A 72,089-nucleotide genomic window follows, 5' to 3' on the forward strand; every position below is an offset into this window, starting at 1 on the left:
AAGTGCTTTCCACAGCCTCATTCATCCGTGTCCCTGAGAACCACAGTGGGGCAGCTGGGGAAGGGGGAGAGAGGAGGGCAGGAGGGAGGTGCTTCATCCCAGGATACAGACCTCCAGTTGGATGAGGTGCTTGTAAGGATCAGAACTGGACACTGCTGGGACCCCAGACCCAGACACTAGTTTTAGGTCTTCTTGCGATCAGTTTCATGTCATTCAGGGATATTCATGTTTCTATGTTCCCTGTAAGTGTCCTCGATCAAACATTCATTCCTTATTCCAAATCGTATGCAAAACAGCCACTTGGTGCTTGGCATGGGGCCGGACACATAGGGACCCAGAAATGGTTGAGATAAAATTCTTGCCCTGAAGACACCAATAGCCAAGAACAGAGAAACTCTACTGAGTATAGAGCAAAGGGCCCAGTAACAGGCTGGAGTTGCCTGTGGGAGCTAAGATGGCGTGATATTGTGATTTATAACAAGAAATACAAATTTGGTCTTCACCCCTGTTCTGGCACAGAGCTCCTCCAAACCTCGGAATTTCCTAAGTGATAAGAGCAATAGAGGTGTTTTGATATGCATACCACACCTGAGCTTGTGCTAATGAGATGACTTTTGGAAAGCACCTAAGGATGGGGGCTGGTTGCCAGGGGAACCAACCATGTAATTGGATGGTTGGAACTTTCAGTCCAGGGAGGGGAGAGGGACTGGAGGTTGGATCCATCACCAATAGCCAATGATTTAATCAATCGCCTATGTAACGAAGCCTCCATAAAATCCCTGAAAGACAGGGTTCGGAGAGTTTCCGGGTTGGTGAACTTGTGGAGACGCAGGGAGAGAGATGTGCTCAGCGAACATGGAAGCTTCTTCGTGCCCCTTCCACACACCTTATCCTATGCGTCTCTCCCATCTGGCTGTTCCTGGGTTATATTCTTTTATAATAAACTGGTGATCTAGTAAGTAAACGTTTCTCTGAGTTCCGTGAGCTGCTCTAGCAAATTAATGGACTCCAAGGAAAGGTTGTTGGAATCTCTGACTCATAGCCAGTGAGTGGCACATGTGACAACCTGGACATGTGACTGGCATCCGAACAGGGGTGATGGTGGAGGGTGGAGGGGTCAAGTCTTGTGGGACTGAGAGCTTAACCTACAGGATCTGACATTCTGTCTAGTTAGACCGTGTCAGAATCGACTCGAATTGTAGGATGTCCAGCTGGTATTGGACAATTGCTTGGTGTATGGAAAAAGCCCACACATTGTAAATGTTGATCAGAATTGTGGGGGCTCTGGAGTCATCTTTTTTCTCAGAGGACTTCAAAGATTTCTTTGTATACCTGATTGTGGTTTTTGAAAGTTTCATAGATGCAGGGCCTACCACATGGCAGGCCCTGTGCTGGGTGCCGTTCTGGGGGAGGGGGGTCCCCGGATGTCATCACTTAGGCAAACCTGGGACTGAGGCTCAAAGACACCAGTAAACTTCCCAAGACCTAGAACGGATACAGGGCTAACCAGGAAGCAGCCCAGCACGTCCAGCTCCAAACCCAGGGATGCTCTCTCTTCCCCACACCAGACTCTGCCTGAGGAGATGAATGCTGGGCATCTTTGTATGCCTACCTGACTGGAATTCCAGACTTTAGATGAATGAACACAGCTGCAGAGTGTGTATTGGAGAGATCACAGGAACTAGCTGAGTGATCCAATCACTTTATCTTGCAAAAGAGGACAAAGGGCCCAGAGAGGGGAATTGACCTGCCCAGAGACACACAGCACGGGGCTAAGACTAGAATCCAGGTCTTCCAACTCTCAGTGCTCTGTGCACAGCTCTACACCACCTGCATCTTCTCCCGTTCCTCCTCCCTCTGTCCTCCAATGTCACGCTGATACCAAGTCAAAAACCATCTCAATGATGTCGCTGTAAATATCTTCCACTTGGTTTGCAGGTTAGCAAGATTCCTTTTCTGCCTCGCAGTTTTAGACAATTTACGCTTCCATTCTCAAAACAGATTTTTATCCTAATAAAGGCTTTTATTACTATTATCCACCTGTCATTACACAGCATTAGACAATTACAGAGCGCAGACGGGCTCTCCCACCGTGAACCTTCCGTCCGCTCTCAGCCGGGGAGGGGCGCACATAAACAGAACATTTCATTAAAAAATAGAGACGAATCTTTAATTTTTTAAGCGCTGCCAAGACTGCTACCTACGCTTTTTAAAACTTTGTTGTGAAAAGTCACTGGCGTGAGCGAGAGGGGGATGAAAAAAGAAGTGTGGGCTAGAAACCATCGCCAGCCCCATTTTGATTGCCAGACGATTGACAAAATAATTTGTACCCGTCGATGCTCATGAAGGGAATTTTTACAATGGATTTGCCAAGCAGATTTTTAATTTTAATCAGTAATGAAAAAATGACAACACGGATCACAACAAGACATCAGCTGCCGAGCAGGCTTTGCAGGCCCTGTCAGGCGGCCCCCACCAGGGACCCGCACCTCCGTGAACATCAATCATTGGTTTCAAACTCCTGTACATCTTCGGGATTTAATTAGACATTGAAGTTCTTTACTCGCGATTTGCAAAACTGTCACTTACCAAAAGTGCAAGACGCTAAAAACGTTCCATGCGAGTCCCCGGGAGCCTGTTTACCTCCCTCCTGGTGGGGAGGCCCGGAAGTTAGTGTTCGGACACCCCAGTGCACACTCGCTGGGCTGACGCCCCTGACCCGCAGTTACGGATATTTTCAAAACACGAAAAAGTGAAGGTTGATGATTGTGGTAATAAAAGCGCCCAAACCCAATTAGCATGAAAGGACAGGGAGAGGAGGAGCGGATGTGATGGAGGTGTGTTCTCTTTGTAGAGACTTATTCTGAGACCTTCTGGGCTGGCAGTGGTATGCAAAGTGGGAGGGCTTGAGAAGCAAATTCGTGTCCTGCCTCCATCCCCCACGTGCGTGACCTTGAGCCAATCGCTTTGCCTCTCTGAGCCTGTTTCCTATAAACCTAGAAATAGAGTAGTAAAAAAATAACCAGAGCTCGTTAATGAAGTGCAGCAATGTATACAAAGTTCCTGTAGAGTGCTTTCATAGTGGCTAATTTCACCTCCCTTAAGGGATGCTTTCCATCAGCCCTTGTAGAGTCAGGAAATGGCCCACCCATCTGAAGAGATACATGGAGGGACAGGTGAGACACCACGTGGGTTATGAGCGTGTGAGGCAGATCAGCACGTCAACCTATTGTGGCAGGAAGGAGGCCCCTGCCCACCAGCCCGTTTGGCCAGCTCTGTGACCGCCTGTCCGGAATCGCAGGCCAATGATTGTGACCAAAAACATGCAGGACATACAGTGTATTTTGCTGTCTGGGGCTTTCATCTTTCACCTTCAAAAGCCCCTAATGCCGTGTATGCTTTGAAATCAATCATTGGGGTTTTTCATTCTGTCTGGTTTTCTGGCCTAATTGAAACAGAGGTATTCTTGGTTTGATTTTTCACTGATGGGAGAGTGGGTTGGAGGATGAGCCTTCCGAGGTTGGCCCAGGCTTAGCTCAGTTGCACCACTCAGGAAGCAGATGGGGGAAATAAACAGAGCCTTCTTCTTTAAGAGAAGCTTGGCTTGGCCAGGCGCATTATTGAAATGAACATAAAAGGTGGATTGTGAAAAACCTATTACTCACAGATAAGAAATGCACCCCAGGCAAAGCGAGAAGCAAAAACTTCTTTTCTAGCGAAAGTTTCTTTCAAGTAATGGCCATGCCACACCCCTGAGAGTGACGGGATGGATTATGGGTCCTGGAAGGGATGCGCTCACCTTGCACTCGAGCCTCTGGTGGGACGGACAAGCAGCCCAGACTGCAAGTGTGACCCAATTAATTCACTAGTCAAAACTGACAAAATGTATTTTGCAATTTCTCCTCACCAAGATTACCTGTCCTCACCTGGGTGAGTCCCCACTGCTTTCCCGCAGGAGACAGACAAGGTGCTGTCTCATCACCCATGAGCCGTCCTTCTGTTCTTGTCTTCCCAGTGACCAGGAGGCCCTTTCCCGGAAGGACACAGCCTGCGCTATCTGTACTGCAGACAGACTCGCAGAACCCAAATCCCATGACACAAGAGTCGGCAGGAACTGAGACTTGGCAAGTCTGGACTGGGGCTCTGAGGCCAGGACTCTCAACCCCACTCAGGTGCCAACCTCTGCTGTGTGACAGCGGCAAGCCAGGGCCCTTCTCTGGGCCTCAGCTTCCTTAGCTTCCAGAGGAGATCTGATTCTATGGGAAATCTATTTAGAAGCAGTAGACTTAGGTTCAAATCCCAACCCCGCCACCAGCGTCTGTGCACACGTGCGTGTGTGTGTGTGTGTGTGTGTGTGTGTGTGTACCAGTCCTCCTGCTCCCATAGGTATCACCTCTTCTACGAAGCCCTCCCTGACTTTTCTTCCATGGGTTCTGAGAGGCAAGGCCCTATCAGCAGTGTTTGGCCCACACCTGCCTGTGCCCATCATGGCTCTGCCCAGCTGCTTCCTGTGTGTTGGTGGTAGCAGGGCAGGCGGCGGCTTTCACTTTATATTGTCCTGGTCTATTGACTTGTCCATCCTTCACCGGATTGTGGGTCTTTTCACCTCTTTTATCATCCTAGGTCCCCAGGACCCTTTTTACATGTCTGTGTGTACCCCCTGCCCCCCTGCATCACTTTTAAGTAAAAGTAATGCACCTGCCCCTCTGACTCTCTTTGGAGGACAGATCTGAGCTACCTGAGCTGCCTGACGTGCATTCAGAATCCAGGTGCCAGTTTACGGCCCCCTTGGAGGTCCTTAGCGAGTGCCTGGCCCAGCTCCCTGGCCTCAAGTCGGACAAGCTCATAGATGTACTTTTGCTTCAAAGCTCTCCTGTGGGATCAGGCTGAGACTGGGTGTTTGCCTGAAAGCATAGCCTCTCTCGGCTTCGTCCCCTGCCCTCCTCTTCTCACCGCTACCCCACCTCTTACTGATCTCTTGTGGGAGCACTTTCTTAATAAATCACTTAATGTGGGAGTTCTTGCCTCTGGATTTGCCTCTGGGTAACCAAAGCTAAGGCGTCCCAATTGTTAATAAAGGGCATGGCATGCGGAAGCCACTGCTCGATAAATACTTGTTGAATGAATGAATGAATGAATGAATGAATGAATGAATGAATGAATGAATATCTCCATGGGCTCAGCAATGTGGGAGGGACACGTGAATCATTTCATAGGGTGGGAAAGTCAGAAAAGACCAGAAGAGGTCTTCTAGAAGAAGTCTACGCTGGAATGTAAGCCCCATGAGAGCAAAGGTTTGTCCTGGGTTTTGTGCATCCACAAAGCCTGGCCCATCGTGGGCTCTCCACACATATTTATTGACCTGGAGAACAAGTGTGTCCGCCCTCCACTGCCAACCAGTGCAGCATCCTCCAGTTAGACACTTCCATCCTTTTATGAAGAAACCCAGGGTCCCGGCCTCCCACCCCAAGCTGAGCAGAGGCCGCACTCTCACTGGAGCCCACGGCCTGCAACCCGACCACAGCAGAGGCGCCGAACAAACAGCGAGTCCCATCTCAGCAAAGCACGTTCACAGTCACACCCACAAAAGGCGCCCCAGGGCAGCATCACCCCGGTGACCTCCATGGCACTGTGGGAACAACAGCTAGGGCAGAGCGATGCCCGCCCTCCGTGGGCCAGGGCGGGCGGGAGCGGCAGGTTCACACACTTCAGACATGTGTGTGAGCACCCTTCACAATAGGGCTTTGTCCAGGCCCCAGTGAGCCAGCGTCTGCCGAGCCCTGGGAGGGTGAAGGCGGCAGCCCACGTATACGATGCCACCTTCCAGCTCTGGGAGGCTGGGTCTGGAGCCTGAAACAAAAGGGCGTCCGGGGAGGAGAGACGCGGGTCCTGGGAGGACACCTGCAGTGCCTCTCCCTGGGGCTAGAAGAGCACCAGGCACTTCACAGGCTGTCTTATTCCCTGGCCATTTGCAAAGCGGACTGTGAGGAAGAGAGAGGGGATCTCTGTCTATTGATCTCTTACGTATACCAGGCCTTGTGCCATGTGCTCTATATGCCCTACCTCAGCTCACCCCAATGAGGGCTGCATTATCACACCTATTATACAGATGGATAAACTGAGGTTCTGAGCGGTAAAGTGACTTGCCCACAATCACCAGGGCCCCAGAGATCTCTGCCTCCAAGGCCTGTCCTCTTTCTCCTCTTCCACATAGACACCCCCTCCCACCCTAAACATCCACCCAGCTCTCCCCTCCACCAGGACCTAGCTGGGTGGAACGGCCTTCAGACCCCATGAGTACCTCCCACCCAGTCCCTGGCTGCTTCAACCTCCCTCAGCCTCTGGCTTTACCTGCGGTCATTCAGGGCATGGGGAACTTGCTACAAAATAACTTTTCCTGGCCACCTGCCAGCTGCCTGGTAACACTTTCTCCTCTCCCAGGATGCAGCAAGAAAGACACCAGGATCTGACCTCTCTCCAAGTCTCTGTCCCTCACCCTCCACCAGCTGGGTAATGGCTCCTAGGGACAGACACTCAGTGCGTCCCCCAGACCACTGAGGACCAGGGCTGGACTTCCCTTGCCAGGAGAGTTGTGGCTCACCACCCACTCTTCTCCCATAGGCTAAGCCTCAGTGTCCACAGATGGGAAAGCAGAGGCTGAGGAGACTTGCCCAAGTCCATTGAGGCTATAATCAGGGACAGGAACTTGAACTCCAGAAAACTGGTCCAATATTCAAGTTCAGGCACTTCTCCGTGTCCACGTGCACTAACAGCACACCACTGATCATTGCCCTCGTTTCATCTCCTCCCAAAACAACCTGGAGATACATGTAACAACCAGAACAGCACACGTCCACGTGGCCGGGATGTGCAGGAGACAAGACAGCAGCTGGAAGGCCTGCTTGGGTCTAGGAGGCCCCATTTCACAGAGGAGTAAGTGCAGAAGTGGCCCCTGCTTCTCGACACACTCCTGCAGAGTGACACCAGGCCCCTAGCTACAAGGGACCCGTGGGAGGTGCTGAGCAAGTGCACACAGACTGCCCCATGAAGCCTCACAACTCCTACATGTCAGAGACAGAGCCCGTGCCGGCACCCAGGGGACACTCTACTTGGGAGAGCGTCCAAGACTCCATCCATCCAACTGAGCGCAGCCGAGGGGACAGATCAATCTTCCAGTGACAGACGATCTTCAGGAAGTATCTGCGTGCACGCAAGAAACATGGACACTGAGCCAGGGAAACAGTCCTGGGTCACCCACAGGGACGGGAGTGCCTCCTAGGAGAGAAACACTCGAGCCTCCTGGCCTCAGTCTCCCCTCCCACACCGCCATTCTCCCCTCCGTGTGCTGGCCTCTCCTGCAGGCTCCCTGCCCCTTTCTCCCGGCTCACATGGAGCAGGGATGGGCTGTGAACCCCCGGGCTGGGTGCTCTGTGCTCTGGGACGTTCTTGGTCTTCGTCTCCATCCTTCCCTCAGCACGTGGCTTGTGGCTTCCCATCTGACCAGCTTCTCCCCTCCTCTTCCTTCTCCTGTCCCCACCCCCTCTTCCATCTTCCACCATCATAATAGCTAATATTTGACATTTGACCACATGACAGGCCCAAAGAACGTGAGCCCATTCTAACGTCTCCTTCTCCCAGCACCCTGCTAAGCCCTTATTCTACAGCTGAGAAAGCAAGACTCAGGGAGATGAAATAATGTGCCCAAGGTCACTCAGCTGTGTGACGTTGATAGAGTCCACGACGGAGGGACTCCAGAGGCCAAGGAAAGAAGCAGCCAATAAATATTGTGAGTGAATGAGTGACTACAGGTGTGAGTGCATTTTTTTAAAGCCCACATTTGATCTTGTTTCCATCCCTGCGTAAAGCCCTGCAGGCCTCCGTGACCTGCACACGCGAGCCTAAGCTCCTCACATGGCGTTCAGAGCCCCCAGGCCAGCCATGCTTCCCGAGCTCAGCATGTGGTCACCCAGAAAGCAGCCTTCATGGCACCCACCTGTGGGACCCAGCAAACCTGTGCTCAGCCCTCCATTCTCACCTGCCTGTGGCCTCCTATGAAGCCTTCCGGGTTCTCACAGCAGAGTCAGTGACTAGCTCTCTGCTTCCAGGGTACTTTGGTCCAACCCCTTTGTAGTGGTCCACGGATCCCGCCTTCCCACTGGTCCTTGGGTCCCTAATGTCTGCGGCTGAATTGTGTCCCCCAAATGCTTATGTTGGACTCCTCAACCCACAGTCCCTCAGGCTGTGATTGTACTTGGAGATGTGTCTTTACCAAGGTAATCCAGTTAAAATGGGTAGGAGCAGGGCGGGCCCTGATCCAACATGACTGGTGGCCCTGCCTCGGCTTATAGGCCTTCCACAGCAACTTTCCAAAGACATTGTTCTCCCCATTCCACAGATGAGGAAACCGGGGCTCAGATCATTGAAATCACTCAGCCAAGGTCACAACCGTGGATGTCCCAGGATTCAGACCCAATGCAGCAGAACCCCAATACCCAGGCGCACACCCTGGGAGCCGCATGTGGCCCAGCCTCTCGGTGCTTCACGGTGCACACGCCAGCACTGGAAATGAGAAGCGCGCTTGGCTGGGAACCGGCTAGAGCCACCCTGAGCTCTGCCAGTCATCCGGCGGAACATATGCATTCCAGGGACGGAACAGTTGTATGCTCTTTTTACCCAAACTGAATATTTTGCATGTTCCTCTCTCACACACCACAAGCTTGCCCATCGCCATGTTGCGTAAGCCCCAGAGATATTTTCTCTCCTGTGTTTTACCCCACACAGCGGCTGTCTTCTAAGGAAAGAAACCGACCAAGGGACAAAATCTTGTAAATATTCCAGCCATTCACTTATCCAGCATAATTACCCTGCAAAGAGCAACATTTGGACCTCAATTCCCCAAAGATAACTGCATTATGCAATTAGCCAAACGCAATTAGTGGGGTTTGTGACACACGTGAGCTCATGGGGGCACCACAGGCGTCCTGGAGCCCCTGTGTACTGGGACAGACTCAGGGAAGGTGCCTGGAGGAGGGCATGTGGAAAAATGGAGGTGAGCGCCTGCAGTTTTAGAATCCACCTCCTCCAGCCCATCCAATCTGCCATCACACGGCCCAGGGACCTAGTCAGCCAGGGCCGCTCTAATAGAATACAGACTGCGTGGTCTCACCGTCAGACACTTATATTGTCCTGGAAGCTGGAAGTTCAAGATCAAGGTGCCAGCTGCTTTGCTCCTGCTGAGGACTCTCTTCGAGTAGACGGCCGCCTTCTCTTTGTGTCCTCGTGTGACAGGCAGGAGAGAACTCTGGTGTCTCTTCCTCTTTTCATAAGGGCACCAGCCTAGTTGAATGAGGGCCCCCCCCCATAACCTTACTTAACCTTTCTCACCTCCTCACAGGCCCCATCTCCAATACCGTCACACTGGGCATTAGAGTTTCAACATACGAATTTGGGGAGGAGACACAAACATTTAGTCCATAACACCCAAAGTCAATATTTCTTCCCTAGACTATGACAGCAGCCTTTTATCCAGCCTCTCTACCTCCATCCTCTACCCAGCAGCCAGCGAGGTCTTCCTAAAATGCAAATCCGACCATGTCACTTCTCAGATTCAGTGTCACCCCATCACCTTCAGGGGACACCCTCATAGCACAGAAGGTCATTCATGATCTACAACCCCCACGTATCCCTCTGGCCACTTGTTTTGACATACCCAAGTAGCCACCCACCTACCACTCACCCCTTCATGCATGCACGCACACGCGCACACACACACACACATGCACACATATGTGCACATACACACACACACACACACACACACACACACACACAGCAAGCTCCACTCTGTTTCCTCTGCCTAGAATGCCTGTCTCCACCTGCCCACTCTCCCATCCATTGGGTGAGCAGCCACGGACCCTTCAAGTCCAAGACCAAGCATCACATCTTCATGGAGGCTGCTCATCGGCCTTCCCTCCACCTCAGTCTGGAACCCACTCTGTGTGGTGCTAGAAGCACACAAAAGCTGCCTCTTTTACACGGGAGATGACTTTGTGTCCCAAAGCGTCACCATTAACAGACTTGCGATTTTTTCCAATTTGTTACAGAAGTCTCTTTTTAACATAGTATTCCAAGGGGTGGGATTACTGATTTGTAAACCCATTGCCAAATGATGCTAATTCCCACGGCCAAAGGCAACACCTGGGCACGTGTACCTGATTCATTATGTCACTATCAGTGCTCAGAATTATTACTATTTTTAATTTTGCTAACCTAATGGGTAAAAGATCAGGCATCGCTTTCTTTTGCATGTTCTATCTAGTGAGATTGATCATTTTTCCACATGCTTGCCAATCGCATCTCATCGTGTTAGAGTTATCTACCTGTATTGTTTGCCATTGGAGTCTGCTGGTATTCTCGTCAATCTGTGGAGGCTCGTTCCACAAACCAGGGGCACAAAGATATTTACTTCAGCATTGTTTATAATGGCAAAAAGAAGACTCTCAATGAGGGAGGACTTTAAACCTTGATAGTCCAGTAGTTCAATAAAATATTACGCAGCCGTCAAACAATGATAACAAAACAAAAACAAAAACTTTGCATTGTGGACAAATGCTCTTTGTATGACGGGAAGCCAAAGGGGCAGCATACAAGATGGCTTCAATATTCTGGTTACAATTATACAAAATGTATTATGCAAAATGTATTAGGTCCTAGAGACAGAAGGATGAGCAAAACAGTGCAGTGAGGACAGAGGAAAGGACTGTTCTAACGCAATGTGAGAATGTGTTATGAGAAGGAAACAGAGGTGGTGGGAGCTCAAAGTCGAGCCCTGAGAAAGGGTTCTTGGAGGAGATGATATTGGAGCTGAATCTGAAGGACTGAATTACCGGGATTGCTGATGGGGCAGGTGTTGGCCAGACTTCGAGCCCCAGTCACCTGATATTCAAGTTCCACTAACTCGTCCTCCACTTGGGGGCTGAGTTTACTCCTTGCAACCCACACACAGAATGAAAGCGGCTCCATAAGCATGATCCCATCAATTCCTCCAACAACCCTCTAAGGTGGACACCCTTATGGCTTATTTTACAGGAGGGTTAGGGGGTGAAGCTCCAAGTGGTTAGATCTCTCATGTTGGGTCAAACCAGCTTCAAACCCACAACCGAAACGCACCAGCACACATGCCCACATTTCGCAAACCTCCGGCACCGGAACAGAACCAATTGGAATGACTGTTGAAAATAAAAAAACTCCAGGACCCTCCCCAGACAGACAGAACCAGAGTCTCTAGGGGTTTGGCCCGGGAATCTGGAATTGTTCTGACATACCTCCTAGATGATTTGCATAGACACTGAAGTTTTGGAACCACTGAATGACAGGGCACTTAATGCGTTATTCTAGGAAATATTTACACCTGGTTGGTCTTAAGCGCTCATTTGCCATGGCCCAAGCCTCCACGTGTTTGGTCATTACTGCTGGTGCTTTGCCTGCTGTTCAGGACAATATACATCCAAGACACTTCCAAGGGTCAGCCCATGCCCTCAGTTCACTCCTCTCCCAAGAATATGTTCCCTTCCAGCTCCGACCAAGCTCGTTGCTCTGCAGAGCTAGTGATACAAATAACAGTTCTCATTGCATTTTCCCAAAATGACCACAGCAGTTCTTTTCTTAGAACCCTGCCCCTCCCGCGTCAAGAGCTGCAGTCTGTCTCGTCACCTTGTACCTGGGAGACCCTGGTGCATCTAACCATGAAGGACAGCAGACGTGGAGCTGTGTGACGTCTGCAGCCAGGTCACAGGTGGCAGAGCAGTTTCCTCCTGACTGGCAGGACACTCATTCTTGAAACCCAGCCACCGTGCTGTGAAGGAGCCCAAGGTACACGGGGAGACCATGTGTGGATGTCCCAGCCAATGACCAGTTCTGCACTGCTAGCCAACAGCACCCACAAGTTACGTGTGTGAGGAAGCTGTCCAATGACCTCAGACCAGCCACCATTTGGCCACAACCCCGAGGGATCCTGGGTGACAACCGCCCAGCTGAGCCCAGTCACCTTCAGAATCAGGAGAGATAATAATCATCAATGAGTGTTGCTTTATCCCACCAAGCATGGTCATTTGCTACACAGTGATAGGTAACCAGAACGCTCGCCTTATAAATGAGTAACAGGCTCAGCGTCACGAAGTGACATGTCCAAAGGGGAAGTCAGAGCTTCACGCTAGATGTCTGACCCTCAGCTGTGTCCCAGGAGAGGTGGAGGGAGGCAGAGGCCATACTTTGCCCCTTCTTCATCCTGCTGCATGTCTTCCTTTCAGCTTATTAAACCACAGGGCTCCTTTTACTCAGCGAAATACAGGAAGAATCTTTGCTAGCACCACTTCTGCGCCATTGGATGGCTATAATAGAATATGTTCTGTGATGACTACTCATATAAAAATTATGTTTTCTTCCCAAAGAACGTCTCTCCTTTTTCCTCTCTCCCAAATCAGCCCATACCACAAGAACTATGAAAAGTACAGCCTCCAAGATGTTATTCAATCTGTCAAATGTGCAGTCCTTCATGATAAGCATAATGACATAATCAAAGGTAAGTCTTTGTGTAGCAAGTTCATCGTGGAAAGGTACAAGCTCGCCAGCCTGTCTGCCTGGGTGACTGCCGGACCACGTGGGTGAGGTAGGGGGAAGAAAGCCCCGAGGAGATGGTTTAATGCCCACGTGAACAGGGGATGCTGGGAATCAGAGCCCACCAGGACCCAGGCGGCAGCCCAGGCTGCGGCTGAGCGAATTCCTTCCCACACACTTTCTGGTTTCTTCTCAAACTTCTCCAAGGCAACAGATTTTCACTTCCTTTTATGATTTCTTTTTGCTCAGAGAAAGAAAGAAGCTAGCCCGTACTGATTCCGTTCACGCCAGGCACTGTGCTGGCCATAGGCATTGTGTCCCCAGGCTCCGTGACCACCCTGGGAGGCGGGTATTAGTACTGGTGGCAGGAGCCTGGGCTATGGAATTAGACAGAAACAGGTTTGAGTCCTCACTGAGACTCTCCATAGCCACGCAAACCTGGTGCTCCATAAACAAATGTTTGTCGAATGAAAAAATAAAATAAAGGTCTTGCCCTCATTCTCCGCCATCCTATTCCCTCACCATCACACATCCCCATGTATAAATGCACATGCAAGGTTTAATCCTGCTTAGAGACAGTTGTCACAGTGCCCAAGGTGGGGACAAGGCAGGTGGTTGTCTCTAAGTCATGGACCCCCCCACTCCAAAATCCAGACCCGCCATTCCCCATAAGCACAACAAATCTCAGCCTTATGCCCTGTCTTCCAGACCTAGGGGAGCTGAAGGAGCGGGTCTGACTCTCAAGGGAGAGTAAGAAGCACATCTTTCACCATCCCAGCAGACTGTGGGACCTGGGACAGTGGAGCAGCGGGGGCGGTGTTGTCACAGCAGCCTGGAGGTCCCCGGAAGCAACTCTTGTGGTGAGGAGTAATAGAAGATTCCAGTACATGACCAGCAGTAGCCAGAGTGCAGTGTACTTTCCGTTGCCCCAAGGAGCTCTTGGAGAAAACCAGAGGACGCAGTGGCCATAGCCCTGCTCTTACCAAGAGCACCTGATATTTATGAGCTGGGTTGCCGACGCCCCGCTGCCATCAAGCCCTGCTAATGACATTACTCATGACTAAATATCAACGCCACACTGCAACTCGCATACCACATCTGCACCTTAATACAAACAACTGCCCTAAAACAAAGTTGTGACATAGTGCTTAAGACTCAGGGCCCCAAAATCCAACTAATTTATAGGAGAATGTTATTCCCACGGGCCATTTGCTTGTCGGGCCCAAGCCCCACCTCAAAGGAGATTTTATCCAGGACCTCCTCATGCAAACACCTATCACACATCACCATGGAGCCGGTCACAAAGGCCCTCGGTCAGTATCTGTTGAAAGACTGAATGAAGTAGACACTACACGTACAAGTATTTTACATCATTTCATAAAAGATGCTGCTTCTCATACTCTCTGAGCCTCGGTTTCCGAGTCTGTAGAATAGGGGTAACATTACCTACCTAACAGTGTTACAAGATTAAGTGAGGTAATGTATGTACAGGGTCTATGCATTACAACAATCAATTTATGTTCAATTAAGTTCAGCAAATATTTAATCACCATCGTCATTGTTATTAGCTATCATTTATTTAGCATTTGCTAAGCTCTAGAGGCTTTCTAGGCTTCCTAATCCTCACAATAATCCTTCAAGGTAGATAGTCTGATTGCCTTTATTTTGCAATATTTATGAGAGCTAAAGAAGTGAAAAGGTAGGGCTAGAATAACACAATGACTCCCATTCTGAGAGGATGGCAGATCAGGTCCCCCAAGGCACACTGCCATGTCAAAACCAGACTGTCCTGAATAACACGTACTTTTAGCAGACATACTGTTGAGCTTGCAAGGCATGTGGAAGTCTCCAAATTCCTCCCCTATTTCTCCCAAAGTGTGAGCTAGACCTGAAACTGGGATAAGCTAGCAGTGCACGGAAGGCAGGAGTTTACTCAGCTTGAGGGTGAGTACCAATAACAGTACTGCAGTTAGAATTCTGCACCTACAGCCAAGCGTGAGACAGAGACGTGCAGCCTGGTCGTCTCGTGCAGAGCTGGGATGCTCAAAGGTAGTAGAAGTGTCTCCAGGTCTTTGGCATCTCTGACTTAGAGCAGAATCAGGTAGAAATCTCTGGATTAAAGCATCCCCAATTTAAGGCCACAAGAAACCCCACAGATTAAAGATAAGCAATGACCTCCCAATGAAAAGTCACAGAAACGTAAGGAGGCAAGCGTCCATGAGTGGTTGTGCCGACAAACAATCATTTAAACACCCAAAGATTGCAGACATTGTATATAGTCTGATACATGGTATATTAGATGAATGTACGAAATGTATAAAGAAAGAAAGTTTAGAATCACAAAGATGAACAATCAACAGAAGAGTATCAGGAATGGCCAAACAGGCTTGAAAAATAAGCAAAAGGAACTTCTACAAGTGGAAGTTTTAACTATTTTTCTAAAAATGCAATGGATTGTTGATTATCCACAACTTAGAATAAAATTTGTGAGCCCAAGAGTCTCATTAAATTACCAAAATACAGTACCAAGAGACAAGGACAAAAAAATATATAAAGAAAAATGGAAGAGACGTGGAGAATAGAATGAGAAGCTCCGAAACATCTCATCTGAGTTCCAGAAGAGAATGCAGAGATAATAGAAAGGCAATATTTTGAGCGATAACAGCTGAGAACTTTCTAGAACAGATGGGTGATATAAATCCAAGATTCAGAAATCACAATATATTCCAAGTAAGACTAAACGTTTTAAATCCACTCAGACATCCTATATTGAATCTTTAAAACACCAAAGACAGAAATAATATTTTGAAGCAGCCACACAGGGGAAAGAAAGGTAATATTCAACGGAATAATGATAAGACTGAGAGCAAACTTTTCAACTGCAACAACGGCAGCCAGAAGTCGTATAATAGTGCCTTAAAAGTAGGAGATGCATTTATTGCCAATCCAGGAGGGCGTACGTCACAAAACTGGGTACTCAGCAGGAGCAAAATTGAAACAAAGATATATTCAGGTATAGTATGTGGTTGGTGCTAAACCAGCTCTCTTCCCCAAGGAGGGAAAGAAAATGACCATGCAAGGAATGGTGAGCAAAGAAGCTAATAAATGTGCATAAAAGACTAACAAAATAATTATGAAATAGTATGTATGAAACAATTATGTATGAAATAATAATAGTCTAATTTACAAAGTTACAGAAAACTGGAATAAAATATTAGACAGCAATACATGTAAGTCGAGAGGTTGGTGATTTGATTTTGGATGTTCTAAGGTCCTTTCGCTATCCAAAGGAGGCTAAGATATTGTTAATTTTAGTATGTTGTTAAGTTAAATATGCATGGTAAAGTGTCCAGGACAATCAGAAAAACAATAGAAAACAGAAAAAATGTCAACGCATTAGAGGAAGAGTATAAATAGAAGGAGGAAAAAACTGAAATGACTGACTTAAAAAACAAAAAACAAAACAAAACAAGAAAAACCTCAACCAAAGGCAAGAAAGAAGAAAAGAGAATTGTAGGAAAAGTGGGGGCGGGGGGATCACAAACTAAGATAATAGAAAAAATAAATCAATAATCTAAATAAACGTAAATGAACTAAACCAAGCAATTCAAGACAAGATTGTCCAAGAGATTTTTTAAATGCAAGAAACACCCACCTATGCCCACCAACTACTTTGAAAAATAAAACATTATTAGCAAAATGTACCCTTGTTAATCATAAATCCATCCTCAGCACCAGGAAAAAAAAAAAGACTATTTAATTCAAATTCAATGACAATTATACATCCATCCCTATATACTTTATTACAAGTGTAAGTATCACTACATACACATACACACGCGCACACACGCACACACTTTTTTCTGCACATCACATTTTTACTCAATATTGTGTTCATGAGGTTTGTCCATTTTGATACATGTAACTTTAGTTCACACTTTCACTGTTGTGTTATTTTTTGTAAGCTCTGCCACAACTGATTTATCCATTCTCCTATTGGTTGGCATTGTTATTATAAAAACTGCTTATATTTGTAAACATTTCTCCCTAAGGTATTTAGGTGTGGAATTTTTGGGTCATGGAATGCAAATATCTTCAATTTTGCTAGATACTGACTAATTGAAAGTAGTTGTACCATATTACCACGTTTCTGGCAATGGCAGGTTAGGTAATCAGGACCAACTTCCCCACTGTAAAATCTAGAAAATCCAGATAAACTTTTAAATTAAAAATTAAATGCCTGACGGCATTAGAGGGTTATCAAGACAGTGAAGAATTACAGGGCCAAGACTCAGGAGAAGAAGGAAACTCTATGAGACAAGCTCAGCATTTGGACAGCTTTCCCCGAAAGGTGCCCACTGATTCTGGAAGAGGAGGCTGAGAGGCTGACATTTTGACAAATTCATAGAACTAGGGGAACAAACATTAAAGTTCAGGGACCATTATTAAGGGTGATTTAATAAACCACCAACACCAAAAGTGGTATCCTTTTTTTCTATGATTCTCTTTTCTTCTTTCTTGTCTTCTGTGGAGGAATTAATTGCTGTTGCTTTTAACTGATGCTGAAAAGATATACACTAGGACTAAGGGCAAACCATACTTCCCTTCAAAGGGATTGAAGCCCAGTTTAAAATTTCTCCATCCCTAACTGGATTAAGGAGATCTGGAATTGCGGTACCCTGCGCCAGAATCAAACATGAAACCTAGGCCTTAGTTTATCTCTACAGCATTTCTAATACTCAGTCATGAAACAAGGCATACACGGAAACAAAATAGTATGGCTGAAAACAAAGAGACAAAACATAATACAGAAACTTCTCACAGGACCTCCATATAATGGAGGTATCAGACCCAGACTTAAAAAAAAACTTATTATGTTCCAGGAAATAAAAGAAAAGATTGAAAATTACATCAGAGAACAGAAACTAAGAGGAATCAAATATAAATTCTAGACTGAAAAATGGAAATTTTAATAGAAAATGGAAATAATAATTAGATTAAAAATCAAAATTTTAATAGATAGGTTTAATAAATAAGATACAGCTGAAGAAAAAAATCAATAAACTGAAAGATAAGTCAAAAGAAAAATATCTAGAGTGACGCATGCAGACACATGAGAATAGCGGGAATGTAAGACATATGAGATACTGCAAAAGGGTCTAACATATATGAAACTGAAGTCCCAGGAGGACAGGAGAAAGAGAAAGGTAGAAGCAGTATCTAAAGAGATCATGGCTGAAATGCTTCAAAAGTGATAAATTACACTTAGAAAGATTCAAGAAATAATATAAACCTCCAAGCAAAATAAATACAAAGGAAAATATACCTAGGCACATTATACTGAAGAAAATAAAATTATACTAAAGCTATTAAAAATCAAAGACAAAGGAAAATCCTCAAATCAGAGAGAGAGAGAGCAAAAAGGAAATACTACCTTCAATAGACAGTAATATTGACATCTGACATCTCAACAGAAACAACAAAACCAGAAGACAATAGAATGCTATCTACTTTGTAGATAGCGTTCTATTGTCTTCTGGTTTTGCCAACCTAGAATTCCCCAGCAAAACTATCCTTCAACAATAAAAATAAAATAAAGACATTTTCAGATTGGCAGAAATATATCTTCAGGCTGAGAAAAATCACATGAACAGACCCACATAAAGGAAATACTGAAAGGTATTCTTCAGGGAGAAGCTTGGAAATGTAGGAAGAAATGAGAAAATGATAGAAAGGTGAATGTGTTAATAAATGGACATGACTATCAACTGTATACAAAAAACAATACTCTGGACCCCAATAAACTCTATTTCTAGAAAAAAAACTGTATAAAAAATAAAAATGACTTGTGGGGTATAAAATAGAGAACTAAAGTACATGAAAAGTATAAATATTAGTAAATGAAGTTAAACTATAAGGCTCTTGCATTACCCAAGAAATAGGGAAAGTATTGTTTTACATTAGATGATAAAAAAAAAAAAAAATCAAAGATGCTTGTTGTAATCTCAGTGGCAGCAGTTCTCAAAATGTAATCTATAAAGCCTGAGGAGTCCCAGAGGGGTCTGCAAAGTCAAAACTATTTTCCTAACAATCCAGTGCATTATTCACCTCTTTATTCTGTTGACAATTGAACTGATGGTGCAAAGTCTGCAGTGCATGTAACTGCTTGTGCCTTAGTGGCAGAGGCAAGAAACCACACTATTGGTCTTCGCAGTCTTCACTGCCATTCACTTGCAGGGGGACAAAAAAACAGGAGCAAATTTTAATTACCTATCCTTGATGGAACAGTGAAAACAGCATTAATTTTTATTAAACCATGACCCTTGACTACACATTTTTAACGTTCTAGGTGATGAAATGGGACATAGGCATGAAGCACAGCTGCTGCTTTCTGAAATAAAAGGTTGTCCCAAGAAAAGTACGTGTGTCATTAAGTTGCAGGGTGAACTAGCCACTTTTTAACCCACCACCATTCTTACTGGAAATAACAACAGACGCACTATGGTTATTCCAATGTGGATATTTGGCAGGCGTCCTCTCAAAAATTAACAAAGTGAACATGGCACTTTAAGGATAACAATTTGCAGCACATGTTACCAACCATATAATTTCAGCTTTCAAATAAAAATTAGAATTTTGGAAATTTTGTATTGACCATCATGAGCTTGATGGATCCCCAATAGTTAAAGACTTTTCTGATAAGATCCATGTTGATATAAACAAATGTAAATTTCTGATGTCATGTAATCAGATGTGTCAACATTTGGAAGACCTTCATGACACAGTGAAATAGTATTTTCCAAATGACCAATGCATGGTATTGTGAAATTATGCATGAGTGCAAGATCTATTCAAACTGCAAGGGAGAGCCATAGATTTTAACGAAGCTGAATATGAAAAGTTCATTGATATGGTTTCAGATTCCAAGTTGTAACTAACCTTTAAGAAACTACTACTCGTGAAGGTTTGGTGTAGGATCAAAGAATATCCACCACACCCTGAAAAGGCTATTAAAATACTCTTCTTTTTTCCAGCTATATATCTGACTACACCGGTTTTCTTTATGAATTTCACCCATAACAACAAATTGAATGCAGAAGCAGATATGTGGATATAGGTATCTGTTATTAAGCTATACATTAAAGAAATAATGCCAAAATAGAAAACAATGCCATCTCCTCAATTTTTTGTTTCAGGAAAGATAGTTATGTTTTCACAAAGATAAGTTCTCCCTATTAATTCATATTTATTATTGTTACTTTTAGATGAATTAATAAATGTTTTAAATCTTTGTCAGTTTTAAATTTTAATGTGTTAAAATATTGATAGACGTAACTCAGATAAATAAAATAATTTTGGTGTTATCAACAATATTTAACAGTGTAAAGGAGTCCTGACATCAAACAGTTTGAGAATCACTGTTCTGGAACAATCATCAAAAGAATAACAAAAGAATGTATAAACACTGTTAAGAGAAGGGGGAAAAAAATTAAAAATAAAAACAAAACTCTGTGAATCCAAAAGAAAGCAGTAAAGGAGGGGGAAAAAAATAACATAGATCAGACAGAAGAAATAGACCAGAACAGTCGTTACATTAAGTGTAAATGGACAAAGACTATAGGATGAGATTTAAGAAAAATAAAAAATGATCCAATCGTATGCTGCTCATAAGGTACACACTTAAAATATAAGGACACAGAAAGGTTAGAAGTAAAAGGATGGTGAGATCAATACCTACCTAGCAAATACTAACCAAGAGAAAGCTGGTAAAGCCACATTAATATCAGAAAATGGAGACTCCAAGGAAGAAAATATGACTAGATATAAAGAGGGACATTCTCAAAAGTACAAAGCCAAATTTGCCAGGAAGGCGTAATAATTTTAAATGGGCATGCACCTAATAATATAGCCTCAAAATAATAAAGCGAAACCTGAGAGAACTAAAAGGAGAAATAGACAAAACCACCAACACATGAACGATTTTAACACACTTTTCAGTAACTGATAAAACAAGTAGACCAAAAACATTAACAAAAATATAGAAGTTCTGAATGACGTAATTAATCAATTTGCCGTAAATGACATTAACAGAACACTGCACCCAACAACTGCAGAGAATGCCTTTTAAACATTTACCAAAGTTGACCACATGCTGAGCCCTAATTTGAGTTTCAACATGTTTGAAAGGATTAAACTCCCACAGATCACATTCTCTGATCAAAGGGGTCAGCTAGGCATTGATAGCAAAATAAAAAGAATATTTTTGGAAGTTAAGAATTTGGGAAAATTAGGGAAAACACTTGCAAGAAATACACCAACAACAAAACAAATCACAATGGAAATTAGAAAATATTTTAGCTAAACAATAATGAAACTACACCATATGATAACTCGTGGAATGCACAAACCCATGGTTAGAGAGAAATTGGTATAGCCTTAAATGTACAAGTATGTATTAGAGAAAAGTCTGAAAGACAATGATCCAAACTTCCACCTCAATAACAGGGAGAGGAAAACAGCAAATTAAACCAAAAGAAAGTGACAGAAGGAAGGGCTCCTGAAGGGTCTGGGTTCTGCCTTCTCCTCCAGTCTACAGAGAAATGTTGCTTTGGGGAGGCTGCAATGGGCTGTGGGGGGCAAGTGGTCAGCCCAGAAGCCCAACTCCTTGAAATGTCAGCTCCACCCACCTTGCATTGTCTGTCCATTACCTTTCTCTGCCAGGTATTTTCGCTAATCTAGTAATATGGTTTTAATTCACATTTCCCTGATTACTAAGAAGGCTGAGAATCTTTCCATATGTTTGGAGCCTCACATGGTTTCTCTTCTGTGAATTGTCCATTCAGATCTTTTGCCCATTTTTCTATTCATTTTCTTTTTTTATTTTGATCTGTGTAATTTTTTTATTTTGATCTTTGACCCTTTGTTTATTATATGTATTGCAAGTATTAATATCTTCTCCCAGTTTGTAGCCTATCTTTTCACTTCTTTTAGGGTACCTTTCTTTGAGCAGAAGATTTTAAGTTGGTCAAGTGTATCGATATTTTCTTGTGGTTTTTCTTTTAGGATTTTTTTTTAAAAAGTTCTTTTGTACCCCAAATTAAGATATTCTCTTTTCTTCTAACTGTGTTAAGGTTTCTCTATTCCCGTGTAGGTCATAATCCACCTGAAACTTATTTTGGGGGTCATGTGAGGCTGATTCCATTTTTACAGTAGATGAAATTAAGGCCCAGACTGTAAATGGCAGAGCCTGGAATCAAAGACCCCCAGCCTGGGTCTTTCTTCTGCACCCACTGCACCCTTCCGGAAGCCTCCAGTCTGAGCCGTGCTCAGTTCCTGGCGCTGGACAGATGCTGGGGACACAGACATCAACTGGACCCGAGTCTGCCATGGAGGAGCTCAGTCTGACCGGGGCAGGATGGGCGTTGTGACATGGAATACCCCGGTTACACGGTCCTGACTGCGGAAGCAAGCACAGGGCCAATTTGAGGCCCAGAGGCCAATTCCAGGTCCAGGGTGAGGCTGGAACCCTCCTCCAGAAGCCAAGACAGCAGAAAGAAAGTGCTTATTTCCCAGTGACAAAGGAGCGAAACAACACTCAGAAAGTTGAAGTAACCAGCCCAAAATGATACTTGGAGGAAAGTATCAGAAGTGAATTTGGAAGTCAGGCCTGTGAAACTTAAGTCTCATCTCTCTTGCTCTTTCTCTGCTGCTATGCAAAGAGAAAGAAGAAATGGCAGGGGAGACTGGGCAGCAGCTGTGGACGGCCCGTGCACCCCAGCTGCCTGACCCCCAGCCCCAGTTTGGGGCCTCTGTAGCGGGAGCTTCCGGGTTCCACGGTGCCCTGCAGCCATGTAAGGGATCTCATGTTTCCCAGCCACGCCCGGCCACGCCAGCTGCAACCAGGTGTTTCCAGCTACCCACTCCCCAACACACACACACACACACACACACACACACACACACACACCCTGCCCTGGTGTCTTGCTGGAGCCACAGCCCTCCAGGAGAACCTCAGCTCTGGGGCCTTGCAAACCAATCTCAAATTTCTGAATCTTCACCCATCAGCTCACGCTTCTGTCCAACTGTTCAAGCTGCTCTGTGCCCATTGCTGGGTGACCCCAGGGACAGACCAGGCATGTGCCAAGGGCCCCAGAGACACAAAGTCCAACTTCACAAGGCTCACAGAATTTTGAAATCAGAAAACCTAACAAGAAGGTATTTAAAATCTCAAATGTAACGTCTGTGTCAATATGAAAAAAAAAGTGCATTTGAATCACACAGGGCTCTGGGATCATTACTTCTTCTCAGCTTAGACCTTCTAAAGGGCTGAATTTTGCCCTGAGTGGCTCAGCCTGTGAGAATGTTTTTCCAGCTTGATCCTGAGCTGTTCTCTCTCTTTTTCTCTGACCTTTTCTGTATCTTCTCTTCTCTCCTCTCCTCCCCTCCACTTCCCTCCTCTCTCTCTCTGTCTCTCTCTCTCCCTTCCTTCCACTCTGAACTACGCATAATCGTTTCCAACCCTAAAACACTTCACATTTGGTGAAAATCACTTCAGTTTCACAGTGATTAGTGGTTGAAGATCTGTCGTTTAAAATTTAAACTAAACCGATTAAAATTACAGGAACACTTCACATGTTTTAAGCAAATAATTATTTTTTACAAACAGATCCAAGAGGTTGGGCCAAGCCAGGTACTACAGAGGAGTGAGAAAGTGGCAGGACCTGACCTCGGGGAGCCAGCCTCTGAGGCTAAACAGCTCCGCCCTGCTCGGGTGGCCCTGGCAGCCTCCCCAAATTCTGGGAGAGGACAGGCCACAGCGTTCCTCCTGCTCTCAGAAACCAGTGAGGACCCTGGGCCTTCTGGCCAAGGTCCCCCAAAGAGGGAGATTCTGAATGCCTCTGAGGCATCCAGCACACCTGGAAGTGACTCTCTCTCAGGTCCGTGGTCCCAGCCCCATAACACAAGTATGACATCCCATGCACCGCAGCAGAGGGGCTGTAAACTTTGGGGTCACCAGACTGCAAAGAGGACCTCACGTTTATCAGCACATTTCGTGTCCTAGACATAGAATGATTCAGTCAAGTCCCCACCCTCGTGGAGTTCAGCCTGGCAGAGAAGTAAAAAATATAATCTATAGAAAAACGTGAGTAATACCGAAAACTGTATGAGGTACTAAAATAGAGCAAAAATGGGCTTGATTAACTTCTGGGGTCCTCTGGGCTGGCCTCACAGAGGAGGGGCTATGTGAGCTGGGATTTGCAGGATCAATAGGAGTTTTTAGGTGGACAAAGAGCACAGAGACATTCAAAAGACCATGACATCATGTTCCTGCCACAGCATAAAGAAGTGTAGAATGAGATTCTCAAGTTTTCTTCTCTTACCAAATTAGAAACTGAGTTGCAAAGGTTTGAAGCTCCTGTCTGAGGTGACACAACTGGAAAGTTTATAAGCTCAAAGCCAGGTCTGAGTCCAACCTCCCAAGGACTTTCATTCCCCCGTGTTGATATCTGAGGCCAGAGATCGGTGTTTTTTTTCCTTCCTCTTTATTTTTGGCCAAACTGCAGCCTATGATCAAAACCAACACACCCACCCCCCCTGCGGCCTCCCACCACTGCACATCCGAGCCCAGCTCGCGGGAGAGGGAACTGGTTGTTGGACCTAAGAAGCAGCTGGAACAGAGAGCGAAAGAAAATAATTCATGGTCTGCGTGGGGAAGGGAGAGGCAGCCCAGCCACGTCCAGGAGAGCCAGGAGGCCAAGCCCAGCCCAGACATTTCAAAAACAAACCTCTGTCCAGGTTTCCATCACCTGGGGCGGGCCCCACCCCCAGGAGGAAGGTAACTGCGAGCCGCCCAGGTTCCTTGCTTTTGGAATCCTTGTTCGGTAGTTTTCCCTTTTCCCTAATTAGGTTCCAAAGATCAGAATAATCTAGGCAGCTTCCAGGGCTCAGTCTGGCTGGATGTGTCCTGTGGTGTTTTTTTAAAAATACTCCCAAAGAGGGAAGAAACCATTTTTTGAATAAGAATTAGATCTGGGACTGTGGGAGGAGAATGAGAAGTTACTGTTCATGGGGACCAAGTTTCTTTTGGGGGTGATGAAGTGTTGGGTATAGGATAGTGGTGATGGGTCTGCAGCAGTGTGAATGCATTAATGTTACTAAATTGTGTTCATAGGAGGGGCTAAAATGGTAAACATTATGTGATGGATATACTACCATAATAATTAGCCCCTGGGATGTCTTGAGAACAAGTGAGAAAGAAAAAAAAAATCTTCAGGGATAATTCAACAGTGGCGACAGAGGGGGAAACACTTCTAGGCTTTTGAAAAGTTATTGATTGATTGGCCCATTGGGAATGGAAGCGACCAGCTGTTGGGACATTCTGGGCACGGCTGTGAGGTGGGAGCCTCTGGAACACCTTCCTGCTTTGGGGACGTGTATCTAACTTAGAGGGCAGTGGAGCCACTGCTTGCCTGTCAAGGACAAATGGACAGCTGTGAGCAATGGAAGGACCTCAGCTCCAGGGCCGTCCTCAGAACCGTGTTCCTACCTGCAGAGTGAAGTGGGGGGTTGGGGAAGCCCCGCTTCATTGCTGGAAGGGCACGGGCTTGGCAGACAGGCAGCCTTCGTTCCAACCCCATCACCCACATGGGGTGACCTTGCCGGGGTCACTTTGTCTCCCTGAACCTCAGCACCCTCATCGTTTCCCTGTGACTAAAATCCTTGAATAGAATGAGTCAACACTTGTGTATGTGCCTGAAGCACAGTAGGTGTTCAGTACGTCTGCTTCTCTCTCACGGGTGCCCCTAGGAGGAGCCTGTGCCTGAGGGAGCCACACTTTATTCTTAGGGACCCAGAGTGAGCCTCGCTGAGGCTGTGGCTGGCAGGGGTCCCGGGGGGGCAGAAGCCTTGCTCTGTCTGTTTGACTTGGCATCCAGGATGGGGATGCAGATGGGAGGAGAAGGGGACAGCAAATCAGGAGCAAAACCACTGCTGTCGGGCCCCTCGCCGCTCGGCACAGATGCTTGGAGTGAGAGAGGCCATGAGTGAAGCTGCAGGAATTTGGAGGCCCCTGAAGGCCCAGCTCTGAAAACAGAGTGAGAGGGGGAAGGTCGACCAGCAGGCTGGCTGGCTCCTCTCCCACTGCCCCTTCTCCCCTGTAGACTGGGAGCTGCAGGCCCAGAAGGGGGACTGTCTGTCCTGCCATATGGAGGGCTGTCAGTCCTGCCCAGCTCAGGGTGTGCTAGAGTGGGAGTTCTCATTGTCAGAAAGACCTCCCTCCTGCCCCCACCCCACAAGGCTAGCTCCGTCTCGGCCAAGACCACTCCCCTTACCTAAGGGGGAGAGAGCAGGGACTGTTTTGGAAGTGCACCCAGGAGCCTTCTCAGTTCTGGTCACCCCCTGCGACCCTGCACCGCAGTGCCCCTGGGAGCCTTTGGGAGAGTCTCAGAGAGGCTGCCCCTACAGAGTGTTTCTCAGTCTCAGTTTGGCCTGGAGTGTTTTTACCCATGAGCTTTGTGGGCCTCAAGTTCTAGGGATGTATTGTGGGAAATGTGGCCTTCCTGCTTCTTAACTTTGGCTACGTCTGGCTGAATTTTTCTCAATTCTTCCTGTAGATGTGAGCGGCCTTGGCCACTGACGTTCCTGCCGCCTCAGTTTTGACATCGGTAAAATGGGTACCATGTTTAGTGTCCTCGCAGATGGCTCTGTGGGAATGGAGGAAGATGTTGCAAGTGACACACAGGACCGGGACGTCTGGCGCTACTCGTGGAATAGCTGAGCACCACCTTTTGACCTTTTGTCACCCACTGCACTTTGCTGACTTATTTATTCTCACATTCGACAAACACTTACTCCCTGGCGTACTGAGAAAGGTGTAACTACCCGTTTTTTTGTCACTGCTGTTTGGTTTGGGATGTAGACACTAAGGTAGGGGTTGCAGCGGAGCTTGCCTGGTGCCCGCAGCTATTAATTGGCCCAGTGCCATGATCGGGACGCTGGTCCATTGGAGCCCACATGCAGGCATCCTCCACCACACCAGCCTGCACAGGCGCCTGCCGCCGGCCAGCAGGTGCCACGAGGCGCACAGCAAGGGGAACACCAAAGGTCCTTCGCCAAGGAGGTCACAGCTCCAAGGAGACCTGGAGTCCCCCATGGGAGCCATCCAATACTGCCTGCGTTCGCTTCGTTAAACCTGACCTACAAGGGGGGGCGGGAAGGGCTTTATGGTGTCTCCCACCTTACAGGTGAGAAAAAAGAAGGTTCAGAGAGGTGAAGTGACACGTCCAAGTCACAGCTAGTGAATGCGAACCTCAGGAGCCCTGCGCATTCCCCCAGAGTCCAAGCTTCTCCCAGGAGAGTCATTTCCATCCCGTGGAACTATTAGATCCAGCCCGTTGCCCCATTCGCTGAAGACCAAGGTTGGCAGGGCTTCACCACATCCCCCCGAATCCATTCATCACCATCCCCATCCCCCTCTAACCCCATCACAGGCGACATAGACAGGGCAGGCTTTGCTTCTAGTCCAACTCTTTATCTTCAAAGGCGATTTCCGCTCCAAATATTTATGGCAAAATATCGAGAGAGCCTTCTTTCACTGGGGCCTATGTTTGAAGCAGTTTTCCCAGCATGCATGTATTTGGTAGTCAAATCTCTCTGAGGGCACAGTAAGACCTCTTGGCTGCTGGCACTGGGCACTGGCACCCACCCACACAAGTCGTTAAGGCCCCCAGCAATGTGCAAGCGGTGGCACTTCCATGGGCTCCTAAGATGCCACACCCAGTGTGTTCCAGCTCTGATTCCACCCACTGGGTCCAGTGGCACTCGGGTCAGGTCCTAGGTAAGGTGTCCCCTCTGTGATGGACACACCACCTGGTGACATGCAGACTCAGGGGAGCCACTGGAAATCCAGCAGCACCGCTGATTGGCTGTGTGACCTCAAGCAAATCACCTCATCTCACTAGGACCATTCTTTTAACTGGAAAGTGGGGCCAATTGTAGTAACTTCAGGATTTTACAAGAGTTGTTAAAGGGCTTAGAGCTTAGGCTGGTGCACAGTAAGAATTCAAGAAATGCTAACTATTATTATTTTTTTCTCTTCCTCCTCCTTCTCCTGCTTCCCCTCCTCCTCTCTCTTCCTGCGTTTTCATTATTAAACACAGAATTCTGCCATTCATAATAGCCACACATCTTTACTACATGCCCAGCCATTTGCGCAAGGATCTCTACTCCTCAGGGGATCCTGCAGCATAGTCGCCTTGGTGCCCTCATCAGAGAGGAAACTAAAGCTCAGAGAGGGGCAGTCAGTCACCCAAGGTCACACAGCTCAACATGGGTGGGTTGGTTCGGAAACCCAAGCTCACACACTATGGCCCCCACTGTCCTCTTCTTCCCCAAGGCAACCAGAGGAAGTCCACTTAGAATAGCCATGGTGCACGAAGGATTGGTCATTCTTCTCTGAGTCTTGGAATATATGTAAGTTGTGAATTGCCGATAAAGGTTTGGGGGACGCTAAAATCAAAACTGTCAGCACATTCCTGCAGTAGGAGAAGTCAGCCCCCGCGGATGACACAGCTGAGCACAGCCCCACCCTGCACCCCACCCACCCCAGCTCAGCGAAGTGGCCAGGCCAGGTCAGGCGGCGCCAAGCCAGAGTCTCAGCGGCCCCTGGCAGGAGCATCCAAACCTGAAGTGTTCGTTAGGTGAGGTGGCCCCAGTCCAAGCTGTTGACCAAGTGCCCCTCCCCAGCCTCGGCGTGTCCAGGATTGCATTTCTGAGGACTGGTCAGGACAAGGTTGGGGAGCAGTGCCAGTTCCCCTTGGGCTTCCGCACGCAATGGAAAGAAAGCTCTCAGGCCCTGGAGGGCAGGGGTGGGACCTCTCGTTTATCTAGAAGATTCTCAGCAGCGAGCCGGGCGGTGAGCTCTACAGGTGTGCTGATGAGGCAGAGAGCCAGCCCATCCTTCCACCAGGGCCAAGCCCTGAGGACAAGGGCTCCGAAGGGGACAGCAGAACCTCCCGGAACACAGGACCAATCACGCAATTTGGAGTCAGACAGACCTTGCTCAGTGTTTGGCTCCACCTCCACCACACAGGAGCTCTGCAGCAACTGGGCCTCTGAGACTGGATCCCCTCCCCAGTAGGAAGGGGTCAATGACAATCACCCACCGCACCCCACCCCGGGATTGTTATGGGGAAAGGAGACCATCCATCCATCCATTCAACACTGTCCCCAAGGCTTCATGGCCTGGGGACGCTCGGCTGGCACTCACTCAATCCCTTAAAACCTGGTTTATGAACCACCTACTCCGGCCAGCTCACGGCCCCCTCAGTCTAAAATTCACTCGCTCACCTGTATTTGCTCATTCAAAAAAGTTACACATCCCTTCATTTTCGACATTGATTGCGATGCCCGCCCCCAGCGTGACTTTTACTCCCCTTAGCCTCCACTGAGTTATTCACTCATGCATTCATTCATTTATCCATTCATTCAACAGACACCTTAAATACCCAGATGTTTCAGGCAAAAGCATCTCTTAGCCTGAAAGGGCCTTATGAATCAACGAAGTCCGAGCTAAAGGGAAATTAGCACTGTAGATCTTTGTACATGTATCTCAGCTAACGGAACAGTGGTGCCAGGCTGGGTGGACTTTGGTCCCACATCCTGGCTCTAAGGGGCCTTGTACTCGGACTTCTGCTACCATTACACCCAGTGGCCCTGGGTTGCCGCCTGAACATTCCAAACAGACTTCAGAACTGGAAACCGACTTCAGAATTTCCCTTTTACAGGTATGAGCTTTATGAAGACACATAAAGGGCCATTGCTCTGAAAAAGATCTGTTTCCCCAAAGCAACTTAATGTTTGCACGAGTGAGAGCAGACAACATCCTCACATCTTAAAAAAAAAAATTTTTTTAATCATAATACTAATTCCATTCACCACCTGTATCTGAGTCAGCATGCCCAATTTTAAAGTCAGAATGCTGTGGCCTGAAGGCCCAAGCGTCCAATTCTATAAATACAGACAGAAGCTGAAAAGTCAAAAGGCCAGACCTTCCCAATCTGTCACCCTTTCCGTGTTGATAAATTATGTACACCCTTAGATGGATACGCCGCAGGCCTGAGGTCCTGTCTGAGATCCTCCCGAGTCAGCTGGGCCCCCCCTCACCCCTGCACCCTGCCATCCGCACCCCCCTCCGCCAACTCAGCCCGCCCCTCCCTACCTGCTGTCTCCTTTGGGCAGACCAGGTGTGCTCCGTGATGGATTGCCCAACGGGCCCCTCCATCCTGGAGGCAGCGCGCCCGGGTGGCAGGAAGAAGCATCCACCCGGTGTTTGACAGACGGCAGGCACGTCAAAACTGGAAATGAACCTGTCTTGGGGGGACGTGAGTTTTATTTGAGCTGCAGGGGCTCCTTCCCAGCTTCTGTCCTGATCACACCCTGTGCCCCCTCCCTCTCATTCCTCCTCACACCACCTCAGGGCCCTGAATGCACTGAGTGCCTATATGAGAACTGCATCTTAGCCGAAGAGCATGGAAACGAACCAAGTGCCCTCCCATTTTAGAAGACGTTCCTCTGTGATCCTAAGACAAAATCAGAAAGGTGCCATGTCTCCAACCGGCTCTTTATAATTCAGAAAGACGGCTGCAAGTCATTTAAAAGGAGACACAGCATCTTAATAAATTTAATCCACATCTGATTACAGAGGAAGAAAGCTCTCTCTCTCTCTCTCTCTCTCTCCCTCTTCCCCGCATATGCTCCTCTCTCTTTCTTCTTACGGGTCTGGAATATTGCAATAATGGTTCCATCTGATTTTTTTAAAAAAAGATTTACTAAAGGTCAATGTATCTCCTGACCACATATGCAGCAACATTCAAATTTCCCTGGTCTGAGAATAAAAAGATTCTATCATTAAAAATAGAAGCATAAGGACATCTCTGGAGCCCATGGGGGATTTAGCAAGAGGAGACATTTCCTTATCAATGGCAATCATGAGATTTTTAAGCAGTATCTCTAATCTCCTTCCCCCTCGCACCCCCCATCCAGCCCCCCCACGCTGTTCACCCCCCTCTTTTCACATCAAGGTCTCTTTATCTTCCAATTTTGCGTCTAAAGATGAGGTGAATACCATTAGCTCAATTCAACCTCAAGTGTAGTCAGATGCGCCTGTGATTTCTGCAAAGTGCTCGCTAAGGTCACATTAAAATGTAGAAGAGCATTTCGATTCCTGAGAAGGGGGCTTATTATCCACCCGTGGTGCAAAAGAGGGATGTCAGTGGCCACAGACTTGGGTGGAAACAAAAGAGATACCAGGATTTCAGGCTTTTGTCAGCAAGCTTCTCTGGTTTCTGTTCACAGCTCTCCCCTCCAGCTCTGCACATAACTCTGCAGACTGCAAACTTAGGCCACCTGAAAAAAGGGGGAGAAAAAAAACAAACGAGTTTAACTGGCTTCCTCTGCCAGTTTTGGTTTAACCCTTTCAGCTACAGTCAGTTATGTCACAGGCTTTCAAATTATTAACGCGTATTTCCTTGGGAGATAGAATTTGGTCTGTCGTGTTCTTGTGGTTTGTTCTTTGTCCTCTCAGTAGACAGGAACCAGGATGCAGGTAGAAAAGCATGGACCTGGGAGCAGACCCACCTAGGTAAGAAGCGCAGTTTCGTCATGCACCAGCGACGTGACCCTGGCACGTACCCGTGCGCTTACTCAACAGGTATCTGCTCTATGCAGCATGGTTCTGGGTTCTAGGAGTACATAGATGAACCAGACAGACGGAGTTCCTGCGACTGCTTTCTCTCAGGCAGCGGGAAAGCAGCAAGGCAGGTGGACGTGATCACTATTTCTGAGGAAATACACAGAGCGCTGTGAAAGAAGGAACCTGAAGAAGGCCGACTTCAGGTAGGGTAATCGAGGGAGTCCCTTCTGAGGAAGTGAAATCTGAGATAAAACCTTAAAGCTGACACTAAGCTAGCAATTCAAAGGGCATCCCAGGCACTGGGTACAGCAAGTGGAAGGGTTGGTGTCGTGGGAGTCTGTTATTTTGCCCACCACGCACCCACTCCTCCTTCCTATCTTGTCAGCCACGCCCCACTTCTTTGGCACAGTCTTGGTGGGGTAGCCAGTCAGTTTCCTTGCTGACCTCCTCCAGCAAAGAAACGGGTACATGACCCCAGGTAGGCCGTCAGACTCTCACCTGGGCACGTGCCTGTGGAGAGGAGGGACATAAGATGGAGGGCAGTGGCCGCTGGGCCATCCCATGCGGGGTACACTGAGGAGAACGCTACTTGGTTCTGCCTCTTAGATTCCTAGAATTTCTCTAGTTCCTTATTGTTCCCAGTTTGGATTCCTCAACTTTCCTGTATATTCTGTGAGCCACTGGGCCTTTGAATAAATGCTCTTTGTGCTCAAGTTAGTCAGAATTTGAGATGTGATCTGAAAGCAAAGAACCATCACCCACGTAGAAATGAGTAGCAGACAGTGAATCTTCAGGTAAAAGAACCTCAAAAAAATGTAGGGTTCATTGAGGTGGCCATCTGGCCAACAGGACGTTGATTTATATTTAGAGTGAGAACCTCATAGCCAATGACACATAGAGGTGAAACAGCTAATTAAGTTATCAGATTCAGGGCTCTCAAAGAGAAGCCACAAGAGTGAAGGTCTGACGTGAAACAGGTTGGATTAGAAGACGAAGTGTTGGCTTGACCTCATGGTTTTCAACATGTAGAGCCAGATAGAATTATAGACGCGAGCATGTGTTTGTATGTGTCTACCTAACAATACAGCCTGCCTGGTGCCCACAGCTATGGATCCCAGTGCCATGATCGGAAGGACCACTGGGTTTTTTTAATTCATAGATTCTACTTTTTAGCTCTAGAAGATCCATTTGCTTCTTTTGTATAGTTTCTATTTCTCTTCTCATTATATTCATGTTTACGTTAAACTCTTGAACACATTTCTAAGAGCTCTTATATAGTTCTTCCCTGGTAATTCCATTACCTCTGTCATTTTGAATCTCTCTATTGACCTGTTTCTCCAGGTTATGGGCCACATTGTTCCTGCCTTATCACGTCTAGTAATTTTTTACTGGATACTGGACATTGTGGTTAGAATGGCTAGATTTTGTTTTCTTTCATCAAAGAGTGTTGAGTTTTGTTTTGGTAAGCAGTTAATTTACTTGCACATCAGCATTACCTTTTTGGAGCTTGTTAGAAAGCCTTGTTGCAGTGAGTATATAGTTGATTTTATGCTATGGTTCATGTAGCCCTCCTCTTAAGGCATAGCCTTTCTGGGGCTCTCTACTGAATTCCCCAGTATTGGACAAGGTCCCTCCACTCTGGTTAGTTAGGATTTGAATGACTTACAACTCTGTGTGATTTCTGGTAATTTTTTGGTTTTCGACTCTACAGTAATTGTTTTTTCTCCCATGGTTTTCTTTGTCCAGCTTCATAGAGATACATATATAGATCAGCATTCAATCAAAGACTCATGAGATTCCCAAAGATTTCTGGATATCATTCACGATGTGGCTACCTTTCTTCTGGAACTCTGTTCCACAAGTTCAAACCATCTCAGTCTGGTTTTTGTTGCCTTGCCTCATCAGCTCTGCTGTGCTCAGCTTGAGTTCCCCTTTCTTGCATTAAGGTCATAAAATTCCTCCAGAAAAAAAGCCAGGGTAACTATAGGGCTCATATTGCTTGTTTCACTTCTTCCAATGGTCACAGTCCTGCTCTGCCTATTGTCAAGTGTCTGAAAAGATTGTTTTATATGTTTGGTCTGGTGTTCTAGTTACTTGTGGTGGAAGCCCTAGTCCAGTACCAATTATTCCTTTGTGGAAAGGGCAAATAAAGGACAATTTGAGAACCAATACAAATGTTAATAATAATACTAATAGATTACATCCACTGAATAAAATAGAATCCATGTGTGTACTCTGTTGTGAATAAAAAATAAATAAATGGGGGTAAAGGAAAGCTTTCTCCTTAAAGTAGCATGCCAACTAATAAATGTACAAGGAATGATAGAATTATAAAATTACCATTTGGCAGCCATCATAGTAATAATTAATTCAGCCAAGAAACATCAGTAGATGATAAAACGTATAATAAATATTTGATGAGGAGTAGGATATTTACATAGTTTCCAAGTACTTCCCCCTAAAATACTTATTAATTACAAAAGAAGAAAGAGGAGCTTTACAGTAGAGAAACTTGACAGACACCACTGGTGATAAAAGTTTACAGTCAGTTACGGGATTCATCACAATCATATGCCTCCTGATAGTATGTGCTACGGACTGCTGGGTGGAAGATGGAGGCAGAAAAGCCAGGTAAGAAGCTGTTGCAATAGGTTAGGGAAGAAATGTTGAAGCTGGATGATGTGGATTAAATGTTTGTGTTCCCCCAAAATTCATATGTTGAAACCCTAACCCTTGTATTTGGAACTAGGGCCTTTAAGAAGGTGATAAATGTTAAATGAGGTCATGAGGGTAAGACTTTAATTTGATAGGGTTGGAGTCTCTATAAGAAAAAGAAGAGACACCAGCGCTCTCTCTTTACCTTGTGAGGACACAGTAAGGAGGCAGCTATCCGCAAGCCAAGAAACCAAACTGGCCAGAACCTTGATCTTGGACTTCCAGATTCCAGAACTGTGAGAAAGGAATGTCTTTTGTTTAAGTCACCCAGTCTATGGCATTTTGTTAGGGCAGCCCAAATAGATTCATACAGTATGAAAACAGATAAACAGAACATCACTTCTGTGCCATTCCTGACAAAAAAAAAACATATCCTGAATCTAATCATTAGGAAACATCAGAGAGATCCAAAATGGTAGACATTATACAAGATAATGGGTCTATAATCTTCTGAAATGTCAAGGTCATGAAAATCAAGGAAACACTGAGAAACTGTTCCAATTCCAGTCTTAGGAAAATTAAAGAGAGATGACAATTAAATACAACACATGACTATGGATCCTTTTGCTATATAGGACATTATTGGGACAATTGGCAAAATTGAATGAGGTCTATGGATGGATGGTAGTAATGTGTCAAAAATAGTTTTCTGACGTTAATAGTTATATTGTGGTTATCTACAAGAATATCCTTTCTTCTTTAGGAAATGCACACCAAAATCTTCAGCAGTGGTGGGACATAATGTTAGCAACCTATCATCAAATGGTTCAGGGAGTAGTTCTCTATACTATCTTGCAATTTTTCTGTAAGTTTGAATTATGTCAAAATAAAAAGATAAAAATAAATACCATATCCCTGGGAGAATTGCAATCATCAAATATTTGATAGATGTAGAGGTGATAATCCTAATCACACCCATATTCAATTCTACAGTTTCAATCAATGCAAAACGCTGAAGAATTTGGAGAGCACAATGGATTTAGATAAACCTAATCAGATGACGAATCCAATTGCCTTGACTGTTTCTACATCTCGTGTCTTCACAGGAGACTATTGGAGGGGCAAGGGGAGACATTCTTTTTGTAGCTTCCTGAATTGCACACTTAACTCATTTATTTTCAGTCTCTTTTATTTTCTAATAAATGCACGTGAGACTATTAATTTTCCTCTAAATACAAATTGATCTGCATCTCTCAAGCGGTTATATATGATTTCATTATAATTCAGTTCTACATATTTTATCATTCTCCTTATGATTTTCTCCTTAACTCATGGATTATTCAGTTATATTTTTATATTTAATGCTTTCAAGTGTGTGGGAAATAATTCTCTTTTTATTGTTGATATTTGATTTTATCTCATTTTGGTCAGAGGATGTGTTTTATATCATACCTATTATTTGAAATGTGTTGTGACTTCCTTAATGATTAATACATTATCATTTTTGCTAAATATTCAATGTGTGCTTGAAAATAACGTATGTTCTCTGAAGAGTAAATTTCTATCTACTTTCTGCTTGATAGAGATCAGCTTGTTTCTCTATATATTTATTTATTCTTTATTTGCCTGATGATTCCTTTTCTGGGAGATGGGTATTAAACCTCTGTCATTGTCACAAATCTTAGCAATTACTCCCTGTTGTTTTGTCAGTTGCTGCTCTTTATATTCTGAGGCTTTATAAGTTAGGTTCACACAAATTAATTATTGCTATGTCATCTCGGTGGATTATTCTTTTTATCAAAATGAATAGCCGTCTTTAAATATTACTTGTAATGCTATTCATATTAAATTCTATTTTGTCTGTTATTAAGAACACTACACCAGCTTCCTTTTGGTTAGTAAATATCTAGCATATCTTCTCTATATACCTTAATTTTCAAACATGCTCTGAATTTTTTTAAGTATGTCTATTATAATCATCATATACTTGTATATTTTAATCTAATCTGGAGTCTCTGTCTTTTCATTGTCACCTTAACTTATTTATATTTATTGTGGTTAGTAATATATATGGACTTATTTCTACCTTCTTCCTTTCTTTTTGCTTCTTGTTTTTCTTCTCCCATTTCTTTTGTTGGATTGACCAAACTTTTTATATGTCCTTTACTTTCCACTACTGGTTTAGAAGTTATACATTCTATCATTCTAGTGTTTATCCTTAAATTTTAATATTGTTTATTTTGTATCCCACCCTTCCTTCTGGAACGTTTTTCCTTGTTTAAGTAATTCATTTGATAATTATATTAGGGAGTTACTATCTTATATTCTGGTTTATCTAAAAGTATCTCTGTCATCCTCACTGTTAGATTATAGCTTGGTTGGGTATAGAATTATATGTTCACAATTATTTTCTCTCAACTTCAAAGACATTATTCTATTTCTTTCTGGCATGTGGTGTCGTTCATGAGAATTTGGCTAATAATCTGATTGGAGTTCTGTTGAAGGTAATCTATGTTTTATTCTCTGGTGGACTTTAGGATTTTCTCTCCTTGATATTCTGCAGTTTCACTATAAAGTCTCTAAGTGTGAAGCTTAATGGGGTTTTCTGCACCTCTGAAAAATGTTCAGCTATTTTTGTTTTAAATACCACCTTGCTGTCTTTCACTGCAGTCTCTGTCTCTTGACATATGATGGAGCTTCATTTTCTATCTTCTATGACTCTTAAGTTCTCTTTCATAGTTTCTATTTCAATAATTTTCATCCTATTAAATTTATGTTGAAGCTTCTCATTCTATATTCCATGTGTCTTTATTTTTCTCATAATTGCTATTTCTTTCGTACTTGCTATATATTTCCATTCCATTAGTCATATGCTGAAATGCTTCATTCTGTCTTCGAATTTTCTTAAGCCCTCTTTTATATTTTCTATGCCTTTAATAGTTTTTATCTAATTCTATTATCTCAATTCTGGAAGACTTAATCAGTCCAGTCTTCTAATTCATTTGTTCTTTTTTTCCAGCTGTGTCTGGTTGATCACTTATTCATCTACTGAGAGATTTTGTTTTTAATTTCAATAAGTGTTTTTAATTTATTTTTTATCTCTGATGCAGAGAGCTATGTCAACAGAAATCCTCATTTGAAAGCAGGCTGCTATCATGTGTTTAACGAGGCTCTTATTTTATTATTTTATTTTACTTTATTCTATTTTATTTCCTTTCATTCCTCATCTCAACTTCCATTCCTTTCTCACCCACTGATAATCATTCTGCAATATACAATATACATAGTATATAATTTGGGATGGCTTATGATTATAGGCAAATAGACTGTGGCCAAGCCACAGACACTCTTTAATCTCATTTTTGCATCCTGAGCACTTCATTTTTCAGCCTCTTTTGCAGTTAAGTTGGAGTCCTATGACAACTTCTGGTCAAAGAAATTTGGGTGGAGTTGGTGCAAGGTCAAATTTTATATATGGGGGAAAGGGAAAGGGTGTGTGGGGATGTTGGGCTGACGAGAGATGGAGTGAAGTGAACATCTATTGTTTTTGCCTGCATGCCTGGCATTTACTTCCCCCTTCATACGACAACATCCCCCAATAATGCTTTAGGAACTTACCGAATCACCACTGTATGCGATCTTATTAGGACTGTCAATCAAAGCATCTTGCACTCTCCTGACCAAAGAAGGATTGGCTATGTAATTTGTAAAGCATCTTGTTCAAAAATTATTATGAATCTCAATATGGCAACAGCAGGGAGTTAAACCAACCGCAGGACTCTTCTAAATGCAGGGATGTATGAGACTGCCCAGACTACACGTTCAGGAAAATCACTCAATGTAAACCAGACTCTCCCTCCCAAAATGTAAATCTTGACTACAATAACATAGATTTGGGGGAAATCTAGAACCAATTTTCCCTACAGTTTTCTGCTACTTGTACCGCCAGAGAATTCCTGATTCCCGTCTTGTCCAAATCTGATTTCGTTTGCCTACCTTCAATTCTATCAGTCCCTACCCCCATTTCCTTCCATTTGGCTTCATTTAACTCTGGTCAGTTTCTGATGGTTACATTCAAGAACGCTAAAGGAAACAACGAGGAATTCCACCTGAGTCCTCTGAACCTCAGTTTTCCATCTGCAAATTGGGAGTAATGACATCTATCTCCAGGATTCTAGTTATCATTAGAAAAAGATTTTTAAAATGTGAATGTACAGTACAATTTGTTGCAAATACTAGGAGTTTATTAAATACAAGTTTTCTTTCTTCACCTCCACTCCCTTCTTCACCAGAAGCAACTAAAGGCCAGTCTCTCTGTTATTCAGACAGAAGCAATATCCATCCCAGATCCAGACCTGGAAGTCCAGTTTTTCAAATCCATCAAGTATTGTGAGAACCTCTTGGCTAGACCTGGCTAAGACCCCGGCCAAAGAACAGAAAGGACAATGAGCGAAGGATGAGGGTGGGGGACTCACATTTCATCGGTTGCCCGTATCTAGTCTCCCTCTCTGAGTGCATGTCAGATTTCTTTGGGGGAAACTACCTCTTCCTTGGTGTGTGTCCTGTGGTAGTGATTCCAGAACAAACGCCCCACTTTGGAAGCCTCAGGAGCAGATTCTGACTCTCCCTGCCCTGCCTGGTAAAGCAGGGGATGGCAATGTAGCTGAAACTCACCCAGTCAGGGCCTGCCTTCCAGGCTCTGAATCTTGAATCATCACATCAGAGTGATGTGGGGAGGGGGTGGGGAGGAGGCCGGCCAGGCTGCCTCAGTTGGGAGACTTTCTGTCCTTCCTGCTTCCTCTACTTCGTTTCTTAAAGTGCTCTTGTTTTCTGCCCATTTCCAGTCTGGTCCCGAGGCTTCCCATCCATTTCAGGAGCTCCTCCATCTCCCAACACACGAAGAATGGTGACATTCTTCCACCAAACTCCATTTGCTTAGATTAGCCAAGCAGGTTTCTATTTCCTGCAAGCAAGACTCCGAATTACTACAGGAAACTCTAGGTCCCCAGAAAAGCTGATCTTGGGAGCCAAGATTAGGTGAAAGACAAAGGCCAGGAAAGGGGACCAGAGGCCAAGGTCAGCTGCTGCGTGGGACCAGATCAGACCCCAAGTAGAGGTAAACCATAGCCTAAGCAGGCCCTTTGTGAAGATGAGCTAATTGCTTCCCATTGGAGCAGATACTATGATCCCCATTTTTCAGAAAAGGAAACGAGACCTTATGGAGTTTTGTGATATGCCAACAGGTAGGAAAGCTCGGGCTTGAACTAAAAACCCTATAAGAGGTTCTTAAGTTCATTTTTACAGCTGAAGGGCCCATATTCCAGATGAAAGTAACTCCGATTGACTGAGCAACAGCCAAGTGGCAAGTGCTGCCCTGGGGAGAGTACTCCCCATGCGTTACCTCATTTAATCCCAATAACTCAAGCTCCACGTCTGTCTTTCCAATCACTGTGATGTTGGTGCTAGATTCCAAATCTACTGTTTAAATATGGGGATATATAGTACCACGGGGTGCCCTGTGTAAGCTTGAGTGGTTCCAAACTGTTGGGGATTCACGCTCCAAATGATGAAAGTTGAGTCCACGCATCGCATGTTAGGGGCGAACAGTATAACTTCTACACGGAATACAATAGATATTGAAGGATAAGTGATAAGCACGTGTACACTCGATGCTGAAGGAGATATTCAGACTCACCATGAAATGCACCAACTGTTTAAAACCCTAGACCAATGGAAGAGTATTTCAGGGAGGATTCTGTTTGGAATTGTCAGTGCAAAGTGATAATAAAAGGGCAACTTGTTCCTGAGTTTGAGTTGACTTCATACTTGTTTAAATTCCCTGCAGGTAACATGTTCTTTTCTTGCCTGCTCCCCCAAACCCTGCCCTCGGTACATTATTTTCATTTTGCAGATTTAAAAAAAAAAAAAAAAAAAAGTGGGCTTTGGAGAAGCCCAGTGATGTGAAGTCATAGCACAGAGTGAAGGCGGAATTTCAAAGTCCAGGGCGTGGGGATGCCAAGCTCACTTTCCTTCCACTCTGCGGGGGCTGCCTGCAGGACTGAAAGTACAAAAGCAGAGATTTCTTCCTTTGCGTGGGAGATGAGCACCCCTGCCTCTCCCCCACCCTCCCTTTGTTGCCTTTTAAAGGGGTGCTCCGTGGACTCCTCCAAGAACGCACACTTTTCTTGGAAGGGAGACAAGCTTCAAGAATGGAGTTGCATAAGAGCTGGGTTCGAGTTCCACCCCCTCGGTGACGTCATTTCGAGGTTTCCCCGCAGGTGCTCCCGCGTGCGCCCCCATCTTATGGGTTGTGCCAGGAGGCCACAGGTGGGAGAGCAAGCTGTAAGTGGTGGCCTCGTGAGGGTCCGCAGGACCCCCTGTCTCTAACCTGAGTGCCAGCATCCGCATCCCAGATCTTGAAGGATTCTGATGGCTGCCATCTGGAGGGAGGAAGCCGGACCCGGGGCGCCAGGCCAAGAAAAGCGTGTTGCCGGAGCCTCCCGGGAGCCAGCGGCACCATGTGTCTGAGCATTATCATTTACACTGAGGAACGGGGTATTTAGAAAACAGGGCTGGTACCAAGCATGCCATCTGTGGCCAAGCTTTCCCAGCCCACCGCACCATATTGTGGAAGGCGCTGGCTGAAGGAAACAGCGTCCGTGTCTCGCCGTGTTTGTTTGGTTTGGGGCTTTTGTTGTTTTTTGTTTTTTGTTTTTTTTAACAAATTCAAATGTGGCTTCCTCACTTCGCGAAGCAGGCTGAATGGCTCCACAAGTCAGAGTCGCTGGAGGGAGACAAGGTTTGACGCAGAGCCTGGGATTAGTGCGCTGGCTCCAGCAGAGGTAAAAATGACTCCACCCGATGCGCACTGGGGCCCTTGGCTAAGTGTGATATGTATGTATGTATAATATGTTCTTGTGCATATATAATTCCTTTAATCTGCACGGCGGTCTTGAGTGCTGGATTCTATTGCTAGTCCATTATGTAGACATGGAAACGGGAGCCCAGAGAGGTTGAGTAACTGGCCCACAGCCACACAGCTAGCAGAAGGTGCATCCCAACCAGGTTTAGTCCACATCCACCCTGGCTGCACGCCAGGGCCTTTATATCTCTAACATTCACAAGGCTCATTTCTAGGCCTTTCCAGCAGCTTCCACACTTCATTGGGTCACTGTCTTTCATGTGGTATGGCTGAATTTTCCCCTGCTCACTGATCCAATCTGAAATCATCTTCCTTATGAATTGTATGTTGTCTCTGTTCCCCTCACCAGACCCTCAGTTCCTTGCAGGCCAGGCTGTATTCCCAGCGATGGGGGTTCAAGCATAGGCCACCCCACCACTCCGGGCTTCAGATTTCTTGTCTATAAACCGAGCGTTATACCCACTTGCACGCCTGGGCTCCCTCGTCTGTATAATGGTGATCAAACACTTGCTTTTGGGGCTGTGTGAGGGTTTGTGGTCAAGGGGGAGCGGTGCCAGGGTGGGCTTTGAGCTCACATGGCACCCACATGTCCACTCTCCTGGCACTTGTCACCCTGCATTCAAGTGTTCTGCGTACCTGGCCGACCTGCCCCAGGATTAGGATACAGCCATGTCCATCCTCTCCTCTGCTACTCGGCACATTATAGGTGCTTAAGAAACTACCAGTGAGTAATAAATAAAGAGCCTTCATTCCCTCTGCTCTCAGCCTCAGTTTCCTCATCTGTCACATGGCCCACTGGGCTCTTAAGTCCTGTTCAGCTCTGACACCCTTTGGTCCTACTCCACCAGCCCCGCGAGAGTCCCGGGTCGGCCTTGGAGCCCGGCACTAGGCACAGGTGACTAGAAAGCACAGTGTGCTGTTCAACAATGTGGTCCCGAGCTGCCGCCCCCAGCCCCAACAGCACTTACCAGGCAAGCCCGGGCCTCCATGGCAGGCAGCGCCCCCGCAAGAGGAACCGGCCCTTACAGCGCGATTATCTCACCACTGTTAGTAAGTGGCTGCAGGAGAGACTGGGTTTGGAGAACGGCAGGCAGGCTCTGCTTCTGGAGCACATGGTAAAATTTGGTGCAATTAGCAGTGAGGGAACACACATTACTACCATTATTGTGTTCTCTTGGCACCCTGACCCTCTTGCAGGCTGCCTTCCTTCTTCAATTTTTTTTTTTTTTAAAGAAGAAAAAAAAATGCTCTTTGGGAACTGAAGCAAAATAAAAATGCCAAGAATTAAAGATGCAAATTCATCCAAGATGTTTTCTGCCCAAGACGGCAATGGCCACATGGCTCGATAACATTTTAAATGTTAAAAAATGGGTAATTTTCAGTAAAAATCAAATTTGCCAGAGCCTGGGTTTGAACAAATCTCGTATAGCGCTTGGGCACCCAGCCAATATTCATGAACAACAAGTCCCTTTAGGAGGTTGTGTACCATTAAAAGGAGGCGAAAACACAAACTCCGCATATGCACTGCTGGTCCTGGGGAACTGGGGAAATGCGGGTGGCTGGGCGGGGGCCCACTCAGCCTTTGCCTCCCTCCCCTTGGCTGTCCCATCTGTAAAATGGCCATAAATAAAACCTGAGCTTCGGTTAGCAGTAATCATGTTATAAGACCCCAATAAATGGTCTCTTAATAGACAGTGGACAAACGCCTTGCCCATCAAAAAATGAAAACTTTTAAAGACAGTGACGAAATCTGAATCGCACATCCCTCCCCACAGTGCCCAGCAAAGGGTCTGGCTCCTAACAGGTGCTCAGTAAGTCCCTTGGCAATAACTGGCCCCAAGAGAGCTGGGTGCCCACCTGCGCTCAGCACCCAGCCCTAAGGTCCCAAGATGAATGGAGCCCCCATCTACCCAGACAGATCAAATGCCTCCCCCTCCTTCATTTCCGTCACTCAGTTCATTCCACTGGGCAGGAAGTGGTTGGGAGCACAGGTCTTACCACCAGCTGCACCTGGGCTCAAATCCCCCTCCACCTCTTACTGACTGTGGGACTGTGGGTAAGGCACTAAAACCTCAACATGCTTTGGTACAGTGATGATAAAGATGGACCCTACCTGCCAGCGCTGTCGTGAGGAGGTGAGGAGGATGCCTGCCTACAAAGCTGTTCACACCTGCGTGGCCCATGGGACGTGCCCAAGGAACAGAGGCTGTTTCAGTCTTTGTATCAATGTCCTTCCTCAAAGTAGCCACTGCTCTTGTGTCCCTTGGTCTAAAATGAATCCTGCACCTGATCAAGGTTCTCTCCTTCACACTACGAGGTAGGGACACCCGCCAGGCAATCAGGCCCTGTTTGCTCGGTCCTGGTCAGGACCCAGTGGGAGACAAGGCTGCTGCTTCCCCACTCACCTCCCCTGTTCTCTCACCCCAAAGCCAGATTTGCCCACTCCTCTGCCTAGAACCCAGCCACCAACACGTCTGTCACCTCACTCTGAACCAACATTGGCCCTGACCTCGGCCCCCACCACCACCCTCCCCTTTACCTCCTGACCTCAGCTCCCACCAGCCCCACCCCAGCCCCCGGCTCCTTTCCCAGCACCCCAGTCACCCTCCAGGCCTCGCCTCACTTCCTTTGCTGAAACCCTTCCCCTGAGGTATTTCCAGGGTTTGCCTTTTTACTGCCTCCAGGCCCCACCTGCTACAGGAGCTTGTCAACGGTTGAGCTTGTCAACAAGTGGTCGAGTGCCACTTGTTTTGTGTCTAGTTCCTTTCTCTCCATGAGGGCAGGGTCCCGTTGACCTGAGTTTCTTGGAGGAGCAAGGGTCTTGGGAGGACAGGAAAAAGTGATCCTGGCGCCAAAACCTACACCAAGGCAGAGCACAAAGCCCTCCAGAGAAGCGGCCTATGCCTCGTGTCACAGATGGGGAATGTGTGTTCCGAGTGGGGGAGTCCAAGGCCACACGGTGAGTGAGAGGCAGAGTTTGACCCTTGTCTTCAGTGTGTTTATGAGCTAACATACCCGGCAAGCAGGATTCATGCGGTATAACCACAAGGCAACTCTGTTTTGACTCCAACTGCCCCTCTAAAATTTACTTCACCGGGAAGCTCTGCAGGTCGCACAGGCGATAAAAGTGCTATCGTCCCTTGAAGTCCAACACACTGCGTCACTTTAGCAATTAGAAGTTTCTTGTGCCTTGGCGTAACCAAAACTTCAGAGGAGATTTAAAGTTCAGTCCTGTCTCCTTCCCCCGTCACCGCCACAGGGCCTGCACCCCTGGTCACAGACTGCAGAGACCTTGTTCAGCTGCTGCTTCTGTCTTCAATGTCACCTCTCACCAACTTCTGTGTGGGTCCCTGCTTCTGACCCCTCCCTCCAGGGTCTAGATCCTGGCCCAGGAGAGGGTCATAGGAGGAAAAGAAATGGAGCAGCGAAGTTCTTACCTGCCTGGCACTGTCGGAAGCTGGCTTTTCACTCTCCCAGCGGGAACACGTGTAACAACTACCACTCCTTTTTGCAGAGATCAATCACCGAAGTCCCCTTGGCTGCATCTGTGTAGCCCTCTGCCTGCTGGTCACTTCCCTGTCCACAGAGCCAGGAATCCTGGATGCACCAGCTTCTCCCTGCTAACAGTGGTCTCACTGCCCAGGCCACTCTCTGGGGCAGCACCCAGCCACTCAAGGCTGGCCCCTAACGGTGTGTCGCCCCCCACTGAGTCCCAGGGACACATGTGTGTACCCCATCCCTGGCTCTGGTCTCCGGGCACACAGGCCAATATCAACGCAGCCAGCTCAGCTTTGGCTCCTCCGAGAGTTGTCACACACAGCTTGTACTAGTCCTGGACAGGAGCTGGACAATAGGTTCCACGTGTCCACTCTGCAAGGGACAGACATGAAGTGCCTCTCACTAGACTCCGGGAGAGGGGTCTCCTCACACCTTCCACATGGTACTGGAAGGGCTCGGTACAGCACTTACCAAGGAATCCAGCCCCCAAATCTCTCCCTTTAGTCCCCCAAACCCCTCTTATACTCAGTACAGGTGAGAGTTTTTAAAACCCAGATCAGTTTCTCTCTTGTTCTGGGACGTCACTTGGCAGGGCGACATCTGTCAGACCTTGATGCTTCCGTTGAAACTTCCGATTTAACAACCTGTCACAGTTTTCTGTTGGTCGGTGTGTTTCTTTGGGGGAAACAAAAGTAGCTGATGAGAATGTTTATGACCCTAACAGGGTGGATGGTCTTTGCAATTTTTCTGCAGTTAAATAAAGTATGATGCTATGGAGATGGGGCCTGACCTGGAGCATCCGAAAAGCCCACCTTGGAAGCACATCTTCCCATGAGTGGGAAGCCAGGTGGCAGCAGGCCACCTCCCAGCCCCCTGCTCTCCCTCTCCACTGGAGAGCTGTCACAAAAACGCAGCCGTCTCTGGGCACCGCGGCCTGGGCAGTGATCGGCCTGTACTCGATTACACTTGTATTCAGCTGGTTGCAATTACTCTCGATTTATAGAGGAGGAAACTAGAGCAGGAATAGCTTTCTTGACGTCACATGGCTATTTAGTGGAGAAGCTGGGATTTGAACCCACAGCTTGGGGGTGTCCTTGAGTCCATGCTGTTTAGCCTCCTCTGCCTCTGCCTCTGTCTCTGCCTCCGGGGAGGGGGCCCAGGTCAAGACCACCCTGAAATGAGTCTTATTTCCTTGCAGATGTATCTAGGCCACCAGGCCATGTTGGGCACCCTGCAATTAGAAAGAGGAGCTACAGAGAACAATCATGGCCCGGCTGAGTTTTTTGCCCCAGACGCCATCACAAGCACCCCCATTCACTCAGCCAGCCCCCAGGGCTCCTCCTGGACCAGCCTCTGGGCCAGTCTGCAGGGATACTGAGAAGAACACATTGTCGTCCGACCTCAAGGAACCACATTCTAGTGGCAGCGAACTAATAATGTCAGTGGGTGGGAAGTATTGTACTGGTCACTCCACTTTCAGGCCCGTGGATTGTCCGGGCGGCCTACACAGCCAAGAGGGCTGAGCTGCTGCATGAGCGAAACAGAGCTGAGGTTTACCAGATGGACAAGGCAGGAAAGGACCTTCCTGTGGGGGGCCAGTACGTCCAAACTGGTCCATCAGAGCCCCCAGCATCTGTATAGCCCAAAGCGGGCCACCACCCCAGAAAAGTACCTCCAACTCCATTCTACAGCTGTGCTTCTTTTACTATAAAAACAACGCTTTAAATGCCCTAGTTGTTGTGGGGGGTCTGCCGGGCCTAGTCAGGATCTGCTTCTCTGGGCTGAGAACACAAGAGCAGCCGGTGAGAGGTTTCAAGCAGAAGAATGCCCGGGTCACATCTGCACTTCAGAAAAAAAGACATTTTGGCCACAGCGTGTCTGGGGAGAAACTGCGACAGGGAAAGCAATGAGGGGCTATTGCCAGGAGCCAGGCAGAGGCCCTGAGGATGGATCTGGGAGCCAGAGCCTGGGTTGTGGCTGAGAGGAGTGGGGAAGAGGGGCGCCCACTGCTGTAGTGCCTGGGAAGCCCTGGCATCAGCACACGTCCCATCGCTTCTCACTCCTGCTCCTCCACCAAATCCCAACTCAGACTTCATTCCAGAGGCGCCCACGGGACCTTCCAGCCAGGTCACTGCCCCCGGTCTAGGCTACCACAGTGACATGTTCTTCTGCGTCCCAGCCCTCACCACAGGGCATTTCACATTCACCAATGGGACTTCTCAGTGACGGTATCACCCCAACAAGACCCGAGCCTCCATTGGTTGGTTGGTTGGTTGGTTGGTTGGTCTGTTGCTGGTTGTTGGTGGGTAGGTTGGGTGGTTGCTTGGTTGGTCAATTTGTTAGTTGGTAGGTTGGTTTGTAAGTTGGTTGGCAGTATGGCTGCTCGATTGGTTGTCTAGTAGTTTGGTAGGTTGGTACGTTGGTTGGTTAGCTGGCGGGTTGGCTGGTTTTCTTTGACTCACCATCATTTAGCACAGTGTCGTATACATAATGAGCCTACAATAAATATATGCTGAGAACTCTCACATCCATATTATCTCATTTGATTCTTACAATATCTCAGCACTTAGGCAGAGGAGGAAGCGATAACTTCCAGGTTACGATGCCAGACCAACCTGAATTCAAAACCAGCAAGTCAGAGGCAGCGCCCAGCCCTGCGTGGGTCTGACTGTCCTAGAGCCCTTCCTTCTGATGGCTGAGAGGAAACCCTTCATGGCAATGTCAAGGGAAAAAATGAGAGAAAACAGCATGTTTGTTCCTTATTACTAATTGTGCAGCCTTCGGGTTTTCTTAGCCTGTATTTTTTGGCCCGCTGGTTTTACACAAGCACGTCGCCTTCACACCACTGTGCAAATTCAGTCCGCTGGCCCTCTCTCCTGTGTCCTTACTGCACATCGCTACACTGTGCAGTGTGAGTGGCACTGAAAGACCATCGATTTCAAATCAGTGACTATCTATTCATTGATTACCTCCTGCCACAGGGAACTCCCTACCACCACTACTAGCTGGAAAAGTGCCTCCCAGCACCTACCTTCTGTTCACATGGGGTAGAGCTAGCCTCAAAGCACACTGACCACTGTCTCCCCTTGGCCTGCAGTGTGAAGGTAGTGAGCGTCCCCAACAGAGACCCTGCAGGAAGGGGAGACCATCTGCATATCCTTTGCGTCATCCATTGCAGAGTCCTTGCAACCTTCTTATGCGAATGGCTCTCATGCCTCCATCCCTGCTCTTCAGATGAGGAAGCTGAGACAAAGAGTTAAGACAACTGCCCTGGATTTCACAGGTGGTGAGTGAAGGATCAGTCTCATGGCCACTGGGCTTCAGGCCCAGAAGCGAGAGCCTGTACACGGCCACTGCCATCACTACTAAGAAGTTGGTACCTACTGGCATGGTAGCTGTCAGTCGTGCTTTGATAGTCTGAGTCTGATTGTGATGGCGGCCTTCAGGCACTCTCCTCGAGCAGATGAGAAAGTCTCTGGCTCGCTGCCTTTGGAAGCACGATCGACAAGTAGAAGGAAAAGAAACTTGAGCTTACATAATCAACCTTAAGAATACTGTTTCCCAAAGTGGAAACGATCAACAAAGACCTCCAGTGATTTGTTGCTCCCGCCACTGGTCCTTGCCAAGCTCAGCCACCCAGCTCGCGAGGAACGCACAAGCTCACACACATGCTTGCTGTTGCAACTTGCCCTCCAGCTCCCCTCCCTCCACCGTCATTACAGGACAGGAAACCAGTCCTTCACCCCTTTCTTGCCAGCACGGGGGCTAGGAAAGCCCGGGCTGCTCCAGGAGGGGCAATCCGCTAGCTCCAGAGGTTCTAAGGAAAGCAGAAAAGCCCCGCCTGCTGGTCTCCCGAGGCCTGTGAAAATCAGATGCGCTTTCTCTTGCACATCGTGTGTGTGTGTGTGTGTGTGTGTGTGTGTGTGTGTGTGTGTGTGTTACTGTGCCAGTGTGTGTGTTTGTGGGAGTGTAAGTGTGCTTTATTAGTGTGTGTGTAGGCTGTGCGAGTACACGTCAGAGTGGGTGGGGGGTGTGGGTGTACCGTCCCAGGAACAGCTGCCAGGAACATCATTGCCAAAAATCAGGAATGGAGTCTAACCTTGGAGAAATGCTTCTCCGAGTGACTCCCCAGGAAATTCCCTCTCCTCCTCTCACTACTCACCATTCACTCCCTAACCCCTTGGGGCAGAAAATCCTGAGCCCTTCCCAGCTGTTTTGTGCGAAATGTGGGGAAGTTCGAAAGGCAGAGAGAAACAGGGCGATGAGTTCTCTGCATGAGGGTGCCCCAGACCCGCCGGCTGAACTGGTCCAGCAAACACTTTGGGGTTCATCAAATCACTCAACATCACAGCTGGAAGGAGCTGAAGAACCCAGGAGGTCAGGCTGACCCATTGTACAGATGAGAACACTGAGGGGGTCAAGGAAAGAAACAGCCAACCCAGGCTGGCACCTACGGCCTGCAGGCAGCTTTGACACCTGCTGTCTTCCTGAATCCTTACTAGACAGTCCTGTGAGACAAGCATCTACTGTGTGGATGAGGAAACCTGGACTACGACGGTTCCTTGCCTAGTAAGATAACAGACAGAGCTGGGAGGGGGCAGATACGGAGCCAGGTCTCTCGGAATCTAGGCCTGTCTGTCCACCATTCCTCGTGTCCTCAGAGGCCCAAGCAGGTGAAGGGAGAGCCAGGAACCCGGGCCTGCTGGCTCCCAGTCCAGTGCTGTTCTAACTCAGCTTCTAGAGCTCAAGGTCTGGCTTTCCTTCCATTTGTGGCACAGTGGCGTGCTCTGATTTGGGGCTGGGTCGGGTAGGGGGGGTGGTTTGGTGGCTTTTATTGTTGCCTGTTGGGATTTGATTTGGGCACTGAAGCCTGCCTAGAAAGTATATTCCTTGTCCTGTCTCCTTCCAAATGGCCCTTTGGCGGAATCTCCTGGTCAGGGTAAGCTGAGTGGCCTCAGTGCCCAGGCCGCGAAGCCTGGGTGGGCAGGCAGGTTCCCATGTGTGGAACAGGGCACAGCTTCCCAGGACTCCAGCTTCCCTCTCCGCTCTGCCCAGCTCCAGTTCCAGGAGAAACCCTCTCCAGGAGGCCACTGCACATGGAGCTGGGGTCCTTCTTATAAGACAAAGGACCACCAGAGAGGCGAGGACCAGGGCTGAAACGGGAAGCACAGTCTTCGCTGGGACGGTCCCTGATCTGCAGCCTCCCTGCCAGGCCCTGCACTGGTCTGGCCTCCCCTCCTCTCCCTCTTTCTCTCTGCTATCTCTCCTTCCTTATCCCTCTTCTTCTGTCTTAGGACATCTTTCTTTCTGTCTCTCTAAGAGGGTCTCTGTTCATCTTGCTCTCTGTCTTTCTTTTCTCTCCCCTCTGGGATTCTCTCTGCCTCTGTCTCTGTCCCTGGCTTTATTTCCATTTGACTCTACCCTTATCTCTCTAGGTCTCTCTTCCCAGGGATGGTCTCTCATTTGCTCCTTTCCTACTCTCTACCACTGTGGGACTTCAGAGTCTAACAGGCTCAGGTTCACATCCAGGTTCCACCCCTTCCTACCTATTTGACCGAAGGTGAATCATTTTATCTCTCAGGGCCTCAGTGTCCTAATCTGTAAATGGGGATAATAACATCAATGTCACAGGATTCTGAGGAGGGTTCATGAGGTAACAGAAGTGAAACGCCAAAGAAGCAGGCTGCAGTTATGGGGAGTCGGGGAAGCCCACTGCACAGGATGGGCCTAGGGGCTGACAGGAGAAAGGCCGCCCCCACCTCCTATCCGGCCCTCCCATCTTTGGCTCTGCCTCTGGTCTCCTCTTCCTTCTTTCTCCCTGTCTGTCTCTTCATCACAGCAGGGACTCAGTAAAGGTGAGGTTGTCTCCCCTTTGCTTGCTGTCCCTCTCCCCAAAACACAGCAATGCCTACAGCTAAGCCAATAGAGACTTCTAGAATAACTCCTCTGCCACATAGAAGGAGTTGCTCCCTTTTGCCTAAAGAATTGGCAAAATTAAAGGCATGGTTAGCATCCAGCCTAGGAAGGGGAGCGGGGGGGTGCCAGCTGCTGTGTTGCTGGTGGGACAAAAGAGTAGATCCCACCTGGTATCTGGTGCTGACACATTACAAGTAAATGGGGTAATCACAACAATTGACTATTATAACAATATTTTAATAAGTGAGTATCACAATAAGGTTTTTTTCAATTGTTACTAAAATGAATATTATGAAAATTTTTCTCAATTGTTATTTTAAGAAAAATCTTACATTATACTTTCTGTGCCCTAAAACACAGAAAGGTTAAGGAATTTTCCCAGAGACACACAGCTAGTGAGGAGCAGAACTGGTATTCAAACACATAAAACTAAAATAGCATGTAAAACATATAAAGCATATATCTAAGTGTATATAATATTAATATGTTGTATAATATAAAACATATATAAGCACATATGTAGCACATACGTAACAGAATATCTAATAATTGATCCTTTATATATGACCTATGATTTGCATATAACATATATAGCATATAAATTTATTTGTGAGCATACACAAGCATATATAATTTATAAATATTTATACATAAAATATTTAAAGCACGCACAAATTTGCAAATGAAAACATTATAACAATACAAAGTGGCTGGAAACGTCACTGACTACCTTAGAACCCAGTGAGTCTGGAACGTATGCGGCAGAGACCAAGGGGCTGCCCACTGGAGCTGGTTGAAAGGGAAGCCTTGTCTGGTAGAGGAAGGAGCAGAGAACTGCGTATCAATGAGCCTTGGTTCTCAGCCTTGGGGGCTGGCCTGCAAGGGCACTAGGGAAGGGAGCCTGGCTTGAGTGCCCCCTTGAAGGACGGATGGGTCTGAGCCCATGGCAGACAGGAAAAGCAGAGGAAATGTCAAGGAAGCCAGCCTTACCTTGTAGTTGTAAGTCTGGCGTTTCAGGATACTGGCAGGACAGTGCCAATGCCGATGGGCAGCCTTGCTGCAGCGCCCACCCTGCAGGGAGAAAAGAGCTGACAGTAACACCAGATGGGAGCCCTCTCCCTCACCTTCTCCGGCATCCCCACACCAAACTCCCTGCTCCACAGTCAGCAGTAGGGAGTGAGTGCATCCCCACGGAATGGGCAGAACAGCGGAGGGAATGGGGCTGTGGAAATGAGATTGGCACCAGCACACGGCCGGCTCTGCTCAGTACCAGGCTCCTGGGAAAAGACGCTAGGAACCCTCCATTCTGACGCCCAGGGAGTCAGTCGGAAAGACATGCTTCTGAATCCCAGCCTTGCTCTTCCTGGTCTGAATAAGTCGCTTGCTCTGTCTGAACCTCACTTTTCTCCTCTATAAAACGGAGTGATACTACCTATCTCCTAGGGCTGTTGAAACATCCAATGAAATGCTGTTTATAAAGTGGCCAGCTCAGAGCGTGACATACTGCATGTGCCCAGCAGATGTAAGGTCCCATTCCGTTTTCTTGGCGCTGTATGACATGCATGAATATGGTGGCTCTGAAAGCCGACGAGAGTCAGGAGATGTGGTTCTAATCACAGGCCCGCCGCTGTCTGCTTCATGGAGTCTCTTCCATCAAGTCCCTTCCCCTCTCTGGGCCTTGCTTCCCCTCAGAAATGAAGCACTTAGACCTCGGTGCTTTCCACAGAACCCCTGTCAGAATGAGTCTGATGATAGAAGAGTCGCCAGGGGTCGGGGATCAACAGCTTAAAAAGCAGCACAGGTGATCTGACTGACACCGACGTCTGAGATCCACTACACAAGGCGATGCTCGTGTCGGTATCTCTTTTTCTTTGATCCCGACAGTAGTGCTGAGAGGCAAGGGGGCACTGGGCTCGTTCCCATTACAGATAGGGAAGCAAAGGCCCAGGGATCTGGCCTCACTCCAGGTGGTAGGGAACCTCCTTCTCTTGGCTCCCACATTCCCGCCCCCTTCTTTTCCCCAAAAGATAAAATAAAACCATAATAATAAGGCCTTGACTCAGACACCCCTCTCGTCCCCAGCCACAGGGCAGGGTCTCGGCGTCTCTCAGCTCTACCAGCTCTGTAACACCATCCCAGAAGTCCTGTCACAGCCTCACTCCACTTTGGGCATTACCGAGAGTGACAGAGGAAGACAGGGCTCCTGCAGCACCAGAGTCCTCCCCCCCTTGCCCGCAGTCAGAAATAAGAATCCTTACTCATTTTTGTAAGACAGAGCCAAGGCAGGGAGTCACAGTGGGTGGGGGGTGGAGAGCAACATGCTTTTTTCGTGGGTGGGGAGGGTATCAAAGATGTGAGCGCTGTGAGACCACCCTCTATACGCGTGTTTTCTTCACTCCCTCTGTCTCCTCCCAAAGCAGTTCCTTATTTGGAGAAAATTTGACTATGATCATGGCCCCATTTGCATGAGAAGTTCTTGGGAGGGAAAAAGAACTTGTCACATTTCTCCCACAAGAGTGTGTTCACACCAAGAACAAGGGAAATGCCAACAGTGGCCTTTGCCGTCACCAGAAGTGGCAGCTGAGTTGAAGAATTTCTTCCTCTAGGCACATTTTCCCCTGTCTCCCTATGAACTGACTTCTCTCTAGGGAAAGTGGATCTCGCTGTCACCAGCACAGCCTCCCAGCCCGCCCTCCACAGTCAGCACTCCAGTTAAAATCATGTCCTGTCTCTGCTACAGGTTTATGAGGCCCTGTTTCAAGGATGACAGTCTCCTCTCCTCTCCGGGTGAGAACAGGAGAGCCAGGGCCAACTGTTACAAAACAGGCTTCTTGGAAGGAAGCCGGCAGGGGTGGGGAGGGAGACCCACAGTCAAACTAGGACAGCATTTCCCAAGAGGAGCTAAGCAAGACTCCACATGATTTCAATCAGGGAAGGACACCAGGCTGTTAGCCACTCCACCTCCCAGCCAGAGCCAGACACATGCAGATGTCTGCACAACATCCTGTCTCCCCCAGGTGCCATGCCTCTTCCCACTACTAGCCCTTCCTTGCCCCTGCGGGGCACACCTGAAACGCGCTCTAGCCCTCACTGCTTTCCAAGGCCAGGCATAACTGTTCAAACCACTCACACATGGGTTTAGTTTACAGAGTATTTTATAGCTCTCGGAGCATTAGACATGAAGTGATGAAACAGCACAGGCACTGAGCTGCTCCTGGGTGCCTGCTCCTGGGGGGACAGTTCAGGGTGTTACACAGGAAGTGGCATGGCGGCCCCATTTGTACTCAGTGGGGGATGTGTTTCCAGATGGAACTCCCAGCAGGAAATGAAATAAATGCCTCTTCCAGCCAAGGGCAGAGTTTAGATGCCACTGCCACCAGCACAGCGGGAAGAAAGCCTCGAGGCCGAGGACCAGTACCCTGGGTCCAAGAGGAAGAGAAGTGCAGCCGCGCGGCCCCTGCAGCCTCGGGGCTGAGATGCTGCTGTGTGCACGGGGAGCCTGGGCCGTACGCCAAGGTCCAGGGGCCGACCAGGCCACCAGCGCAAGGCCGAAGCCATGGAGCTGGTCGGGACGGGCCCAGAGCAGTGTGTTCCCTTAGTCCCTCGGGAAGTGGGCCTCACTGGCTCCTCAGCGAGGACGGACGGGAGCCCCTGACCAAGTCCCTCACCCCCTGTACAGCCCATAACGATTGTAGGCAGTTCTTGTTCTAAAGCGTCTAGTCATGTGCCACCCACCCTGGGGCCATTCTTGCTAAACCCCCAGGCGGAGAGTCCATCAGCATTGTGGTCCATATGCAGCTGGACCCAGTGGGTCCTGCCTGAGTCTGGCCACGCTTCCCAGCCCGCTGGGCAAAGCCAGATGGGCAGGCCCCTCAGAATCCCAGCTGAACGGCCTCCATGGCGCACGTGGCATGCACCCTCCACCTGAACACTCAACCCTGCTGCTCACAGAAGGTGGTCCTGCTGGAGGGAGCCTTGAGCTGCGTCCTTTCTCTGCCTCCCCATCCGCCCTTGGCAGGCCCCGTCCCATTGGTGGACTGTGCTGTTCCCACCTGATCCAGCGCAGCTTGGCTCCTTCCTACTGTGCAGACTCTGAGCCTGCCCTCTGAGTCCAGCTCCCAGAGGGGACCGTTGTAAAGTTTGGGCTTGGAGTAAAGCCCAGGGATAAGGCAAGTTCAGGGCAATGCGCATTCAGTCTTTTATGTCCAAACAAAGTCAAGGCCCAAATCTTCCACGAAGCCTCTGTCATCTTCCATGCTCAGCCTTACACACTGGAAGAAGCCTGAGTTTGGTACCTTCTCGTGATCTTCTCTCCCCTCCCTAGTGCTCCTCGCTCTGCCGACCATTCCTCCCTTAGAGGTCATCCTGCAGGCCCCTTCCACTCTGAAATGGTCTAGGCCTCAAAGGTCAAGGAGGGTGTCGACAAGTCAGATGGAGCGTGGAGCTGGCAGACCACAGCTGGGACTGTGGACAGCTTCGCAAGGGACGAGCTTCCTTGTGTGTCATGGTGCCCATGTGCATTTTCCTGGAGAGCCATAGTCAAGTTCTCAGACTGTTCTGTGGCACAGAAAAGGCTCTAAACCAAAGCAGAAAAGTGGAGGGGGAGAAGGCTGGGAGTGTTTGTTCACTCGTTAGTCAGCTAATCATTCAGTACTACGCGTGGAGGGCCTACTGTGCGCCAGGCCCCGTGCTGGACACTGGGCACATGGGGTGATTATTCATCAAAAGCATACAAATAAATGTAAAATGGCAGCTCCACCAAGAAGAGGTGCACAGATGAGTCCACGACGTAGTAAGCAGCCTACTGTGATGGAGGTAGAGCTTCCGGGGCTTAAAGAGAGAAATGACAGGCCGCTGCCAAATGTGAAGGAGCCTGGAGTGGCCATCTCAGAGCCTGACCTTTGGGTGGCTTGGTATAAGGAGAGAGCAGGCTGAGAGCCAGCTGGGAGGCCGTGGCAAGTAACCCTGTGGGGGCAGGGATATGTGGCTCCATTTGACGGATGAGAACACTGAGTCATGGCAACTGGAGAAGCTGACATGGCATCCTATTGCCACTTAACAGGGGCCTCCATCTTCCAGGCACCCCATAGTGGGGGACTGTGGGAAATCCTAGGCACCTAAACAGGAAACTCAACACCCACCCTCAAAAACTTCTCCTCCAAAAAGGGAACGCTGGTGCACTGTTGGTGGGAATGCAGATTGGTGCAGCCACTATGGAAAACAGTTTGGAGGTATCTCAAAAATCTGAAAATGGAACTACCTTATGATCCAGCAATCCCACTTCTAGGTATCTATCTGGAGAAATCCAAAACTCCAATTCAAAAATCTTTATGCTCTCCTATGTTTATTGCAGCGCTATACACAATAGCCAAGACCTGGAAACAACCGAAATGCCCATCAGTAGATGACTGGATTAAGAAACTGTGGTACATTTATACAATGAAGTATTACGCAGCCATAAAGAAGAAAGAAATCTTACCATTTGCAACAACATGGATGGACCTAGAGAACATTATGTTAAGTGAAATAAGTCAGAAAGAGAAAGACAAATACCATATGATCTCACTTATATGCGGAATCTAAAGAAAAGAATAAGTGAATGAACTAATGAGAAACAGTTTTGGAGACACAGAGGAAAAACTGAGGGTTGCTAGAGGGGCGGGGGGGTGGGGATAAGGGGAAGGTGAGAGGTTTTGAAAAATAGTCGGTAACCACAAGATGGTCATGGGGGTTTGAAAATTAATTTGGGGGGCGTACAGAGGGATAGTGGATGTGGGGAGGGGGGTTCACACAGTGTGAGGGATATAAATGATAAACGTCTAAGTTTTGCTTTGTCTTGTGCACCTGAAACTAATAAAATAAAAAAATAAAAATATAAAAATATAAAAAAAACTTCTCCTCCAGTTGAATGTTGGGTCTGTGTGCAACTTGGAGGTGGGGCTTACCTAGCCGAGTGTCAGGCATATAATAGACAGGAGAGTCATCTAAAGAAATCCATTGTGAGGAGTGGGGAGGGACCATCAATGACACCACAGACCCCCTCCTCACCTGAGGGCGGGAGGGTGACAGAGGAGCCAAAGGGGCAGGTTCTGTATCTCAGACCAAACCTGGCCCCCAAACCTCAGGACTGAAAATCAGTGTGGAGCCAGATAAATTAAGAGTCCAGGGGCAGAGAGTTCAAACTCACAGCCAAGCACGCATAGCTGTTTCCAGTGGACAGAGCTTGGAAGCACCACTTCTTACCTTCTGAATGCAAGGCCCCCATCAGTTGCTAGAGAGTAATTACCCATTAGAGCCACACAATGTCAATGTGAAACGAGCAACTTTTACGATTTGGAGGGAAGAGTAAATTGCTCTAAGTATGACATGGACAAACAGCTGCCAAATGGCCTGAAGAACCCATTTTAAATAAACATCTTTATGGCATCAGAAAGCACTTGGAGGAGGCAAGGCTCCCTCCAAGGGGTTAAAACCCAGTGGTCTGTGCCCCCGAAAGCTTCCACTCCACCTTGACCCCTTCCTCCCCCAGCCACCCCTTCCCAGCCCACAAAGCCAGGTCTTCAGCATGGCTTTGCTTCCTCATCTCACCCACCTCCACCTCCACGGACTGTCGCAGCAAGGTCCTGCGTCCAGGTCTCCCTGCCACGAGGCTCCCCTGTCCCCTCCAGCCTCCTCCTGGCTACCAAGTGAACTCGGCAACAGGAAAACCCCACCTCAGCACTCCCAGCCCATAGCCCACCAACGCCTCCTTCATGCTTTCAGATCAAGTCCACGGCCTTTCACCCAAGGCTGACTTGTCGTTCCAGCAACCTCCCACCTGCTCTCAAGTCTGGCTACAGCCCAGCTCTCCGGCCTCTCCGCTGAGCTTCAGATAACTTACTGCTTCTTCAGCATGTCCACTGGACCATTCACAGGGTCCTCAAGCTCTGTATGGCCGGGACCAAACTTGTCACCTCAGTCCCACCCACCCCAAACTGCCCTCTTCTCCTAGTTCGGTAACCAGTCCCACATGCCAGCCAGGCCCACATCCAAGTGAGTCTTCCAGCACCTGTGGGTCTCACTCCCTGAGCTTCTCCTGCACCACTGGCCTGCCCTCTCCACTCAGCCAGCAGCCCTGCTCTCACCGCTTCACCCACCCCCACAACTCCCCCAGCGATTTTCCTGTCCCTAACTGACCTGCCTCTCCCCCAAGGCAAGGCCAGCTGCTGATATAAACAAAAGCCACAGTTTCAGAGGTTTAACATAATAGAACTTTTTTTCTCACTTATGTAAGCGTCCAATGTAAATGCTCCTGGGTGCAGCAGGGGATTTTCCTGCAGGTGGGGATTTAAAGACCCATGTTCCTTCCTTTCTGTGTCTCTGCCGGCCCCCGGGGCCTCAGGTTTGTCAGCTTGCAGACAGTGGAAGAGCTCTCTGTGGAAGAGTAATGAAGCTTCTGTTCTCCTTTAGAGGCCCAGCTTTATCTTCAGATCCCATTGATTGTTTGACAGCTAGTCACCTGGCTATAATGGGAAGCAGTGTGTTCTGGGAAATGTCGTTCTTCCGTAAACAGCCTCACCTGAGCCATAACAACACACAGTAGGAGAGAGAGCATGAGTTTCTTGGTGGAATTCGGCCATCTCGCCACCCCTCTCCCTTGAGGAGTGAGGCCAGCCTAGTGTCCTTGGAGCATGCATAAGGTGTCCTCTGGGTAGGTGTGGCTCACCTCCTAGCCTCAGCCTCACCCAGTTTGCTCCTAGCAGGGAGAAAACCTTCAAGGTAACTGAATGAGCCGGGCCTTCTCCTCTCCACACCTTTGCACCTGCATTTCCTCTGCAGGTGCTGGGATAGAAATATCGACAGTGGAGAGTGAGACGATGAACCTTCAGGCCGCAGTCGTGGCCCCTGCAAGCAGTTCTCAGACTGGAGGAAGCTGGATTGCAGAGTGCAGTCCTCTGTGCTTTGTCAGGCCCCTGACTGGCCAGGCTGTATGCAGGACACTTACACACCTGACTTCGCTGGACCTCCCAGCAAACCTAGAGGAGGGTGCAGCCACTGTGTCCCCTTGGCGAATTAGAAAACTGAAGCATAACAGGCAGGGGGGGTTCAGTACAATGCTGCAAACGTCGGCTGGGAGGCTCCAGTGTGCTAGGCCATGAGGACACAAGGCCTAACGGGCAGGGCACCTTCACGCTGTGCCACCACCTCGGGGCGCAGCACAGAGCACAAGCCCAGGTCCTCTCGTCCCACTGCAGCCCTCCTGGCCTCTGCCACAGGGCCTCTGGACTGGTGAGGGACCATCCTCCCTGACCAGCTGCCATCGATTCCAGAAAAGTGGACTGGAATTGTGTGCCTGCCTGCTCCGTGAAATTCCACAGACTGAGGCTGCATCCCGGGGCCACGGGGAAGAAGGCGCACACACAGGTGACCTGGGAAGAATCAGGGGGCCTCAAGGAAGGGCAGGGATTAAACTTCACCTAAAAGCTTGAAGGATAAGCAGGAATAACCTGGGGAGAGATAGACAGGAAAGTTGTTCTGGATGGAAGGATCAGAATGAAGGGAACGCAGAAAAGGCAGGGTGCCTGACTATGGAGTGAGGGAGCAAAGAGGCACTGGGGCCCGGGGAGGCTGGACAGGGCGGGAGGCCAGGCCTGGAGGCAGTGGAGGCGGCCTCAGCCCTGGACCAGGAAGGGCCCCAGTGAAGTTGGCCAGCGCCGGCCTTCTCAGGCCAGAGACGAGGCTTTGGCCAGAACAGCAACTCGGTCACAAGCGACTTAATGAAAGAGAACAAGCTGGGGTGCAGCTGCCCCCGGGTCTCTCCTGGTGCTGATCAGTCCCCAAACTCGACCCCTCAGGAAGCCATCCTGGGCTTGCTTGGAACAATCCCAAATCAATAATAAATCTGAATCAAATAGTAGCAAATCTTTAATTGAAACCAATCATGGAATTGCATTCTCCTCCCCCCCAAAGAGCTGTGTTTTTGATTAAGCAGACGGAGCACGGCATCATTTCCCACCCAGGGACTCGGGGTGCTGCCCAGGCCCCTTCTCTGCTCCACAGCTGTGGAAGATGAGCCCAGTGGGGAGGTCTGAGGGCTCCCAGGTAGGCCCGGAGGTTTGGGGGTTTCCCTGTGTGGTCCCCAGAGGGCAGAATGCCCTTGGGGGCGCACCTGAGATGGGAGGGCTGCTTGATGAGGCCTGGTGGTGATGGCCACCAGAAGATGGGAGCTGTCCCCACCTGGGCTCCATAAAGGGCCAGGCTGGTGTTACTCTCTACAGCCCCAGTGTGAAGACTGCCTGAAGGAATATTGGAGGGCCTGGCGGAGGCAGGAGGGCCACCTGTGGGAATCTGCGAGTGGCCAGAAGTGGGGAGCTGGGAACCCTGGCAGAGTACCAGCAATTAGACCCGGCCTCTGGACCTCAGGCCACTGCCCTGTTGTGGTCCTGTTGTCACTCCCTCCCACCACAGCCTGATCATCCACATGCCCGGGGACAGCTCCTCAGCCATCCTTCCACGAGGTGTGAGTGGACTAGCACCCAATGATCGACTCTCTTCCCAGAGACCTTTGTGTCCAAGCAAGCTTTTGTCTCTAGCTCTGGCTAAGTGACCGATCTGCTAGAGACCTGAGCCCCCACCCCTGCCCAGCCTGTCCTGGGCTCCCACTGTCCCCACCTCCACAGGGACCCCTGGGGCCGGGGGCCGAGTGTATAACCACATCTTGCCACCTTGTGGGTACAGAGCTCACCAGGCCAGGATTCTGCTGAGTGTCCTGATCACCTGTGGCCCCCTCAGGACCTCCGAATCTTGCCTCTGATAGTCAGGGGGCCCGCCTGAGCCCATGGAGTATAAACAGTGGTAGTTAGCGCCGTGTCTACCTAGCAGCTTCCCACCCACACCTTGGCATTCCTTGGGAGGACTCCCCACCTCCATCTTATACCGGTAGGACAGTTAGTGACGGGTCCTAGCCTCCCATCCATCACAGGAGCAGGCTGCCAGGGTACCCCACCCCTGGCCACAGCAGTTGGTCAGGGCTGGCTGGATGGATGAGGCCAATCACATGCTTCTGCCAGGGTTGCTAAGCTTGGAGGATGTCATCGAGGGGTACCAGCACCATCTTACCTGCTGGATGAAGTCAAGAAGTGGCCAACAGAACCATGAACTGCAAGAGGAGGCGAGCACACTTGACAGCATTGCTTGAGTCCCTGGATCCATCTGCACCTGAAGGTTCAAAAGGACATCTCAGTTACCTGGGACAATAAATCCCCTTTTTGTTCAAACCTGATTGAGTTGGCTTTTGTTGCTGTCACCAAAGGACTCCTACCTACGAAAGGGATTCTTAACCTGATCTTGGTGAAAAATGTCACAAAGTTGTGTGAGTGTCACAGAGCCCAAACACTGGACTAGGAAGGGCCCGACATCCTACACAGTCAACTCCAGGGTCAGTGGTACCCAACCCTGTTGAGGATGATGACCCCTTTCTAATGCCCAAAAGCTCTCACAAAGCCCCACAAAATAATGCCTGCTTCTTTAGCATGCCCAGTATGGCCGAGAAAACACACAAAGAATTCAGAAAACTCTGTAAACGAATTTGTGGGGGTTTTTCTATATCAGCAATATCTGCATACATCAGAGAAAAGTAATCGTGCATCCACAGGTGGGAGTGTTAGTTATCAGTCCTGAGAAATGCCTGGTGGCGTGTGGACTTGGGAGGGAAGTCTCAGTAGCTTGCTGCCCATCTCCCAATCAGCCAGAACCTGTTCCCCAACTGCTCTGGGGACAGGTTGCCAATCTCCAGCTCCAGGTCCCTGCACTGGGCACTACAGAATCACTCCACTCTTATGCCACTTCCAAGAGGCCCGTGCTGCCACCCTGGGGCCCTGGGTCTGTGTCTCCCAAATGTCTTACACCAGCACTTCTCAATTTAGCATGTGTCAAATCACCTGGGAGATCACAAAATACAGATTCCTGGGCTGCATCCCAGACTCAGATGCTGCAGGTCAGGGTGGAGCCCAAGAATTTGCATTTCTAACAAGCTTCTGGCAGTGGCCTTGGCCACGTGACCTTGCAGCTCAGCCTTACTGCACTTGAATGTTCCTAACAGCCCATGTCCTGGCTTCGTCTGTGCCCCTGGTGCCCCTCCCACTGTGCTGATAGGAGGGACATATCCAGGCACTTGAAGCAGAGAAAGTCACTTTCTGGTTGGAGTCCAAACAGGTCACTGATCCTCCATAGCACAGCAGCTTCCTGTGACACGTCCTGTGTAACATCAGTAATCGTCCCCAGGGAACAGCTTTACCATTTCCCACCCAACACTGTGAGCAAGGACTGACAGGCTCTCCAGGTCTCCCCTGCCCACCCCCGGGCCTCATCTCTATGCCTCCACTCCCACCAACTAATTGAGCCAGGCCAAAACATTTTCAGTTCCTCTACAATAGAGGCTACCGATTTCTACCCCTCTCCCTCTTTACATTTACCATCAGATTTCACCTCCTCAGAGAAGCTTCTTGACCCAGAGTTGAGCATTCTTCCCCCCATGCTTCCTGGCCCTCATGCTACTGGGAACTCACACCAAAGTGTGAGGCCCTGGAAGGCAGGGGTGGCTCTTATCTCCCTCCACTGCCTAACACAGTGCCTGACCTGTGGCAGGGACTCAGTATCTGGTAATTTGGAGAGAATGGAGTGTACGAACTTGTAAGACAGGGAGCTGTAGCTTTTACAGCAAGAAAGTAAAACTAGGACCTTCATCATGGAGATGAGGGCACAGAGGTTCAGAGAAGTGAGGGGACTTGCGTCTGCCACCTATCGAGAAAGTAAACAGAAGGGATTCAAACTCAGGCCTGAGTCCAGAAAGCTCAGGCGTTTGCTGAGTTCCCAGACTGTCCCCATGGAATGGTACTGGCTGAAATGGCATTTTAGCATTGGACCTCTGAGCAGCTCTTCTTACTTTTGATTTTAATTTTGAGGACACTGTACACTGGGGGTGGCTTATATTTCCCTCTTTGCTTTGGCAGCTAGGGAGCTCAGAGCCAAGTTTCTAACAAGCACAAAGGGCATACGGCAGCATCTCATGGAATAACCTCAGCCCTACTTTCATTTTCTTTCTCCTTATCTTTCTATCCCAATCTCCTCTCTTACTAATTTTCTCTTCTACTGTGTATTGTGTCCCTCTAGGTACAAGATATAATATAAATCACTGAATAATGGCATAGCAAGTACAGGAGAACTGGAATCAGAGCCACCCCTCCTAATACCCACTCCAGCACTCCTCAGTATCTCGAACATTCCTTTCCACAAGAAGCTTACGAGCATGAGGGTCATCTGGACCAAACCCTAAGGATCTTTCAAAGGTTGCCTCACTGTCCTCATTTTATTTTTCCCAAACTTTGGAAATTTCTGTGAAAACTTGATTAAACGTTTCCCCAGCATACAGCATACAAAAAGCACAAACCTCCCCAGCCATCCATTTTTCCAGTTATTCTGGGAGAATCAGAAGAGTTCAAAACAAAAAAAAACAGAAGTGCATTTCATTACCATAAGAAGACACCAAGACCGGAATATGATTCACAGAGGTCACTGAGTTCTGACAGGCACATTTTGCTAAACAATTACCTGTTTTGTGCATTGTCGTAAACCATGGCATCTTCCATAAAATGTCCAAATGTTACCGAGGGTGGAATTGGACCTCGGGGCCCTATTTCCTGCCACATTACAAGGCGGTAATTAACTCAGCTCGGAGGTCCTGTTCTTCCCTTGGCACCTCCAAGTTTTGCGTTTTACAGTGCTCCTTCCTTTCAAGAACAGCTCAGGAGGTTACAAACCCAGAGCCTCAGGACGTTGTCTATAAAATGCTTCCCAACTTGCCAAACATCACACCACCAGGCAGGCCGATGTGCCTCAATTAACCTCCACCCGGTGGGTCACCACATGGCAAAGATGTTCTCGCAGGTGCCATCAAAAGAACACACACTGAGATTCCCAGAGAAATCCTGTTCTCACGGCAATGCTGGGACCCCAGACCCCAGTTGTGTAGGCCCCTGAGAGCCAGTCGATGGCTCCCCGAGTGAAGCATGAACCCCATCTCCTAGGAGAAGCGCTCAGGGTCCTCCATAACCTGATTGCTCCCTCATTTTCCATCATCTTCCACGTGCAGCCTACACTGCAGCCTCACACAAGCACCTGGCAGTTCCGCGAAGGTGCCATGTTCTTGAGGTCTCTGTGCCTTTACCCACTCTGCCCCATCCTTCCATCTTCTTGGCAAACTCCCACTCATCCTTCAAGAATCTGCTCCATCATTGACTACTCCAACACTCCAACCATCCTCGGCAAAAACGAGCCAGGTCCTGCTTCTGTCTCCCTCCGCACGACAGCAGCTCCAGCAAGCTGAGACCCAGTGGAAGGCAGGAAAGTTCAGTTCCAATGTCAGGCCCTTAGAAGCGGGCAGCCTGGCACGGTGGCAAAAAGCCCTCTCATTCCCACTCACAGCACAGCGTTATGGTTGGTAAATACCGTGAATGCAGACGTATACAACAAATGTCTATTAATAAACCACGATTTTTCCTATTTTAGCTGTTTGGGTTCCATGACAGATTTTATTTTAAAAAATAAAAATAAAGTTGTTTTGTGCTTTAAAAACAATTATGCTATGAATTTGACACTGGCTCCCATGAGGTGGGCGGGGGCTGTACCAGACTGAGCTGTGGAGGCCACGCTTAGTTGAGTCAGGATAGCCTGGCGGGATGGGAAGGGCATTCAGAGCAGGGAACAGCATGTGCGAAGGCCTCGTTTTGGCATGTCGGTTTCTCCGCCAAAGGCCACTGCTCCTGTCTCTCTGCCCCTCTCTCCAGTCCCAGTAACCACCTCCCATTTTGTCCTGTCAGGCCTGGTGGGGACAGCTACTTTGGGCGCTCATTAGCTCCCATTGGTTTCATTCAGCTCCGTCCACAACTCTGTAAACATCCTTTACTGAAATGCTGTCCAGTCAGCCCTTCTGAGTGTGTCTTGCGCTCCCCACCAGGACCCAGACCTACATGGCTCACAAACTTGATTCATCTACACAACCATGCGAAAGAACTGGTAGAGCACCCACATCGGGCACTTGTGTCATTTCATTTGATCCCCAACACAGCTCTGTAATACAAGTGTCCCGGGTCCCTTTAGAGAGGAGGAGACCAGGGCATACACAGGTGAAGCGGCTGCTCTGAAATGATACGCCTTTTTTCTTCTAGAAGGACCTTTCTAACTGCCCATCTCTCACTGCGAAGCCACATGACTGAGGGTGACTCATTCTTCTATAATATCTGAGACAGGTATAAGGAGATTCCTCGATGTTGGGAACTTAATGTTAGGGACGTTTATTTGGGGCTGGGGGGGCGGTGACAGAATTTGTGTTGTTTGAGACTTTTTCTTTTTGTCTTTGTATTTTAATATATTGCTTACATTTTTTAAAATAATGGACAACCATCATTTATAAAACCAATACTTTTTCTAAATGTTTAAAAACGACGGGCTTTTTCCAGTGTGAAGGAAACATTGAGTGAGCGGGGAGCAGACTGTGCGTTTCTTTGCCAGGACTGCAGGGCTGGAGGGGAGGGTGCAAGGCCCGGCATCCCCTTGATAGCAGACACTGGCTCCACCCACCGAGGCCACCCCTCCCATTAAAGAGGGTAGGTGGGCTGCAAGCGTTTATCTTCATCATACCTGAATGCAACTTCATAAAATATTTATGAATTAATAATTTGGTGATTTAGAAATTTGCTTATATCACATGTTAGAGTCATATGTCTTGCTGCTGAAAGTGTTTCAGGAATTAAGAGAATCTGTAGCTCCTAGTGAGCCACCAAGAGCCCCGTGACATCCAGATATAAGTCGTCCCCCCAGAATATATTTGAGACCCACTGGAGGAGGTGACGTCCAAGCCCCCATCTGCCCGGAAGTATCAGAATTCTGTGCATGAGCTGCTAGAGTGACACGCAGAGATAATCTCATGTCCCGGGCTATGTCCAGTAACAGGGCTGTGGCTGCCGGCCATGCGCTGAGAAGGGTTTGCAGTTACAGTTGGGTTCCTGGGAGAGGAGCAGTGACTGATTAGTCAGGTCTGCCATGGCTGTGAGAGGTGCTGGGGATCCGTCATCTGGCCTAAGGCCTCAGATTCAAAAACCTTAACAAAATCTCTGTCATACTAATTCCTCGAGATAATTAAAATTGCTTGGAATGTGGCAAAGGGGTATACATACTCCTCCCCAATTCTCCGCCTTTCCCAGTCCCCTGGGACCATCTGAAATCCAGTTTAGGCATTCTTTTTTTTTTTTTCAATATGCTTTCCTGAGGTATCATTTCTATATAATAAAATTCACCAATTTTAAGGGTACAATGTGTTAAGTTTTGACAAAGGTACACAGTCCTGTAACCACTACATTCACGAAGTAGAACATTCCATCACCCCAAAAAGTGCCCCTGAGCCCCTTAGAAGTCAATCTCTTCCTCCCACCCACTGGCCCCCACCCCTTGATTGTCTGCTATCTTTCACAGCCTGTTCTAGAATTTCACAGAAATGAAAATAATGCACGTAAAACTTTAGCTTCTTTCTCTCCTTTAGCTCCTCTCACTTAACAGTTCACTTGTGATGCATCCATTTCTCGCATGTATGGGAAGTCCACGGCTCTTCATGGCCGGCTGCTATTCCATTGTTTTTCTGTTCAACCCCTGATAACACTGGAGTTGTTTCCAGGATTTGGGCTGTTATGAATCAAGTTAGGAGACAACCATTGTGTGAACTTACGTTTATATTTCTTTTGGGTAAATACAGAGGAACACAATTTTGGGGTCATATGGTAAGGGTGGGTGTGTTTAACTTTACAACAAACTGCCAAACTCTTTTCCAAAGCTAGGTATTATTTACATTCCCACCTGCAATGTATGAGAGTTGCGGTTGCGGTTCATCCTTGTCAGCACTTGTTATTGTCAGTCTTTTTCAATTTTAGCAATTACGGTCAGTGTGTAGTGGCGTCTCGTTCTGTTTCTAATTTGCATTTCCTGAATGACTGATGATACTGGGCAGCTTTTCATCTATTTGTTTGACATTCGTATATGTACCTTCTTTCGCATAGTGTTTGTTCAAATCTTTTGCCTGTTTTTCATCATGTTGTTTGTCTTTTTATTACTGAGTTGTAAGAGTACTTTTTATATGCTGGATGCCAGTGCTTTATTAGATATGTATTTTGCAAATATCATCTCCCAATGTGTGGCTTGCCTTTCCATTTCCTGAATAGGATTCTTTCGAGAGCAAATGTTTTACATGGACAGTCCACTGACTGTGTTGTTTTTTCTTTTTTAGTTTGTGTATATTGTGTTTTGTTTTGAAAATCTTTGCCTAATCAATACAAGGTCATGAAGATTTCCTCTTATGTTTTCTTTAGAACTTTTATAACTTCAGCTCTTACATGTAAGCTTGTGATCCATTCTGAGTTAACTTTTTGTGGTAGGTGGTAAGGATTGAGGTTTATTTCTTTTGCATTTGGATATCCAACTGTTCATTGAACTGCCTGGAGACCATAGTCAAAAGTCAACTGAATATCTGTGTATAGTTCTGTTTCTGGATCCTATAATTCTATTCCATTCATCTATAAATCTGTCTTTATGCCAATACCAACAGTCTTGATTATTGTAACTCTACAGTAAGTCTTGAAATCAGGCCATGTCAATACTCCCAATTTCAAACATTATTTAGGCTATTCTAGGTCCTTGGTATTTCTATATACATTTTAGAATCAGATTGTAGATTTCTATTTTTAGAAATCCTGCTGGGATTTCAATTAAGATTTCTTTGAACATATAGATAAATGTAGGGAGACTTTTGAGTCTTATACTCTATTAATATGGCATGAAGCGTATCTCTTCATGTATTTGAATCTTCTTTAATGTCTCTCAGCAATGTTTTGTAGTGCTCAGTGCACACACATACACCTTAACTTTGTTCAATTTGTCCCTTACGTTTCTTTTTTTGGTATGATTGTAAATGATATTGTTTTTTTAAAATTTAAATGAGTTATTGATTGATATTAGATAGAAGTACAGTTGACTTGACTTTTGTATATTGACCTTGTATCCTGCAAACTTACTAAACTCACTTATCAGTTTGGCTGCTCTTTTGTCAATTCTTTGGCATTTTCTATGTAGAAAATAATGTCACCTGGAAAGACAGTTTTACGTCTTCCTTTCTAATTTGTATGCCTTTTATTTTTTTTTCCTATCTTATGACATTGTCTAAGACCTCACATACAATAATGAATAGATGTGGTAAATGCAGATATCATTGTCTTGTTCGTGATTCAAGGGGAAAGCATTCAATTTTTCACCATTAATGATGTTAGCTTTAAGCTTTTGTAAACTTAGCAAGTTCCTTTCTATAACTAGTTTGCTGAGAGTTTTAATCATTACCAGGTGTTGAATTTTGTCAAATATATTTTCTGCATCTATTGAGATGATCATATGAGTTCTCTTTTTAGTTTGCTAACAAGGTGAATTATATTAATTGATTTTTTAAATTTCTGGAATAAAACTCATTTGGTCATGATGTATTATCATTTTATATGTTATTGGATTAATTGGCTAAAATTTTGTTAAGGATTTATGTCCAAGAGGGATATTAATCTGTAGTCTTCTTTTCTTGTAACAATTGCAGGGAAAAAAATGAATCTCAACCCTTACCTCCTACCACACACACACAAAAAAAAAAGACTATACTATATTTGGTAAATTTTGTATGGCTCAGATTTCAGGATCATGCCAACCTCATAAAATAAGTTGGATTATTATTCTTTCTTCTATTTGCAGGAAGAGTTGGTTTACAAATAACGTATTTCTTGCATAATGGTTGACTGAAATCACCAGTGAAGCAAGCTGAGCCTGGAGAGTTTTTCATTTGTTTGATTTTTGTGGGAAAGTTTTTAACTATAAACTTTAATTTCTTTAATAGATATGAGTATAGAGTTATTCGGGCTGTCTATTTTTTTCTTAAGTGAGCTTTGCTAATTTGTGTATTTCAAGGAACTTGTCCATTTTATGTAAGTTGTGGGATTTATTGGCATAAAGATGTTAATTGTGCTATCTTCTTATTTTAATATTGGTCAGCCATGTAGTGATATCCTCTCTTTCATTCTTGATATCAGTATTTTGTGTCTTCTCTCTTTTTTCTTTATCAGTTCAGCTAGAGTCTTACAATTTTATTGACCTTTCAAAACACTAGGATTTGGTTTTATTTATTTTCTCTATTGTTTTTCTGTTTTCTATTTCAATATTTTCTTCTTGTATCTTTATTATTGCCTTGATTGTTATTTGGGATTTACTTTGCTCTACTTTTTCTCATTTCTAAAGTAGAAGATTACATATCACTGATTTTGATACGTTCTTTTCTAATGTAAGCATTTAATGCTACTATAAATTTCTCTTTAAGCGCTGCTTTAGCTATGTCCCACACATTTTTGTTATGTTTTGTTCACATTTTCATTCAGTTCAAAATATTTTAAATTTTCCCTGTGATTTCTTCTTTGATGCCTGAATCATTTAAAAGCATGATGTTTACTTTCCAGATATTTTGGGAATTTTCCAGATATCTTTTTTGTTATTGACATCTAGCTTAATTCTATTGTAGTCAGAGAACATATTTGTATGATTTCTAGCTACTTAAATTTATTGCGATTTGCTTTTATAGCCCACAAGATGCCCTGTCTTGGTGAATGTTCCTTATGCTCTTAAAAAGTATATGATTTTGCTTTTGTTGTTAACATGTTCTATAAATGTGAGTTGATATTGTTGGTAGATAGTGATAGCTTCTACATCCTTTTTCATTTTCTGTCTGTTCTATCAAGTATTAAGAGGCGTATATTGAAATCTCCAACTGTAATTATGAATTTGTCTATTTCTCTTTTCAATTTTATCAGTGTTTGCTGCATAGCTTCAGGTTCTGTTATTAGGTACATGGGCATTGAGGATTATTACACCCATTTTGTGAATTACATTGCTGTGGGTATGCCGTTGAGGTTTTTCATGGTCCCTTGATAAATGATCTTCAACTTTTTAGTCTGAGGCTCACTTAGGTGGAGCAACCACCTTGCAGTTCATTACCTTACCCATTCCCATTTTCCCAAACAATTATTAAGAGAAAAAAAAAAAAAAAAAAAACGATTAACAAAGTCAAAACCCAAAAGGTAGTCCACCAATACATTTACCAACGTGAGACTAGAAACCATTGAGAACCACATAAAGTCAAGGCCACACTGATAACTCACGAGTAACACAATGTCCTTCCCCCAAATTAAGGAAATCTCAACTCTTTGCTACACATCTGAGCTACAGGAATTCTGCGATATTGGCAGGCAGATATTAGACTTCCTGATGGAACACTAAGATAAAGTCCTTCAGCAATGCAATAAATTTAAGATTTGAGAACGATATCTGGTAACTTTCAGTAACTCAGTGGGTGCTACGTAGACATCAGTCACACATAACAACAAAGATAATTCACTGCGGAGAACTGGATTCAGAATGTGCATTTTGAATCAGTTTGTCTCCCAGCAAGTGGGCAGGGATTGCACATTGAGAAACACAACTCCATACGAGGATCCATTAGAGAACTTGCTTTCAGATTAAAGTGCTAGGAAACACTGCTTCCCCTGAAGCACACAGGTTCTTTCCACATCGATGCCCGTCCTCATTGTATCCCTTTTCTCTTTGACCGCCAGGAAGCTCAGAGCCACAGTCGCAAATCACACATTAGAACATTGTGCCTTGAATGTTTTCATTCTTACTTCTTCAAATCAGACCAGCATTTGTCTAATCTTATTATTTATATGGTTCTAACTTATTAAACATATTTCTTATCAGTCATCTCTTCATTGTTTTTCTGTGTGTGTGGAACCAAGCACTGCCATGAATAAATAAATGCTGACTGTGTAAGGGTCGCTTCAGATATTCCCACAATCCATGCACTCCGTGAGTCCACTCAGGCCCCTTCGAAGCAGCTGAAAATAGCATTGTGTACTTACAAGCCTAACTCTTTTAAGTTAGAGGAGAAACAAAGCTTCCTGCCGGCCTTCCCAGCCTAAGGACACCAGGGGTTTGCCGACGCAGCCACGGCCCGGTGGGCATGAGGTGATTGAGAATTAGAAGCGAACCTAACCGTACCGCACAGCGTCACGGGAGAACCCACTGCCAGGGGACAGGGGACATCTTGTGCATTCTGCTAGAGTAGTTACGAAGGGCTGGGGTCCCAGCGAACATGACATTGTAATCTCGGTTATGTTTTATTTATGGAGAGTGGTAGCATAGCTAGGGTGTGTTAACAAACAAAGATGATTGCTTCTGAGCCACTCTCCCGTCCTGAGGTAATTAACACAAGTAATGCACAAGTCGGTGGAGATTCAGAGCCAGAACCTTTTCCGTGGGAAGCTAATCTGCAACACCCAGGCCAAAAGGCTGAGATCGGCAGCGAAAGGACGCACTTTATCTTTGGTTAGAGGTGGAGCATTAAAAGTCACTGGCATACGTGATTCTTCCTTAAAAACAACAACAACAACCATCGAACATTAAGAAAATGAAGGCGTGTAAAATGTCAGGAACAGAGGTGTGTGGATTTGCAGCCGTTGGCAAAGTGGGCTGAGAGTTCCCTGTGTATCTCCAATGGCATGAATTAAAAATATTGACTGCAACCAAAATAGCATTTGCAATCAGCTCGATGTTGCAACGTGTTACACAGACCATTTGCTTTTTAAAAAATTAAAATATGAATCAAACTTGGATGACAAAGAAGTTCAACTTCTGGGAGAAAATCAAATACATCATCGAAAGGTCACAATTTGTAGACAAATTGCTGTTAAAATGTATTACTTGTTTGCAAAATGTAGTGTTGGTCACTGGTAACTGCTAAATGCTTGGGTGCCTCTGACTAAATAAATAACTAAATAACTAAAGCACTCCGCATTCATGAGGGGAGAAATATATGTGAAAAAGTACCTGGAATGCTAAAACCTCAGCTGAGGGAAGATAGGGAAGGTGAGGGCTGCTTGCAGGGTGCGTCGGATGGGGAAGGGCGGAGGGAGCTCAGAATCCAAAATGAAAGACGAAGAAGCATTGGTGAGGCAGACTCATTATTGCTCCTTTGGAAAATCTGAGGTGACTGGACAGCTAACAAGTGGAGCTTCTCAACGTGAGCCGGCAAGGTTCCTGAGGCCCGAGGGGACGTGCTTGGAGATTCCATGCAATTCAGCTGCCCAGCCAGAGGCCCCACCTCAGAGCCTCTGTGCCAGGTTTTGTTTGCAGGCACCATTCCCACACAGCTCCGAAATCCCCGGCAGCAGAGGCCACGCCCGGGTCAGACCTGCACTCCAATGCCCAGCAGAGTGCCCGGCATGGGCCGGACATTCTGGGAGCTTCGTGGTTTCTCATACCCTTTGCACCCTTCCCACATTGGGGCAGCAGCCACACGTCTGGGGAAGCATGGCCCCACTTCATTCCAGTCCTGGGCTCCTTGCCACCCTGGTTGGTTTAGAAAACTAGGATGAAGCCGATTGGCACATGGTTTTCTTCTAGCCAGGAAATGGTTCACGAATAGCCACGTGGCTGATGAAAGTTGGCTAGGGAGTTCCAGGAAAGTGAGTTCCTCCTGCGGCTGAGAGAGCTCCTGGAAACCAATGTCCCCTGTCCACTGGAACCATGTGGAGTGAAGGTATATGGTTGGGGTACAGGTAGGAAATGGAATTTAAAAAGTTAAACTAGACAGATAAATTGAACCCAGTTCTGAAGGATTTGAATGTTATG

General features: G+C 47.0%; 1 long non-coding RNA gene across 1 annotated transcript; it reads right to left on the reverse strand.

The window, feature by feature from the left end:
- Window positions 1–30,696: 30,696 nt before the first annotated feature.
- Window positions 30,697–60,475, reverse strand: LOC148758714 (uncharacterized). The gene is made up of 3 exons (XR_016020576.1): window positions 60,396–60,475; window positions 51,288–51,368; window positions 30,697–31,020 (listed from the first exon to the last, which is right to left on the reverse strand). It is a non-coding gene; the product is annotated as an uncharacterized LOC148758714 (long non-coding RNA).
- Between the last annotated feature and the right edge of the window lie 11,614 nt (window positions 60,476–72,089).

The sequence above is a fragment of the Rhinolophus sinicus genome, chromosome 3 (assembly GCF_057876585.1).
Source record: "Rhinolophus sinicus isolate RSI-liver-muscle chromosome 3, RSI-T2T, whole genome shotgun sequence".
NCBI classification, from domain to species: Eukaryota; Metazoa; Chordata; class Mammalia; order Chiroptera; family Rhinolophidae; genus Rhinolophus; species Rhinolophus sinicus.